Source organism: Homo sapiens, chromosome 22, assembly GCF_000001405.40.
Source record: "Homo sapiens chromosome 22, GRCh38.p14 Primary Assembly".
Classification (NCBI taxonomy): domain Eukaryota; kingdom Metazoa; phylum Chordata; class Mammalia; order Primates; family Hominidae; genus Homo; species Homo sapiens.
The window spans coordinates 44,522,422-44,583,369 of NC_000022.11; the positions used below are offsets into that span (position 1 = coordinate 44,522,422).

The window sequence follows — 60,948 nt, forward strand, 5'->3', positions numbered from 1 at the left end:
CTCAAGCGATCTGCCTGCCTCGGCCTCCCAAAGTGCTGAGATTACAGGTATGAGCCACCATGCCTGGCCTCTTCAGCACTTCTGAGCAGGACCAGCTCTTGCAGAGATGCTGCCAACCAAATGGACGTTGTTGGTCTTTAGCGACAGCATGAGCCTGTACAAGCCACTGGCCTCCCTGTGCCTCTGTTTCCACATCTGCAAAATGGAGACACCACCTTCTGGTGTAGGAGACCGTTTTGGCCCCACGCCACCCCCTCAGCTCACCCTGCCAGGCTCAGCAGAGCACCCCCAATGCCGGGACCCAGGCCACTGCCCATGCCCCGCCCCTAGTGCCCTCCAAATGTCCCCACCTCTGTGCTTTCAGGCTTTTTCTGAAGCCAGGAGCTTACTCAGCCTTCCCCCCATGGGGAGCCTGGACGTGGAGGGGAGTCACCACCCTTCGGGACAAACCTCAACTTGTGGGATTGGGGTCAGTGGAGAACAGCCCTGCGTCTTATTGTCAAGGTGCCTTCTACACAGCCACAGGGCCCTGGAGGGGCTGGGCACCCCCTGCAACAGTAACACTCTCTGGGCAGGCTTCCCTCCTGACCTGCCTTGCCCTGCTTCCTGGGACTGCAACCTGTACCAGCACCTGCTTCCCTGGCGGCCCACACAGAGCCGCCTCCCTGATGGGCTTGCTGTGGGATTCGGTGAGTTACACAGCTCATGGCAGGGCAGGAGCTGTCACTGAGAGGTCTGCAGGGCAAGGGCAAGGGCAAGAGGAGAGAAGGGAGGGCGCCCATTTGTGCTTCGAAGCAGCCGCCCAGGCCATTGAATGGCAGTGGGCCTGGGGGAGCTCAGAGCATGTCCTAGAAGATGCTGTCAGGATGGTCCAGCCTGGAGATGGGGCCTGGGATGAGGGGCTGCGGTGAAGATGGGGGTAGAGAGGCAGACTGGATACTGTGAAGAGGCAAAGTCCTCAAGATTTGGTGATAAATCAGGAAAAGAAGATGAGGGAGAGGGAAATGTTAAGCATGACCTCTAGGCAGAGCGGCTGAGTGGGTGGTGGTGCCAGCCACGGAGATGGGGAGCTCTGGCAAAGAACCAGATGTGGGGACCACTTCCCACCCTGCCCTGAGGCTACCAGCCTGGCTGTGACCTCTCAAAGGGAAGACTCCATGTCGAGAGAAAAGTCAGAAAGGTCCCCCAGCCCAGACAGTTCAGGGAATTGTTTTCCCTAGAGAGTCATCACAATTTTTTTTTTTTTAAGACGTTTTGCTCTTGTTGCCCAGGCTGGAGTGCAATCACACAATCTTGGCTCAATACAACCTCCGCTTCCTGGGTTCAAGCAATTCTCCTGCCTCAGCCTCCCAAGTAGCTGGGACTACAGGCGTGCACCACCACACCCAGCTAATTTTTTTGTATTTTTAGTAGACACGGGGTTTCACCATTTTGGCCAGGCTGGTCTTGAACTCCTGACCTCAGGTGATCCGCCCGCCTTGGCCTCCCAAAGTGCTGGGATTACAGGCATGAGCCACTGCACCCGGCCAATTCATCACAGTTTTTAAAAGCAATTGAAGTGAAGGTGATACTGAAAAACAAGTCATAATAATGACTGTTTCCTATAAGTTTGAGAGATTAAATTTGTATCAAGCTGGCTATGGCCCCAAGGCCAGAGAGATTGAGTTGTGGATTCCTTTTCTTTCCAGCTCCTCATTTCTACTGAATTAGAAAATCCCATCTCACAATTCCCGACCTTTGACAACGGCAGGCAGCACACTATGGCTCCTTCTGGAAAAGACAGGCTGAGATCACACAAGAGGCAGTCACTTTTGACAGATTTCTTGCAGAAAACGGATCCTGCCACTGCCAGACTCAGTCAAATGCTGGAGAGCAGGCTGCAAGGAAGATAACAGGAAATGGGCTCCTCACCCGCTTTTTCACTGTGCTCAGCTCTGGACATAGTTCACATTTGGTGGCAGCTCGTGGATGTGATCCCTTGTGTCTGATCCTCAACTGCTTTTCCCAGCAGTTCTATGATTTGGTCTTTTTGAGGCATCTGTGACTTTCCTGGCCTGAAACAACGGGTCCGGGGCCTTCCTGGTACTAAACAGACACTAAATGGATCCTCCTTGAGCCCCTGGACATCTGGCAGGGATATCCACTCACTTTATCCGTGTCAAGAAGCAGAGGTTTATGTGCTGTTTCGTTTCAAATCTCTTCGTGAGAATGTGGTGCCTCCTGTCAGTGACCTCCCAGGGAGAATTCAGACGCCTCAGCAGCTGTGCTTCGTCCTGCTGTCAGTGATTCACGTTAATTCCTTCGATGTGAGGCAAAGTTAGGGCATGGAATTTTTTTTTTTTTTTTTTTTTTTTTTTTTTGAGACAAGTCTCACTCTGTCATCCGGACTGGAGTGCAGTGGTGTGATCTCGGCTCACTGCAACCTCCACCTCCTGGGTTCAAGCAATCCTCCCGCTTCAGCCTCCCAAGTAGCTGGGATTACAAGCACAAGCATGCACCACCACGCCAGGCTAATTTTTGTATTTTTAGTACAGACGAGATTTCACTATGTTGGCCAACTGGTCTCGAACTCCTGACCTCAAGTGATCCACTCAAAGTGCTGGGATTACAGGCCTGAGCCCCGACGCCCAGCCAGGCACGGATTTGATGGTTGCCCCTACAGGGAATTAGATGGTGACACATTGTAAGAACCAACTCGAACATGCCTTTTCCAGTCCACACCATGGCTACCAGAAAATTATCATCCTCATAACTTAACTCTGTGAAAAACCTCTTTTCCTGAAACATGGGCTTTCAAAAGTCAAGGAAGAAAAAGGGACTTCTCCCTCAGGTTTGACCAGAAGCTGTTTGGCATGGTGGTTAAGCGTGTGTATGGAGATAGTTGGCAGGGCATGCACCTCTCCACTGCTAGCTAGCTGTGTCACCGTGGGCAAGGTAGCCTGCCTCCATGTCCCTTGGCTTGTTAGTTATAAAATCTAAATAATAAAAGTATCCCGTATTAAATAAATACATAAATAAAATAGAAGTAAATGTTACTGAATGCTTGCAAAGTGCTTTTAGCACTTCCTGGCCCAAGCACGTACTCACAAAATGCTAGCTGTGATCACAATCACTTTCCTCAAAACCATCATGCTTCATACCGAACCTGTCAGGACCTGATTCACCCTCTTTGCAGCAGACGTTTTCCTGGGTAAAGAGAAGTGACCGCTGACAGGCACATATCCAGGAATTGCTCTTCCACATTCTACGTCCGTGCTGTCAGACAATATGCCAGAGTGCCACTTGATAGAGGATTCTGCTGGTCCTTTAGTTTTCTCCCCGAGCATCACATTTGGCACTAATTTGGGGGTTGCTTTCACTACCTCCTCAGCAGCCACTTCACCTCCTCTGCTTTCGCTACAGAAAGAGCAACTTTGAATGGTGTTGTTTTTGTCTCATTTCAGCCTTTATTAGTGAAATTACTCAATTTTCATGGGCACGCCTGGTTTTGTGCTTGAAATGCGATTTCCTTGCCAGAGAGATCCCCACACTTTCCTTGAAAAAGAGATGAAGCGTTCCTCCACTTCAGGAGGCTGTTTGACAAAGCTTCACAACAGATAATGAAGTGCAAGGTCTAAGGGGTGAGTTCACTGCTATGATGCAATCCATTTTTCAGAAACATGGATTTGCTATATTTTAACTCATGCTTGTGTGTTTGGGCCACTTGTGGAAAGTCATCTTTCAGGAGGTTCTCCTCTCAGGACCAACACAGACACCTCTCACTTGATTTACGATTGCGAGCTCATTCTGCATTCTCGCCATCATTCCACTGTCTTAATCACACCGTTGTGCGCTAATGGATCAATTCTGAGCTGCTGAAGCGTTTCTGCAAATTAGGAGCACAACACACTGAATTGTAACTATGATAAATGTAAATTAACTCAAGGAAATAATTAGAGGAACATGACGTGAAAGTATAGCACAGAGACAAACCGCCACCTGGTAGCCCCGTGCTCCCTGCGGCACCCTGGGCAGCGGCAGCCCCTGTAGTCTAGGTGTCCTTTGCGTCTTCCATGGATGGACAGGCCCCAGGGTCTCCAATCACACATGCACATAGTTGAATGAACGAAGAAGAATGCCATGCGGCATCTGGCAGTCATAGCCACCTGGCAGTGCTACGTCTGCAAGTGCAGTGTCCAAGTCACATCTTTGGTAGCTGTCATCCCTTCTAAGGACCTTTTGGTTAAATCCCAAGGGTCCAGGGACCTGGCTGATTGAGCAGGTGACCACAGGAAGGCAGGATATGGGGGATCATGGGGCCAGGAGGGCAGCCCAAGGAGCAGAGGCTCTCAGAACCAATGTCTCATCATCACAGACCTCAGACAGCGGCAGGAGCCCCGAGGCTGCCTGTTGGAGAGTGTTTCTAGTGCAAACACCAGTTGCCAGGCACTTCACAGCCTCTCACGTGATGCTCTCAGCAACCCTCCGTAGCTGCTCCCCTAGTTAGCCCGACTTTACCGATGAGGAGATGGAGACACCGAGAGCTGAAGGGACTCACTCAGCGGCATGAGCTCACAAGTGGCAGAGCCGCGACCCGAAGACCAGCCCCCACATCCGAGCTCATCACCAGCTCCCTAATCTCCACCACAGACAGCGATTTAATTTCCAGGGGCAGCAACCTCCTGGCTCTTGTTTCAGAAGAGCTGAACAGAGCCCGCTCTTCTTTACCTCGGGAATTCAGATAGCAGAACCCATGGCCCGGTGGAGCTCTTTCTACATCTTATTGGCGAAACCACGTCGTTTGCACATAAAAGATGCTCCTCTTTGATTCTCAGAGCAGGCAAGCAAGGCAAGGACAAAATGAGGCAGGAAGAAAGAGTGCACCAGGAGCCTGGAATAGAGCAGGGCTTTGGAACATGGGGGACCACTTGTGACAAGAACCCTCATAAAACCCTCATAAAATGTTCATCTCAATTGTTGTTTTAAGCGTCTTTATTCATGGGGTACACACAGCCATGATTTTACAAAAATGTGCAAATGTGATACCATCATTGATTGTAACAGGATATGCAATAGTGCAAAAATGGAAACGACCTAAGTTCCCAAGTAAAAGGCTGTAGCAGGAAAGTGCAGACTATTGAAAATTAGTGGAAAGGCACAGGATGAGGTGACATTCATTCATTCACTCATTCACTTATATATTCAACATATATTCAATATATGTTGGTTCAACAGGAGTATATAAATGAGGCTCGCTCTTTCTTCCTTTCTTTCTCTCCCTTTCTTTCTTTCCTTTCTTTCTTTCTTCTTTCTTTTTTCTTTCTCTTTTTTTTTTCTCAAAGTTTCACTCTTGTTGCCCAGGCTGGAGTGCAGTGGGGCTATCTCTGCTCACCGCAACCTCCACCTCCTGGGTTCAAGCGATTCTCCTGCCTCAGCCTCCCAAGTAGCTTGGTTTACAGGCATGCGCCACCATGCCTGGATACTTTTGTATTTTTAGTAGAGACAGTTTTCTCCATGTTGGTCAGGCTGGTCTCGAACTCCTGACCTCAGGTCATCCGTCCACCTCAGCCTCCCAGAGTGCTGGGATTACAGCCGTCAGCCACTGCACCCGGCTGAGGCTCCTTGTTTCTTGACTTACATTATTTTTTCTTTTTTGAGACAGAGTCTTGCTCTGTCACACAGGCTGGGAGTGTAGTGGTGCAATCTCAGTGCAACTTCTGTCTCCAGGTTCAAGTGATTCTCCTGCCTCAGCCTCCCGAGTAGCTGGGATTACAGGCACCCACCACCACACCTGGCTGATTTTTGTATTTTTAGTAGAGATGGGGTTTCACCATGTTGGCCAGGCTGGTCTTGAACTTCTGACCCCAGGTGATCCGCCTGCCTCAGCCTCCCAAAGTGCTGGGATTACAGGCGTGAGCCACTGCCCCCAGCCTTGACTTACATTCTAATAGGGATAATAAACACATAAGTAAACAAGATAAGTTAATAAAACAAGTGTTCTGAAGACAATAAAAGATGGAATGTACTGGAAAGATGGAACATGCTGAAGGCTGAGATGGAATGGGTTAAGGAAGCCTTCTTGAAGGCGTTGACCTTTGATTTGAGACCTGGACGAGGAGCAGGTACCAGCCACGTAAGTATGTGGGAGTTCAGTTTTCCAGGCAGCAGCAGAAGCAACTGCCAAGGCTGTAAGAACCAGGGTCCAAATCCTAACAGCACTTCAACCTGCCTGTGATGCCCAGTAGCCACCTACTGTCATATAATTGCAGGCAAAGAGCCTCACTCCCCTGAGCTGCAGGTTCCTCCTCCTACAATGGGGAGGGCAATAACGCCATGCAGCTTGCCAGGAGGATGGCAAGAGCAAGTTAGGTAGAGAGCTTAGCTCAGTCCCTGGTGCAGAAACATTGTGCCAAATTGTTACCCACATGGCGGAGGGCAGAGAGCGGTTAGAGGCAAACAGCCAGGGTTGGCTTCTTGGAGTGGTAGACTGGGGTGAAATTGCATTTGTTTTTTTAAGAGTTATTTTAATACAGCTGGCCCATTTCGGGGGCATGAACACAGATCAGGGTGAATTGCTGTTTTCCTTCAACAACTATGACCCCAATGGAATCACTGTTCTCGCCAAACCCCCGCAATCTCTCACACACACACACACACACACACACACACACACACACACACACACACACGTCAGGGGTGGAAGAACACCCTAAATTGGAGTTGTAGCTCTGCCACTGGCAAATTGCACAGATGTGGACTAGTGATCACTCCTTCTGGCCTTTTTACTTATCTGTAAAATGGGAAGCTGGAACTAGATTGCCCTTAAATCAAATTCTGTCTTCCTCAGTGTGGGTAGGCTGCTGGAACAGAATGCATTAGACGGGGCTGAAACAACAGAATTCTCTCTCTCAGTTCTGGAAGTCCAAGAGCCTGGAAGTCCAAGATCAAGGTGTTGGAAGATCCTGTGTCCTCACACAGCAGAGGAGAGAGAGAAAGAGAGAGATGACACACACGCTAACTCCCTGGGTTTCTTTCATAAGGGCACTAATCCCACCATGAATGCCCCACTCTTGTGACCTAATTACCTCCCAAAAGCCCCATCTCCAAATACCATTGCATTAGGGATTTAGGTTTCTACATGTGGATTTGGAGGTGACAACAAACATTCGGTCCACAGCAAATTCCTTAATAATCTGGCCCAACAAGATAATTCCATTTCCGCCAAGCACACTACTCCCCCTGAGGCCTCCATGCCTCTGCCTCTGATCTTTACTGGCTGGAAACCTTTCCTTCCCTTCACCTGGCAAGCTTTTTATGCCCATTTTATTTTATTATTGAGGTATAATTTATATATAGTAAAAGGCCCAGATCTTAAGTACAATTCACTTCCATAAATAAATTCACCTGATTAAGCCAAACCCCCGTTAAGATACAGAATATTTCCGTCACCCCAGAATGTTGCCTCGTGCCCCTGGTCCCAAGGCTGGGGTTGGGGTAAAGCAAACCACCAGAGCACATTTAAAGCTCTCCTTGGCCCAGCATGTTCCATTGGCCTGAACGGATCATACAGCCAAGGCCTGAGTTAAACAGGAAGGCTCATCTGCTTGCAGCACAATATGGAGGGTGAGAGGCTACAGGAAGCTAGGATCACACTTAGCTGAGGTCATTCTGACTTCACATGCCATAAAAATCCAAGCTGATAATACAACGTTATGCTGTCATAACAACCATCATAATACTTGTTTTTACCTTCGACTGAGCAAAGGTGAAAAAAAATGCTTGATCGTATTGGCCAGGTGCTGGAGGTCAGTCTCGCATGCCGCTGGTAGAAAGATAACTTGGTCATCCTTTCTGGAGGACAACTTGGTAACATTTTATGAAGCAATGAGAAAATGCTCAGATCATTCATCAGGCATTACCTTGCCATGAATTTCATCAGATGAGGCCACAAACATCTCCCTCCCTCTGAGGGTGCATCACCAGGGTTGCATGGAGTGGGTGGAAACTCCATTTTCTTTCCACAATCTTCCTTCCCTGCCCTCAGCCCTGCCACAGTCCCTGTGGGTAGTGTCGCTTTCAGAGCTTCCTTGCCTCAAGGCTGGGTCATGAGACCTGCTTGGAACGCTGGGATGTGGGCAGAAGGGACGGCATGGCTCTTTGAGGCATGCCAGGGTTCCACTCCCCCTCTGGCTTTCCTGCCCCCCACCATCAGAAGAGATGTCTGAGCTGACACCACTCCTTCTTCCTGGGTTTTGGGGAGAGGGGGGCAGAAACAGGTGGAACAGGCCTAAACCCAATCACAGCCCAAAATCGAGCACAGTGCTTGTCATTGGAAGCCACTGAGAGACAGGGAATGTTTGTTATGCAGCATTATTACAGCCAAAGCTGACTAATACGATGGGGGACATTTTAAAACAACTGAGCAAAAGTAGAAAAACATTGTTAAATGCTTACTGTGTTCCATGCAGGCACTTAACCAAGAGCTTTACAAATAATAACTCATGGCCGACTGTGGTGGCTCACGCCTATAATCCCAGCACTTTGGGAGGCCAAGGCGGGCAGATCACGAGGTCAGGAGATCAAGACCACCCTGGCTAACATGGTGAAACCCCGTCTCTACTAAAAATACAAAAAAATTAGCCGGGCGTGGTGGCAGGCTCCTGTAGTCCCAGCTACTCGGGAGGCTGAGGCAGGAGAATGGCGTGAACCAAGGAGGCAGAGCTTGCAGTGAGCCGAGATCGCACCATTGCACTCCAGCCTGGGTGACAGAGCGAGACTCCATCTCAACAAAAAAATAAATAAAAATAAATAAATAACTCATTTAATTCTTACAGCAACTGTATGTGGTCAGCGCAGTTTTCAAACTTATTTTACAGATAAGGAAACGGAGGCCCCAAGAAGTAAATAAGTTGCTGGGCACAGTGGCTCATGGCTGTAATCCCAGAACTTTGGGAGGCCGAGGCGGGTGGATCACCTGAGGTCAGGAGTTCGAGACCAGCCTGGCCAACATGGCGAAACCCCGTCTCTACTAAAAATACAAAAATTAGCCAGGTGTGGTGGCATGCACCTGTAATCCCAGCTACACGGGAGGCTGAGACAGGAGACTCGCTCGAACCTGGGAGGTGGAGGTTGCAGTGAGCTGAGATTGCGCTACTGCACTTCAGCCTGGGCAACAAGAACAAGATTCCGTCTCATAAAAAAAAAAAAGAGAGAGAGAGAGATAAATAAGTTGTCTCTGATGAATCACCAGTGCCTGGCAGAGCCCAGATCTGAACCTGTGCAGCTTGGCTCTGGCACCCAGATGTTTATTCACACTGGTGGCAGAGATTTGGCTCCGTAAAGCCGTTAACAACCCAGATAACGGAATGTCTGCAGCCCTTAAAAAGACACAGTCAAGCAGGTTAAATGGTCAGTCCTCAACCTTTCCTTTTGCTGAACAGCCACTGTAGATGGTGTCCCATACCCCTCTCCCCTGAGCACACCCCCTGACCAGTGCAGCACACACCACCTGTCATGTGACCACGGCCACGAGCACCCCCTCATTCCAGCTAAGCAAATGCCTCAGAGCCCCTGTACCTGATGTCGACCTTGAACTCATGATGATTTCTGAAAAAGGTCATGGACTTTCCAAAGCATCAGCATATAAAATGCTTACAAGCCTTCATGCATCCGTGGTGGCCATTATTTTAAAGGGTTTTTTGTTGTTGTTGTTGTTTTATTGAGACAGAGTCTTGCTCTGTCACCAGGCTGGAGTGCAGTGGTGTGATCTTGGCTCCTGGCAACCTCCACCTCCCAGGTTCAAGCAATTGTCCTGCCTCAGCCTCCCGAGTAGCTGGGTCCACAGGTGCACACCACCACGCCCAGCTAATTTTTGTATTTTTAGTAGAGACGGGGTTTCACCATGTTGGCCAGGATGGTCTCGATCTCTTGACCTTGTGATCCCCCTGCCTCGGCCTCCCAAAGTGCTGAGATTACAGGCGTGAGCCACTGCGCCCAGCCTATTATTTCTTGATGTAGAGAAGAAGCTGTGTGTGTGTGTTTACAGAGAGGGATAGGGATCCCAAATTTGGAAGGAAGGAAGAAAAGGAAGGAGGGAGAGAAGAGAGGGAGAAAGAGAAGGGAAGACAAGGAAAGTGAAAAGAAGCAAAATAAATATCCTCCCACACATAGCCCTGTTGGGTTGTTTTGTCTGTTCTGGTTTCACATATAAATGTCATCTTGGAATGGGTCATCTTTTCTGTCTGATGTTTTCCACTCAACACTGAGAGAGTCATCGTCGCTGCTGCCTTTGTCTGTGGCACCTGCGTTCTTGTTATTGTGAAGTATTCCATTGTGTGGCTCTCCCAAGTGCACCTCTCCACCCACTGTGATGGGCGTACGGGTGGACTTCTAGTCTGAAACGGTCAGGAACACCCCAGTGGGTGTCTCTGCACCTGCGGTGAGCAGCTGTGTGCATTTCCGCCCTCTGCAAACATCCTTCGGAGCAGGATGGCCGGGTCACTGCGGGGCTCAGGTTCAGCTTAGTAGATACTGCCAAGTGGTTTTCAAAATGGCTGAGCCGGTTTCCAATCCTGCCAGCATTTATTTCATCTATGGCACAGAGGCTATGATTATTGCAGGGAGGAGCAGAGACTAGAAGGGGCGTGGAGGAGGTTTTTTGTTTGTTTTGGATTGTTCGGTTTTGGTGTTGGTTTTGGTTTCAGAGACAGGGTCTCACTCTGTCACCCAGGCTGGAGTTCAGTGGCGTGATCTTAGCTCACTGCAGCCTCCATCTCCCAGGCTCAAGTGAACTTCCCACCTCAGCCTCCCGAGTAGCTGGGACTACAGGTGTGCGCCACCACCCCTGGCTAGTTTTTTTTGGTATTTTTTTGTAGAGACAAGGGTCTCACTTGGTTGCCCAGGCTGGTCTCGAACTCCTGGGCTCAAGCAATCCCCACTCCTCGACCTCCCAAAGTACTGGGACTACAGGCATGAGCCACCATGCCAGGAGGCAGTTTTTGAGGTGCTGATAACATTGTATCCAGATCTGGGTGCTGGATACATGGGTCTGTAACCATTGACAATTCACCCAGCTACACACTCAGAATTGGTGCACTTTTCTAGATACATATTATACTTCAATATGTTTTAGAAGAAATATGTCCATAAACGCAGATACATATACACAACTCTGCAGCAAGGGGCATGAAAAATTAAAAAATAAATAATAAATATTTTTAAAAGATACATGGCTGCATGTGGTGGCTCACGCCTGTAGTCCCAGTACTTTGGGAGGCTGCGGCTTGAGCCTAGGAGTTCCAGACCAGCCTGGACAACAAAGTGAGACCTTGTGTCTACAAAAAAAGTTTTAAAATTAGCCAGCTGCGGTGGCATGCGGGTATGGTCCCAGCTACACAGGAGGCTGAGGCAGGAGGATCGCCGTAGCCCAGGAGGTTGAGGCTACAGTGAGCTGAGATCGTGCCACTGCCCTCCAGCCTGGGTAACAGAGTGAGATCTTGTCTCAAAAAAAAAAAAAAAAGATAAACGCATGAGTCAAATGTCCCCACGTCCTCTAGTTATTGCCATCTTTCCCCTTAATACGCAAATATGTATGGGTCACCTGCTATGTGCCAGACACTGGGTGTACAGTGGTTCGCCAGACAGTGCTTGCACACACAGGGCATACATGCTAGGGGCAGGAAAAAATCATACACAAGTAGCCAGATAGGCACATCAATGATGGCGGCTGTGACGTGTGCTCTGAAACAAAAGGGGCTGCAGAGAGGAATGAAGGATCCAGCCTTCACTTAGCCAGGTCATCCAGAAAAAGCTGTCCTCGTGGGGCCAGGGGGCCCAGCCAGGAGGAAGTAGCAGGTAACAAGTATCCTGGGTACTGGGAACAAGAGGAGAAGATCTTGGGGCACCCAGGGACCAGCAAAGAAGCTGTAGGCCTGAGGGCCAAAGAGCAAGGCAGGGGAATGGCGCAAGGCAGGGTGAGGAGGCAGCTGGAGGAACAAGGAGCTGGAGTCTCATCCTAAGAGCAGTGGGAGCCACAGAGTGTTCAGGCAGGAGAGTAGCATGATCAAGTTTAGGTGCCAACCTGCACCTCCCCGTGATAACGCCACACAGGCCACCGTCTCTCCTGGAGTTTCCTGGCCTCACCCTCCAAATTCCTGGGCAGTCATACTGGCAGTCACACACCCCTCAAAGGAACACTGGTAGGAGCTGCACGAAAAGGCTGTCATCATTGTCCCTGGGAGGAAGAGTGAGGCAAATGTGCCTCTTAATATGAGGTTTGCACCCAAATTTTCTTCAAGTAATTCTTACATTATGATTACATATTACATACAAATACATGTTTATTATATACAAATGCAAATACATGTTTATTATATATTAACGTATAATTAAGTTTTTTTTAACTTGGGGCAACGAATATTTATGGTTCATTCAAAGGAGGGTTTCTTTTTTTTTTTTTTTCCTTTTGAGATGGAGTCTCGCTCTGTCACCCAGGCTGGAGTGCAGTGGCGTGATCTTGGCTCACTGCAGCCTCCGCCTCCGGGTTCAGACAATTCTCCTGCCTCAGCCTCCAGAGTAGCTGGGATTACAGGCACCCGCCACCACACCCAGCTAATTTTTGTATTTTTAGTAGAGATGGGGTTTCACCATGTTGGCCAGGCTGGTCTCGAACTCCTGACCTCAGGTGATCCACCTGCCTCAGCCTCCAAAAGTGCTGGGATTACAGGCATGAGCCACTGCACCCGACCCAAAGGAGGTTTTTGAAAAGGTGTGCCATGCATCCTGGCTTCAGCTAGTGCAGGAACAGGTCCTAATCCGTTCCACCCTGGCAGTTTTGCTGAGAAGGGACTCTGATCCAGGTACTTCTCTAGGCTCATGGGACACATCAGTGAACAAACAAGTAGGAGTCCCTGTCCCTGGGGAACTTATCTTCCTGCAGGGAGAGAAAGATGGTAAAGCATGAAGGAAGTAGACAGGTTCAGTTCTTACAGTGCTGGAAGGAGGTAAGAACAGACAAGGCAGGTGGGGAGCACCCAGGGTGGAGTGTCCTACCCCACGGTGGTCAGGGAGGCCTGGGGAAGGGAAGGCCTGCGGGCACCTGGAGGGAGAGCTCCTCAGGCAGAGTCAAGGCTCTTGGGGATGTGGGGGCTGTGTGCCTGGCAAGGTCAAGGGCACAAACAAGGAAGCTGGCATCGGGCCTGGAGAGGAGGCGGTGAGCAGCTCACGGAGGGTCACTTATGGCCATTGGCTCTCACTCTGAGTGAGATGCCTCCAGGTATTGTGCAGAGGAGAGAACTGACCAGCCTCATTTTACAGGGACATTTGGGCCGCTGCGCTGCAAGCATCAAGGGCAGCAGCAGGGACGCCCCCGTGGTCCCTCCATCGGCTCCAGGGGAGACGCGGGGACATGCCAGCCATAGCAGTGGGCTGCAGAGAGGCACCGCCGTACCTGCATCAGCTCTGCTGGTGGAAGTTTCGGGGTCCCCCATGGGTCTTGTGTGGGGAAATGAGAGAAAGTGGAGGGCAGTAGCCAGCTTCATCCCACCAGCACCTAACCAGCCCGCACCCTCACTCTATCGCCACCATTGCCTGGGGCGGTGGGTTTGCCATCCCCTACTGTGACCATGGCATGGTGGTGGCCATCTGGCCTTTGGAAACAGCAGCTTTCCTAGCACATCTTAAAGAGTCTACATCCCACCCTCGGCTTTTGGGGAATCTCATGTCCAGACACGGCCATAAGGTGGCCCTGGCCTTTGCCACAGTGACAAGGTTGGGCACTGCATCCAGGTCATTCACCAGGACCCCCGCAGGAAGCTCCACTTGAGGCCACAGTCTTACATCCAGGCTGGGAAAAGCTCTGCCTCTCCTGAGAAGCCCCCACGATCTTTTCTTCTCTCCAGGACCAAGAACCTGCCCCCACGGCCCGTTCTTGGAGCCAGGCTTGACCATCTTCCCAGCAGCTCTGTTCAGCGTGATGTATTCCCTTTGTGTCGGTACCTCTTGATTCCAAGAATCAGACTTACACAAAGTTGAGGGGCTTATTTTCAGGATAATGCAGAAGTTTGGGAAAGCCTAAGAATGGCTCAGAGCAGAGCTGCTGGGCTGGAGGCTTCCTGGGGTTTCCACTCCGTGCCTCTGGCTTCATTCTCTCTACCCCATCCATCCCCGTGCAGGAGAAACAGTTTCTCTCCGGGTGACAGGCTCTGTGACTCAGTCGCCCTGGCACTTGATTTCTGTGTCTCAGCCCAGACCTGAATAGGTCATCTCTGTCCAAGGGCAGGAGGTGGCAGGACCTGGGCAGTACCCAAAGAACATCAGGTGGAAAGGGGCAGGCCTGGGGCAAGGATGCAGCCCCTGCACTGTGCAACAGTAGGCATCCCCTGCCTCTTCTTTCCTGTACTTAACTTTTCTGTTCTTATTCTGTGAACCACTTTATTTTTTATGTATTTATTTGTTTGAGACAGAATCTCACTCTTTCTCCCAGGCTGGAGTGCCGTGGTGCAATCTCGGCTCACTGCAACCTCCACCTCCCAGGTTCAAGTGATTCTCCTGCCCCAGCCTCCCAAGTAGCTGGGATTACAGGCAAGTGCCACCACGCCGGGCTAATTTTTGCATTTTTAGTAGAGATGGGGTTTCACCGTATTGGCCAGGCTGGTCTTGAACTCCTGACCCCAAGCGATCCACCCACCTCAGCCTCCCAAAGTGCTGGATTACAGGCATGAGCCACCACACCCAGCTAGCATTTTAAACAAGCCTATTTTGGAAACATCTATGAAACAGCAATGGTATTTTATCTCATGATCTCATTGTATCTTCAATAGAGTCCAACAATGGAGGCACTGCATGCTCCCATCGTGCAGATGAGGAAACAGGCTCAGAGGGGTGAGGTGACTTGTCCAAGGACACACAGCTACAAAGTGATACAAAGGATTCATACCCAGTCCTTTCTGACTCCAAAAGCTGTGTGGGGGTTTTTTTCCCCATATCAAGACAAACTTGTTCTTAAGGCTGATTCCAACCCTCTCTGAAATGTGGGGAAGAGTACAAATGCATCCGATAAATAAACAAAAGCATTAGGATGTCTGCCCTCATAACGCCCAGCTGTCTGGGGTCGAGCTTAGGAAGAACCGGACGCTTCAGTTCTCCCGCAGGGCATGAGCTCCCGTCTCAGCAAAATGCCTCAAATGTCAAAACCTGACTTTAATTAGCAGAAATCTCTGGGTGTATGTGGTGCCAGGATCCATCTAGGATGCAAAGAGGCAACAGCTGTTTATTAGCTCAACAGCCAGAGGCGGGCGCAGGGAGGGTTCCTCCAATAGCCCTGGAGCCCGCCCACTCCTCCAGGGGATGTGGGGAGGTAGCGAAGCCCCTGGCATTGCCTGCTCCAGGCGATGGAATCCCTGGCAGCAACATCACCTGTTTCTGGGGTGGGACATCCTGGGGCCCAAGATGCTAGAGATTCCTGGGGCTGGCAGGGGAGCCTGTGGCTGAGGAACTACCACCGACACCTGTGCCCACAGTCACTGGACTCAAAGTTGGAGAAGGTTTTATCCATGTCCTTCTTGGAGGCCTTTTTGAAGGACCTAATTATCCCAAACCTGGTCCGGTCGGTACCTTGATTGACCCGCTAAAACCTAAGTCTTGTTAAAAGCATCTGACAGCCGCTTGTCACCCAGAAGCCGCCAGCGTCTGAGCAGGGAGCCGAAAACGCTCTTTTTCAATGCCAATGAGAAGGTCGTCAGCAGCGGGACTGGAAACCTGTTTGCCTGTTAAGAATTTGCATTCATGCTGTTATTTCCTCAAGCTGCTCTCCACTGCAGAGAGCGGGAGATAAAAAAGCCTAAAGAGATGAGAGCACTCTCCGATGAGTCACACGGCGTTAACCTTAACTAACATTTGCACAGTGCTTTCGGCACACGGGCACTGCTTACAACGCTGCACGCGCATTCCTCTTCCAATTCTCTCAACGGCTCTGTGTGGCAAACAGTGTTGCTGTCATCCCCAATTACATATGGGACACTGAGGCATGGAGATAAGTCAGGTGTCCAGGGCTGTACATCTAGCAAGTGGCAGAGCAGGGATTTGAACGCTGGCAGCCAGACCTGGAGCCCAAATGTCAGCCAGGACGTGCCTCAGTCACCTTTGCACCTGCCCTCATTTTCACCACCTGAGTCCCTACCCTCCTGTGCACCAGGCCGACCTTCTCAGCCTCATGACTCAGCTCGACCCTGATATCTTCCCGGAGGCTTCTGGGCACTCCGGGTGATTGGCACTCCCTACATTGCAAATGCAGCAGTGGAGGCTCAGAGAGGCTAAGTCACTTTCTCAGGGTCACACAGCCAGGAAGTGGCAGGGCCGGGATTCAAGTCCCAGGATGCCTGATCTGTGAGCTCAGACACTTAACCAGTGCTCTGAGATGGCTCAGGCAAGTCTGGAGCCCCCCTCATCTGACAGCAATGCCCCTGCTTTCTCCCAAAGTGCTGAGATTACAGTCATGAGCCACTGTGCCTGGCCCATCATTTCTAACCTGAACTGGCCCACACAGAGGGCTTGCGTGAAGGGTCAGCATCGAACCCCAGGCAGATCCTGGCCTTTCCAGGTCCAGCTGTCAGAGCTGCCTCCAACCCTGCAGCCTGACCCCAGGCCAGCCTAGGTTTGGCCCTGCTCACTCCTCCAGCCTCATGGACCCAGCACACCTGGCCCAACTTGACTCAACTCCCTGTACCTCTTGCCCTGGCCTGGCTTCCCTGCCCTGGCTTGGGCTGACCTCTCTCCCCTGCCTAAAGCCCTTTCTCTCACCCCTTGCCTGGAGTCCTCCTTCAGATCTAACTAGATTCATCTCAGATGTCCTCTCCTGAATCTACCATGCCCCTGGGCACTGCCTCTGGGCTCTCAGCCCCTGCCCTTCTTCCCTCCTCCAGCATCAAGGCCAACAAAGGTTGAGGAAAGTCAATACCAAGTCCTAGGGCTTGAGGTCTGCAAGGGGTCAAGGCCAGGGACTAGGTTTAACTTTGCTTAGCATCCTTGGAGTATGGCACAGAGCAGACACAAGTATTTGAGGGACAGGTGGGTAGTTAGGTGGGTGGGTGGACGGGTGGATGGATGGATGGATGGATAGATGGATGGGTAGGTGGATGGTGGATGGATGAATGGGTAGGTGGATGGATGGATAAGTTAATGAATGTATGGGTAGGTGGATGGATGGATGAGTAGGTGGATGGATGGATGGATAGGTGGGTGGATGGGTGGGTGAGTGGATGGATGGATGGATGGATGGATGGATGGATGGATGGATGGGTAGGTGAATGGGTCAGTGGATGGATGGATGGATGATGGATAGGTGAATGGGTCAGTGGATGGATGGATGGGTAGGTGGATGGATCTATGGGTAGGTGGATGGATCTATGGGTAGGTGGATGGGTGGGTGGGTAGATGGATGGCCAGATGGGTGGATGACTGGGTAGATGGATAGGTGAGTGGATGGATGGATGGATGGATAGATGGATGGGTAGGTGGACGGTGGATGGATGAATGGGTAGGTGGATGGATGGATAAGTTAATGAATGGATGGGTAGGTGGACGGATGGACGGGTAGGTGGATGGATGGATAGGTGGGTGGATGGATGGGTGAGTGGATGGGTGGGTGAGTGGGTGGATGGATGGATGGATGGATGAATGGGTCGGTGGATGGACGGATGGGTAGGTGGATGGATCTATGGGTAGGTGGATGGGTGGGTGGGTGGATGGGTGGGTGGGTAGATGGATGGATGGATGGGTGGACGAGTGGGTAGGTAGATAGGTGAGTGAATGGATGGATGGATAGATGGATGAATGGTGGATGGGAGGATTGGTGAGTGAATTGATGGTTGGGCATATGGATGGATGAATGGATAGAAGGAAGGAGTGGAACTGACGTCCTGTGCTTTAATATGATGGATCAGTTTTGTTTCTTCTATAGCAAGAAAACCCCCAAGCCCCACCCTGCCGCACCCTCCCCCAACAATGTTAGGAGCCTTTTCTGGGCTCCCTCTCCCCTTCCTGAACTCCCTTGTGCCACAGCCCTGAGCACATTGTGTGGTCACCCTCTGGGTCTGCATTTATGTCCACCCCCTGACCATGAGAGCCTGAGGGTCAGCTCCGTGTATACAGTGCCCCGCACAGGGCCTGGCATATAGCCCCTTGAGTGGCAGGACTCATACTCAAGTGGCAGGTGCTGGAGAGGCAGATGACTATGACACATTGGCACCTGCACCACTCACTCTGCACAGGGCTCTTCCAGGAAGGCCAGCATGGCCTCCACCAAATACACTGGCATTGGCAAGAGCCTCTCTGGCCTGGGACCACATAGGAGCAGCAACCAGGGACGGCATCCCTCACATTTATGGTGGAGCTGTTTATGTAGAAATAAAGGCAGAAGGCTAGAGCCAAGCCAGCCAAGCCAACTGGGGTCAGGAGGGATCCTCCTAGGAGGGAAGCCTGGCCCACCTGGGCCCCAGGTCTACAGGGTAACCAGCTAGGTGGGAGTGACAGTGGGGACATGGGACTCAGCCTCTTGTTCTGCCCCTTAAGGGATGCTGCAAGGTGATGCCGCAAGACATGAACTCAAGGACTGACAGCCCCAGGTTCAATGCTGACTCTGCCACTGGATGGCTGTGTGCCCTTGAGCCTGTCCCTTGCCTCCGGGGTCTAAGTTCCCACATGGGTGCTGTGAGAATGGGTGGGTTACAGTGGTCATTACTGTGCGGTGTGTTGCAACGAGCCATTCAGTTGCGTCACCTCACTCCTACTCCTTCCTCCCTCCCCAGCTTCTCCCCTACCCTGCTGTCTGCTCCTGGCTTCCCCGCTGTTTCTCAAACTTGCCAAGCAGGCTGCCCACTTAGGGTCTTTGGGTCTTTGCACTAGTACTCCTGTAGATGAGCACTGCCAGCCCTCACTTGCCGGGTCTCTGTTTGATGCCATCCCCATGGAGAGAGCACCCTCATCCCCATGGGAAACTCCCCAGGGCAGCTGGGGTCATGTCTCTCATTCACACGGTGTTTTGGCAGCACCAGGAGTGAGGGAGTATCTGCTTGGAGGAACTGGGAAAGGTTCACAAAGAAGGTGGCATTTCTGGGTTTTGAAGGATGAGTAGGAGTTGGCCTGATCAAGAAGAAAGGCCTCACGATTCCAGCATCAGAACAAGTATTGGTTAATAGAGTGCAGAATGGAAACACTGACTGAGAAGCAGGGAAAGAAGTGATGGTAAAGAAGAGGGGGCGGTGTTGACGCCAGGGTCCCAGGGGAGTTTTTCCAGCATATTTTCAGCTGAGGGCGTAGGGTTTCCTGGGAGCCTTGCAGGCACAGGAGTTATGAGAGCCATAGGGCTGCTTGTGTCCCCACCCAAGATCTGCCCAGGCCTCAGCACACAGTCAGTGCTCACAGACAGTGCACCCGTACCCATGCAGGCTGATGTACCTGGAGGAGCCAAGATTCTGGGTGTCCCGAGCAGTGGCTTCATCAGCCAGAGCTAAGGGGGTCCAGCCCCACCAGGATGGCCTCTTGCAGTCAGTCCAGAAACACCAACCATCAGAGTAGCAGCCTCAGAGGGAAATTTCACAAAACCTATGCCAGATACAAGAGCACTTTGTTAGCCTCAAATCCTTGGTGGTCAAGAACATGTGCAGAGGTTCGAGTGCTTCACTTTGCAGAAAGGACGAACTCCCACCACTGGGGCCCATGAGGGAGATGTGGGGGAGACACCGGCTGGCGCGCTCACGGCAGACCTTAAGAATGGTTGGCGGCCAGGTGCAGTGGCTCACGCCTGTAATCCCAGCACTTTGGGAAGGCGAGGCGGGTGGATCACCTGAGGTCAGGAGTTCAAGACCAGCCTGGCCAACATGATAAAATCCCATCTCTACTAAAAATACAAAAATTAGCTGGGCATGGTGGTGGGCACCTGTAATCCCAGTTACTTGGGAGGCTGAGGCAGGAGAATCACTTGAACTTGGGAGGCAGAGGTTGCGGTGAGCTGAGATCGCGCCATTGCACTCCAGCCTGGGCCACAAGAGCGAAACTCCATCTCAAAAAAAAAAAAAAAAAGAATGATCGGCAAGCAAGGGAGCAGTTGTTCTCAGTGTATGGGGAGATGGAGCCTGGCAGGCTCTGCTCTACCTCTCCTTGTCATGGCTCTCAGGCAGGGGCATCAGTGTCAGCCCCTCACCTCTCTTTGGCATCTGGCCAGGAGGAGCCTCAGCCTCCTGCTCCATGCCAGGCTCCTGTGTCTGTGCCCTGCACCTGTTCATTTCAGCTCTGCCCACAGTGATGTGCCTCCGCTCTGGCTCTGGCTCTGCTCCAGAACCTTCTCAGGCTCAGCCTTAACCCCAGCCAGATGCATCAGAGCCTTTAAGGTTGGCCCCTGCTCTGAGCCTGAACAGACGGGGGCAGAACCCACGTGGGCATGAAGTGGGAGGCTGAGCTCCACCGCTCTGAGCAGCCCCTTCCCCCTTCCCTGTGTGTGACTGCCGGGCTCCTGGGTCCCAGCTCCCTGGCCAGCAGTGCGGGCTGCAGAGGAAGACTGATCTGGGTTCGACTTATCATCCTGTTGCCTCGCAGCCACGTGGCCTTGGGCAAGTCACTTCACCTTTAGGAGCCTCGGTTTACTCATCTGTGAAATGGGCATCACAGAGCCTCCTTCAAGGCATTGCTCTCCAGATTAAAGGGGAAGCTATATAGTCCCTGCACATGAGCATCCCTCGCTTCTGGCTGCCAGTTTCCGCAGCATTCCCTGGCCGGGGAGCAGCCATCCCTGCCCTCTCAGACTCTCCCTCTGCCCACCTGGACCCCACGTGGGCATCCACTCAGCATCTCACATTCCCCACGGCCCAGGAACATCACCAAGTCAGGCGGGGCTGAGAGAATGGCTCATAGCAAAAGCAGAACGTGGAGAAAATCAGATGCTTTTCTTAAGGGGAGCTTTCTAATGAACGTTCTTATTTTACTCTTTAAAGCTTTCAAATAAACAATAAATATAACTCCATTCAAAACACAAATTAACTTCTATGTTATAATATTAGGCAGGCTCCCACACTCTGCCCCTGCCTCTGAAGTTGTCGTTTTCATTCATTTCTCTTTGCATCTTCCGAAAGTGTTTCTTTATGCAAATATAGCAAATCTATGTTCTTACTCAGAGTGTAGCGCTTTGAGTGGCTGTTTTCACTTAGGGGCATAGTCTTATTGACAAATGGCAGTCTTTAAGTTTCTTCTGCTCCACACTTTATCCAGTCAGCCCCCTATTGATCGACTTAGGGGCTATTTCTATTTTTTGCTACTGTAAGTCATGCTTTGTGAATTTCCTCGCCTGGACGCTCTTGTCCGGAGGGGTGCTCGGCGGGGGCGGGCGGGGGGCGGGGCAGGGGTTTCTATAGGACAGATTCCTGCAAGTGGGGCTGGCGGGTCAAAGTGTAGGTGCACCAGGTAGTTGCAGCAGAAATCGCCAGGTTCCCTTCCTGAGAGGATCAGCACGTTCCACTCTGCCGGCTGCTGTGCATGCGGGGGCCTCTTCCCCTGCCTCATCCAGAGGGCGAGGCCACATTTATCTGCAGCACGTTTATACTCAACCATCAGGATTCCAGAGCCGGCCTGGGCTGGGCCAAGCGTGCACCCTGGGGACAGCGTGGCTCTCAATTTCAGAGCAGCTCTGTGGATCCACGGAGCCCAGGCTCCATTTCTGCCTCAGCCTGGCCTGACCCCATAGCCAGCCCCACCCCTGAGGCGGCGCCACACAGAGAAGCTGTCACTACTCATCCCTGCCTCAGTCAGCCTCAGTCCTGCACTGCCTACCCGCCCCCTCCACTGTCCCCACACCCCACCCAGTCCACCTGCCCGAAAGCCTCCTGGCCCTTGACTTCCTGACACCTTCTTAGTTTGCACAGAGAGGTTAAGTAACTTGTCCAGGGCTGCACAGCTGAGAAGCAGAGCCTGGAGGGGACAGTGGCAGCCTGACTCCAGGGTCCCTGCTCTCACTCAGGACACCCTCTTACCTCTGCATCATCAGCATTGCTCAGCATTGTGTCATTTGAGAGGCCTGGGGCCATCTGTTAGGAAGTGGGGGCAGGTGGGGACAGGAAAGGGTTCAGGATCAAGGTAGTGATGAGGGGAGTAAGCCCAGCACACCCAAGGGGCTTAAAGCCACCGGGGTACCTCACAATCCAGGAAGAAGCAGGGAGAACGCTTGAGGCTGGGGCATCGGGGAGGTGAGCCCTGTCCAGCCTGGATGCCCTCCGCTGAGCTCTGCTGACACCACCCCACGCTCAGCATGCACTGGCCTCTCCTCTTTCCCAGGTGAAATTTCACTCATCTTTATAACCCAGCTGAAACATCCCCTCCTCCAGGGGCTCCCCCTAGCCCCATGTCCTGCTGATACCTGAGCACACAGGTTCCAGCTCCTCTACGTGCCCCAGGCTCGTCAAGGGCAGAGCCTGGGCCTGACCTGCCCCTCTGTCCCCAGTGTGTCCAGCCCAGACTAGATCCAAGCAGGTGGCACAGAGGGACACTCACTCAATGGGGCTCCCTCCACATGTGCTAGGGGCTGAAGTGGGCAGAGCAGGGGAGACAGTGAGGACATCGGGGAGGATGTGGGACTTCGGCACAGTGACCCACAAAATGTGGACCACGGCTAGGCAGAGCAGGTGCCTCTGAACCACACAGCCACTCAGACCAGCTCTTCCCAGCTCAAGCCCACCCTGGCTCGACAGGGTGCCATTGCCTCCCACAGCCCAGCATGGGCACCTCAGCCCATCTCCACCCAGCTCACCCGGGCCCAGGTGCCAGCCCTAAGCTCCCTGCCGGGGATCCATAGCAAGAAGGGAGAGCTTCGGGCAGCCTGCAGCAGGGGATGCATGTGGCCTGGAGTGACACTTACCTGAGTTCAGATCCCACCTCCCTCGCTGTGACTGAGCGCAGGCCCCAAGGAAAGGCCAGCAAGAGGCCTAGAAACAGTATATGCAAATCAGCTACACCTGGCCCAGGTATCCCGCACGTGTTGTTTGCTCGTGGTCTCAGGTGCATGGGATCTGCTGCTGCTGGTTGTTGGTGGGGGCCCGGCCCAGCTCTCCACCTTGACCCTGGTCACCCTCAAGCCTGGGCTCAGGACTTCTCCCTGAGCTGTGCTCACTCTGGGTGCAGGGTATTGAGGGAAGAGCATGGGATTTGCCTTCAGGACCTGCAGTTTGGGTTCCAGCTCCCCCTTTAGCAGCCAGGTGACCTTGGGTGGGACTCTGAGTCTCAGTTTCCCCTTACCTGTGAAATGGGACTGATAGGATTTACCTAATCTGAGGTTTGATGTGATAAGTTGAGCACACCCTTGGCTCAGGCTCTGCTGACATTTGCCATTATTATTGGGACTGAACCGGCCTCACCCTTAGCCCAGGTTGGGTTCTCACTGAACCCCCAATCCTGCCCTGATTCTCTGGGGCTAGTAAGGGTGGAACTAGAAGGGGGACTTGGCCTGGGAGACATTCCTGAGAAAATGCCCCCAGGGAGCCTGGGTTTCCTTGGCTGGAGAGGCAGGGGGAGGAGAGGAAAGGGCACGCACTCATGAGCCCCTGATAAAGCATACCCTGTGTCAGGCGCCGGGGAAACAGATCGACCCTCACCTCTCGGCATCCCAGCAAGTCAGTGGGTCTTGTGTCCCCATTTGACGACTGAGAAGACAGAAGCCCAGAGCGGTGATCAGTTGCTAAAGGTCAGCTCCAGGCTGCCTTTCCTCCACACTTTGTGATCTTGGGCAAATTCCCTCACTTCTCTGAGCGTTGAGATCCTCATCTGTAAACAGGGGTGCTACCACCTAATTTCCAGGGTACTCAGGTCACTCAGACCTCGCCCATTAGACACGGAGCTACCCAAGGGCAGGCCATGTCTTTTTCTTTTTCTTTTGTTATTGAGACGGAATCTCAATCTGTCGCCCAGGCTGGAGTGCAGTGGCATGATCTCGGCTCACTGCAACCTCCGCCTCCCAGGTTCAAATGATTCTCCTGCCTCAGCCTACCAAGTAGCTGGGATGACAGGTGCCCACCACCACACCTGGCTAATTTTTGTATTTTTAGTAGAGACAGGGTTTCACCAGATTGGCCAGGCTGGTCTCAAACTCCTGACCTCAGGTGATCTGCCCACCTCAGCCTCCCAAAGTGCTGGGATTACAGGCAGGAGCTGCCGTGCCCAGCTTGTCTTTTTCAACTCTGAAGTCCAGTCCGGGGTCACTCTCAGGCATGTGGATCGCTCTGCATGCCTGGGATCCATTCTGTGAACTACAGATCCATGTCACTCCCTTCTTAATCCCTGTCAACAGCTCCATAGGACTCCAGGGCTGAGTCCAAACTCATAGTCCTGATATTCAAAGCTCTCCAGGACCCAGCCTCTGCTTAGATCTGCAGTCCCATGTCCTGTCCTGCTCACACTCATGCCCTGTGCCCTTGCAACCTTCAAGAGCTTGGCCCCTGCTTGTCCCTGCCAGGGATGTTTTTCAGTCACCTCCTACACCTGGTGAACTCCTACTCAACCTTTAGAACCCAGCTTGGACATACCCTTTCCTGCATGCCCGACCTGGCTGTCCTTCCCAACCTGGACTCCCATGCCCCCTTGTTGCTCTCTGTCCGCCTGTTGCTTTCTAGCTGTCTGGACGTCGGTCCCCACCTCACACTGAGATAGCTCAGGATTGTTCCTGTCTCATGTCTGTGGCCCAGGGCCTGGGCCACCTGCCCTCAGCATTCATTAAGCTCCATAAACATGAAAGAAGTGACCGGGCTCAGGCCCTTGGCTGAGAAGCCGAGAAGACTCAAGGCTGCCTCGATCTCTGCTCCCTGAAAGCGCCGGCCTCCCTGGGCTCCTCTTCGGGCCCTGGCCTAGCAAAGGCAGCTCATGAGGAAACAGCCGGGGGCCCCTCTGCCCTGGCAGCTGTGAGGCTGAATAACGTATCAGCCTTTTCCTGGGCACGTGGGTAAAATATTTCAATGGAGACGAGATTGTTCATCAAAGTTGGCATCACGCAGAGTTTTGCTTTGCTCAGGGCACCAAGAGAGTTGGCCTTTCTTAAAAATAGAGGTATCAGTATCGGCTCTCCATCCAGCCCAAGAGGTTGGTTTCAAATGCAAATCCCATCCTTGTACCTCCCGCAGGCCCCGGAAACCCTTCAGTTCCGTTGTCCAGGTCAGGGGTAAAGCCCAAGCTCCTGCTGCTGCCTGCCATGGGTGGTGGGTAACTGCGCCTGCAGGACCCAGCCCTGCCTGGCTCCCAGGCCCCTGCCCTCCCTGAGGAAGTGACATTTGATCTGAGACAAGCAGAATTTTTTTCCTTTTTTTTTTTGAGATGAAACCTTGCTCTGTCACCCAGGCTGGAGTGCAGTGGGGTGATCTCGGTTCACTGCAACCTCTGCCTCCTGGGTTCAAGTGATTCTCCTGCCTCAGCCTCCCAAGCAGCTGGGATTACAGGCACCACCATGCCTAGCTACGTTTTGTATTTTTAGTAGAGACGGAGTTTCACCATGTTGGCCAGGCTGGTCTCGAACTCCTGACTCATCCACCCGCCTCCACCTCCCAAAGTGCTGGGATTACAGGCGTAAGCCACTGCATCCCACCAGAGATAAGCAGAACTTAATCCCCAGAAAAGGGAAAGGAAGAACATTCCAAGCAGAGGGGAGAGAATGGGCAAGGGCCCTGAGGCGGACAAAACCATTCACTGGAAGCATCGCTCATCTTCCCAGGTCCGAGGAAGACTCTGACCCGCAGCCCCCCTTGCACTAAGGTAGGGCCATGTTCCTGAGCTCTGCCCAATGGGATAGGGTGGTCTGCACAGCCAGGCCATGCCCAGCTCTCTCCTCCTCCTCCTCCTCACTGGAGAACATGAAAGTGGCCTGGCTGGGTCCCTGAGTCACTGTATGGAGGACACCACCCAGGAGAGTTACCGGCTTGTGTTAAACCTTTCGTGAGAAAGCAAGCAACTGTGGCCGGGTGTGGTGGCTCACCCTATAATCCCAGCACTTTGGGAGGCTGAGGCGGGCAGATCACCTGAGGTCGGGAGTTGGAGACCAGCCTGACCAACATGGAGAAACCCCGTGTCTACTAAAAATACAAAATTAGCTGGGCGTGGTGGTGCATGCCTGTAATCTCAGCTATTCGGGAGGCTGAGGCAGGAGAATCGCTTGAACCTGGGAGGCGGAGGTTGCAGTGAGCCGAGATCTCACCATTGCATTCCAGCCTGGGTGACAAGAGCAAAACTCCATGTCAAAAAAATAAAATAAAATAAATTGCAAAATGTCTCTTTAACAACTCATCTAGAGTCCATGTTGTACCAATATTTTGGATATATTGAGTTAAATAAAATGTATTATTAAAATACTTTTACCTATTTCTTTTCTAAACGTGGCTGCTAGAAAACTTTAGCCACAAACTCTGTATGTGGCTCAAATTCCATGTCTATTATAGTGCTGGTCTAATCCACCCACTTTATTTTACAGATGGGAAAAGTAAAACACAGAGAGGTTAATGAACTTGGTCAAGGTCACACAGAGGCGTGAGAGTTTGGAGTTCTCTGTGAAGCTGAGCTGCTTCACAGGTTTACAGAAAAAATCTGAAGTTCCACTCATGGCAAAGAAAACTTCTGAGCGGTAGGCCTCTCTTGCTGGGATTGAAAGCAACTGAGGCTGAGCGATCTGCAGGTGTCTGCCTGAGAACAAGGGTGGCTTCTCCCACCAACGGGCTTCTTAGAGAAAGGAGAAACACAGAGGTGGTCAGCAGTGAGGACCATGGGCCTCAAGGCAGTGAGAGCCCGGCTCGGGCCCCAGGCCGTAACTCATATCTGAGGATCACAGAGACAGGAGGGAGCAGACGTTGACCCTCTCCTTCCCCACCTTCACTCCCCACAGCAGTAAATTAGAGATCAGGTGGCGACTTGCCGAGTTGATGCAAGAATGCAGTGTGATGTCTGTTACCGACCAGGTCAGAACCCAGCTCAAACTGACTTAAGGAAAAAGTGCAACTTACTGGCTCCTAAAATGCAGAGGGCCCTGGATTGACCAGCTTCAGGCATGGCTTGACCCAGATTCTCTTGTGATGCCAACAGGGTCTCCCCTTCCTTCACCCTGACAGGGTCAGGAGAATCGCTTGAACCCAGGAGCAGAGGTTGCCGAGAGCCGAGATAGTACCACTGCACTCCACCCTGGGTGACAGGGTGAAACTCAGGCTGAAAAAGAAAAGAAAAAGAATCAATCATCAGTGTTCACATCGCAATGACTATGAAAATGCTATTCACAGCTGATCGCAGAGTACACTATGCTATGTACACTTCCTTAAACAACATTTTGTCTTTCTGAAGTTAATATTCTTTGCTTTGTTTTGTTCTTAGCTTGTTCCCAAGTTCCTGTTACCAAACTCCCTATCAATTGTCTACCCCTCGAAGCATTCCCTTCTCGAAGCTCTCCCCTGGGGCCCCCAGCAGGCTCAGGCTCTCGCCAGACTGTGGTCCACAGTGCCTCGGTGCAAGCTGGTGCCCCAGATGCTCCTTCTCCTCTTTCCTGAGTGGGAGTGTCTGTGTCCATTGTCCTATATCCATTGTCATACAAGCCCATACAAAGTGTTTGCTATATTGCAAAACTCGAAATATCTTTTTTTTTTTTTTGAGAAGGAGTATCGCTCTGTTGCCAGGCTGGAGTGCAATGGAACAATCTTGGCTCACTGCAGTCTCTGCCTCCCAGGTTCAAGCGATTCTCCTGCCTCAGCCTCCCGAGTAGCTGGGACTACAAGAGCACAACACCACGCCCAGCTAATTTTTTTTTTTTTTTTTTTTTTGAGACAGCGTATCACTCTGTCGCCCAGGCTAGAGTGCAGTGGCGTAATCTTGGCTCACTGCAACCTCTGCCTCCCGGGTTCACGCCATTCTCCTGCCTCAGCCTCCCGAGTAGCTAGGACTACAGGCGCCTGCCACCACACCTGGCTTTTTTTTTTTTTTTTTTTTTTTTTGTATTTTTAGTAGAGACGGGGTTTCACCGTGTTAGCCAGGATGGTCTTGATCTCCTGACCTCGTGATCCACCTGCCTCCCAAAGTGCTGGGATTACAGGCGTGAGCCACCGCGCCTGGCCCACGTCCAGCTAATTTTTGTATTTTTAGTAGAGACGGGGTTTCACCATGTTGGCCAGGATGGTCTTGATCTCTTGACCTCGTGATCTGCCTGCCTTGGCCTCCGAAAGTGCTGGGATTACGGGTGTGCGCCACCGTGCCCAGCCTCGAAATATCTTTATTCTACTCTCCTAGCTGATCAGTGGCTTGAGTGGTTATCCTAGGCCCAGTTCAGTCCAGGAAGAGAAGCCACAATGAGCATTGTGGGAGGAGGGGCCCATCATAGGAATGAGACCTTGCACAATCCTAGGAAGAGCAGGGGAGCGGAGCTGGGGAGGAGGGGAGCGGGAGAGTCAGGAAAGACTCAGCAGCCAGCCCTCCTGAAGCCTGGGGCAGGAGGCCAGCTCGGAGCTTGCAGGAAAGTCATGAGAAAGTCACGCACATCCAGCTGCACGGGTCAGGGCGCCGGGGGAGGTCTGGCCAAGAGGCTGCAGGAGCTGCTGCCTCTGCAGCTGCCACCTCTGTGGGGAAGCCCAGGGCCACTGTCGGGGCAGCAGGGTCAACGGTGGGGAGCATGAGCAGGACCCAGGGTGAGGAAGAGTGCGGACACCCTGGAACTCACGGAGCACCTGTGCAGCGGTCTCTCCCCATCTCCGATCACAAAGTCGCTCAGAGGAGCGCAGCCTGCTTGCTTTTGCCTGCCAACAGCCCGCGAGTTGTCAGCCTGCCATCTAAACAAACCCCTTCTCACTATATTTAACTTCCTAATAAAGACAGCAATGAAATCAGGCTGCTTCCTCACACGATGCAACTGTTCCTTATTAAAATCGAAAGTGCACTAACCTTCTACCCTCCCAGCCTCAAAAAGAGACTTTCTCCATCTGCGAAGGGGGCAATCCCCCTTCTGGCTGAGTCACTCCCTCTTTGACATCCTGTGACTTAAGTATCAAGACGTAAGGCCAGTCACGATGAACACAGCTTATGTGAGATAGCAGGGGAATGGAAGAAGGAAATGATAATTGGTTAATATGGGGGCCGGGCGTGGTGGCTCATGCCTGTAATCCCAGCACTTTGAGAGGCTGAGACAGGTGGATCATCTGAGGTTAGGGGTTCAAGACCAGCCTGGCCAACATGGTGAAACCCCATCTCTACTAAAAATACAAAAATTAGCTGGGCGTGGTGGCAGGTGCCTGTAATCCCAGCTATTCGAGAGGCTGAGGCAGGAGAATCACTTGAACCTGGGAGGCGGAGGTTGCAGTGAGCCGAGATCACACCATTGCACTCCAGCCTGGGCGATAAGAGCAAAATTCCTTCTAAATAATCATAATAATAATTGGTTAATGTGATTGAAAATGTTAGTAACAACAGCATAAAGTGTGAGTACTCCTAACTGACCCCCTTCCCTTCCACCACCGCTCACATGGCTGTGCCTGGTGTGTAGGGCCTCCTCTCCTGTATTCATCCGGTATTTCCTCTGCCCAAAGCAAGCACTGCAGCTGGATTCCTTGTCTAGTGTGGTGACTATGCCTTTGGTGATCCCTGGCATTGCTATTGTCATTGTTTTGGGGCGCCAAAAACCACGGCAAACTTAATGGAGGAATATCGTGTGTTCTCTAAGGGTTCCGCCCACCCATCTTTCCCTTGTCTCTCTTCCTCTCCTCAGGCCTCTTTATTCCCTGGGACACAGTAATATTAAAAATAGGCCAATTATAACCTTACAATGGCCTTTAAGTTTTCAATGAAAGGAGGAGTCCACATCCCTCCCTTTAAATCAAAAGTTAGAAATGGCTAAGCTTGGTGAGGAAGGCATGTGAAAAGCTTGAGACAGGCCAAAAGCTGGGGCTCTTGAGCCAGTTAGCCAGATTGTGAATGCAAAGAAAAAGTCTCACTCTGTTGCCCAGGCTGGAGTGCAGTGGAGCGATCTCAGCTCATTGCAACCTCTACTTCCCAGGTTCAAGCGATTCTCCTGCCTCTGCCTCCCAAGTAGCTGAGATTACAGGCACGTGCCACCACGCCAGGCTAATTTTTGTATTTTTAGTAGAGATGGAGTTTCACCTGTTGGCCAGGCTGGTCTTGAACTACTGACCTCAGGTGATTCGCCTGCCTCAGCCTCCCAAAGTGCTGGGATTACAGGTGTGAGCCACCGTGCCCGGCCAAGAAAAAGTTATTGAAGGAAATTAAAAGTGCTACTCCAAGCCGGGCACAATGGCTCACACCTGTAATCCTAGCACTTTGGAAGGACGAGGTGGGTGGATCACCTGAGGTCAGGAGTTCGAGACCAGCCTGGCCAACACGGTGAAACCCTGTCTCTACTAAAAATACAAAAATTAGCTGGGCCTGGTGGCGCATGCCTGTAATCCCAGCTACTTGGGAGGCAGAGGCGGGAGGATCGCTTGAACTTGGGAAGTGAAGGTTGCAGTGAGCTGAGATTGCACCACTGCACTCAAGCCTGGTTGACACAGTGAGACTCCTCTCCGGAAACAAACAAAAAAAAAAAGTGCTACTCCAGTGAACATAGAATGCTAAGAAATTGAAACAGCCTTCTTGCTGATGTGAAATTTGAGTGACGTGGATTGGCAGATCCCAGCAGCCACAGCATGTTAAGGAAAGAGGCCGTCTCCTTAACGTAAAAGCATAACGTGGAGCAGCAAGTGCTGATGGAGTAGCTGCAGCAAGTTATCCAGAAGATCCAGCTGAGATCATCGATGCAGGTGGCTACACTAAACAACTGATTTCCAATGTAAATAAAATAGCCTTCTATTGGAAGAAAATGTCATCTAGTGTATAGCTAGAGAAGAGAAGTCAATGGTTAGCTTTGAAGCTTCAGAGGACAGATCGACTCTCTTGCGAGGGGCTAGTGAAGCTGGTGACTTTAAGTAGAAGCCAATGTTAATTTGCGATTCTGAAAACCTTGAAAATTCTAGGACCCTTAAGAATGATGCTATACCAGCCGGGTGCGGTGGCTCACAGCTGTAATCCCAGCACTTTGGGAGGCCGAGGTGGGCAGATCACCTGAGGTCAGGAGTTCGGGATGAGCCTGGCCAACATGGTGAAACCCCGTCTCTGCTAAAAATACAAAAATTAGCCAGGCATGGTGGCAGGGACCTGTAGTCCCAGCTACTGGGGAGGCTGAGGCAGGAGAATTGCTTGAACCCGGGAGGCGGGGGTTGCGATGAGCCGAGATCACGCCATTACACTCTAGCCTAGGCAACAGAGAGAGACTCCGTCTCAAAAAAAAAAAAAAAAAGAAGAAGAAGGATGCTATATCTACTTTGCCTGTGTGCTCTATACATGGAACAACAAAGCCTGGTGACAGCACATCTGTTTACAGAATGGCTTGCTACATATTTGAAGCCCACTGTTGAGACCTACTCCTCAGAAAAAGATTCCTTTCAAAATAGTACTGTTCATTGACTCTGCATCTGGTCACCCAAGAGCTCTGATGGAGATGTATAAGAAGAATGTTGTTTTCATGCCTGCTAACACTTCATCCAGCCAGGCACGGTGGCTCACGCCTGTAATCCCAGCACTTTGGGAGGCCGAGACAGGCGGATCATGAGGTCAGGAGATCGAGACCATCCTGGCTAACACAAGGAAACCCCGTCTCTACTAAAAATACAGAAAAAAATAGCCAGGAGTGGTGGCAGGTGCCTGTAGTCCCAGCTACTCGGGAGGCTGAGGCAGGAGAATGGCATGAACCTAGGAGGCAGAGCTTGCAGTGAGCCGAGATTGTGCCACTGCACTCCAGCCTGGGCGACAGAGTGAGACTCCGTCTCAAAAACAAACAAACAAACAAAACACTTCATCCATTCTGCAGCCCATGGATCAAGGAGTCATTTTGACTTTCAAGTCTTATTATTTAAGAAATACGTTTCCTCAGGCTGTAGCTGCCTGATGGATCTGGGCAACGTTTCCCAGTTTATATAATACTGAGAAGCCAATACATTTGTGTGACTTGCTTTATTATGACTCTCTTCATTGTGGTGGTCTGGAACCAAACGTGCAATACACCCAAGGTGAGCCTGGCTGTGGTAGTGTACTTTCCTCCTGGTCATTCTTTGTACCCAGCGCCCTGGTGCCAACTGGACATGAGTCTAGTGACAGGTCTGGAAGAAATGAGAGGTGGTGGGGATCGGCCATCTCAGAAGAGGTCACTACAGGCTCTTAGGCAATGGGAGACTGACCTCCACACACGCAGGAGGAGAGGCTGCCTCTATTGAACTAAGGATGCATAGCAGGATTCAGGGGTCGCTGGTGCTCGGTTTCATCACAATCTGCCCAGGTGTCCGTTCATTCCAATTCTGAGAGTCTTGCTTTTTCCCAATCATTCTAATTTAGATATGAGGTGTTGTGAATTTAATTGCATTCTTAAACTGCATTCACCTGCAAGATTAGACTTTGGGATGGGTTTTCAAAAATCTCTCAATCCTGTGGCTAAAAGAGATGAGGATGTCTTTCCAGGAAGTCAGAGGCACTCTCGTCTTCCCAACCTGGAACTTGTGCTGGGAATTTACAATCCTGAGCTATCATTTCCTTCTCCAAATTCCCCAAAACACTTACATGTCACCAGCCAGACCCACTGTCCGTCTATTCCTCATGGTCACTAAAACATTCTCGGCTGCAGCTTCTCAGTCACTCAAAGCCTTGCCTCTATAGGCACTTGGTCTGGGAGACCCTGAGTGATGATTTAAGTAGTTGCTTTGCCAACGTATGCCATGGATGACAAATCTCCTAATTACCTCTGGCCATGGGGTTGTTAATGCCTTTAAATCTAGTCGAACCAGAAAATCAATTCTAGATTGCTACGCATTTGTTTCTGCTCCCTGGAAACACTTCTAAAAGATGCCAAAAATTCTATCAGACAGTGATTGGTTAGGGAGCAGAGCTAGTATGGATGTTATTGCAGAAATTAGACCTTGTGGCCAGGCATGGTGGCTCATGCCTGTAATCCCGGCACTTTGGGAGGCCGAGGAGGGTGGATCACTTGAGGCCAGGAGTTCGAGACCAGCCTGGCCAAAATGGTGAAACCCCATCTCTACTAAAAATACAAAAAATTAGCCGGGTATGGGGGTACGAGACTGTAGTTGCAGGTACTTGGTAGGCTGAGGCAGGAGAATCGTTTGAACCCTGGAGGCAGAGGTTGCAGTGAGCCAAGATCGTGCCACTGCACTGTAGCCTGGGTGACAGAGCAAGACTCCATTTAAGAAAGAAAAAAGGAAGGAAGGAAGGGGAAAGAGAGAGAAAGGAAGGAGAAAGAGAAAGAAAAAGGAAGGAAGGAAAGAAAGAGAAAGAAAGAAAGAAGAAAAAGAAAGAAAGAGAAAGAAAGAGAGAGAGAGAAAAAGGAAAGAAAGAAAGAGAAAGAAAAAAAGAAAGAAAGAAAAAATTAGACCTTGCACAATAGTGAGAGGGGTTGGAAAAGGGAAGGTACAGATGGGCAGAGGGTCACTAGCCACCTGTTGTCCACACAGGTGGACAAGTCAGGGCTTTCAGGAAAACCCCTGAAGCCAAGCATATCCAGCCATAGATGTGAGAACAAGCCGGAGGGGTTTTTAGGGAGGGTCTGGGAGAAGCCATTGCCTCTGAGATGGGCCTGGGGCCGCAGGTGGTCAGTGGGGCTGGCAGGAAGAAGAGTGTGGGTGAAGAAGAAAGACTCTGAAAATAAACTGGAACCCACTGGGCACGTCTGCAGAACCCTGTCATCAATCAGAGACTTTCAGAAAGTAACGGCTACTACACCCCATCTGCTGCTCAAGTCCTGCAAATTATCTTCTTGGCCAAACTTCATGGATAAAGGAATTTTGTTCACAGCAATCATTTTCAGCACACTGGGTGTAGAATTCTGCAGGAATTGCTCCACGGTTCTCTCACTCCCAAAATTGCTATTGAGAAGTTAAAAGATATTCTTTTCCCCCATCTTTTGTATACAGCTCCTCCTCCCCATCCCCCAGCTTCATTTCTCTGTCCCTAAGCATCATGAAATGTCACGGTCATCTGTTTGGTCTTGGTTTATTTTCATCCGTTTTTCTGGACAATCAGTGGTCCTGCAAGTAGAAAATGTTTTCATCGTTTCCTTGATAAATGCTTCCCTCTGCCTTTCCGTTCTCTCCTTGTGGAACTTCTGGGCTTTCCCCTCATTTTCTTACCTTTTCTCTTCTATTTTCCCTGTGTCTTTTTTTTTTTTTTTTTTTTTTTTTTTAGACAGTGTCTCGCTCTGTCACCAGGCTGGAGTGCAGTGACGCAATCTCGGCTCACTGCAACCTCTGCCTCCCGGGTTCAAGCGATTCTCCTGCCTCAGTCTCCCAAGTAGCTGGAACTACAGGCAGGCACCACCATGCCTAGCTAATTTTTGTATTTTTAGAAGAGATGGGGTTTCACCATGTTGGCCAGGATGGTCTCGATCTCTTGATCTCATGATCGGCCCGCCTCGGCCTCCCAAAGTGCTGGGATTATAGGTCTGAGCCACCGCAGCTGGCCCTCTGTGTCTTTTTTGTTCTGCTTTCTACCATAGTGGATTGCATTTAGTTTCCAGCTTTTCTATTGAGTTTTTCATTTCTGCTGTAATATTTTTATTTTCTAAGCACTCCTGTTCTGTTTTATGGCTGCTTGTTCTGATAGAAGGATGTCTTATTCCTCTGAGGAGATCAGTGATGGTATTTTTAACTTTTTCTTCTCTTTCCATAGTATCATTTCCTCCAAGTTGCTTCTTGCTGATAGTTTATTTTGGTCACACCTTTCATCAGGTGACCCTGGGTTGTTGATCATATTTGACTGTGCAGTTCTAGCAGAGCTGGTTTCGAGTGGCTGCTCTCAGCCACGAAGGTACGGCACTTGCCCTGCTGCCGTTAATAATTATAAAACTGGAGGGGAGGAATAGATGAAATATTGTTTTCAGATCTTCAACATTCAAAACTCAATTACTGTAATTCATTACAAGATGAATCAAGATTCACAAAATAAAGGTGACAACCCATATGACCAGCTCCACAGATGCAGAAAAAGCATTTGATAAAATTCAACGGTCATTTGTCAGAAAAAACTCTTAGCAAACTAGGAATGAAAAGATACTTCCGCAACCTGATGGAAGGTGTGTACAAACAAAGCTCAACAAAATTCTACAGTTCGCATCACACATCACCATGAAGAATAAATGCTTCCTCCCGAAGATTCAAAGCAAGGCAGGGATGTGAGCTTTCTCTTCAACATTAGACTGGAGGGCCTGCCCAGGGAAACTCAGCAGGAAAAAAAATGTTTAAGCTTACAAATGGAAAGAAAGAGATAGACCTGTCTTTATTCACAGATAATATTATATATGTTGGAAATGCTAAGGGATCTTTTAACTGCTTTACTAGAAAGCAAATTTAACAAGGTCACAGGATAAAAAGGCAATAGAGAAAGACACATTTCTATACACTGTAATGACTGATATTAAAAGTGATACCTTTGCAATACCATAAAAAACATCAAATACTTAGGAATACATTTAATAAAATACATGTAAAGCCTCTACACTAAAGGCTATAAAATAATGTGTACAGGCCAGGCACAGTGGCTCATGCCTCTAATACTAATACTTTGGGAGGCGAGGCGGGAGGATCACCTGAGGTCAGGAGTTTGAGACCAGCCTGGCCGACATGATGAAACCCTGTCTCTACTAATAAAAAAATACAAAAATTAGCCAGGTGTGGTGGTGGGTGCCTGTAATCCCAGCTACCCAGGAGGCTGAGGTAGGAGAATAGCTGAAACCCGGGAGGTGGAGGCTGCAGTGAGCAGAGATCATGCCACTGCACTCCAGCCTGGGAGCCAGGCTCCATCTCTAATGATAATAATAATAATAATAGTAATGTGTACTGAGATAAAATAAAGACGAAATAAGCAAACGGGGAGAGATACCATGATCATTGACTGGAAGATTCAATATTTATAAGATAGCAATTTGCCCCAAATTTATCTAATGATTCAATGCAATCCCAATCAAAATCTCGACAAACCAATCTATAGTGGCAAAAAGCAAATCGGTGATTGCCTAGGGGCCAGGGTGGGTTGGGCATTAAGGAAACAGAAGAGTCAGAGGAAAACTCCTGGGGCTGAGGCTCATGTCCATTGTCTTGATTGTGACGATGGCCCACACATGAACACACGCTTCATAACTTACTAAACTGTGTACTTTAAATGTGTGTCATCTATTATATGTCAATTATAGCTCAATGATAATGTTTTTTAAATAATTTAATCTCAGTAGTCATTTTTTTTGTTTTGATTTGTTTTTTTTGTTTTGTTTTGTTTCAGACAGTCTCACTCTGTCACCCAAGCTGGAGGGCAGTGGCACAGTCTCAGCTCACTGCAACCTCTGTCTCCCGGGCTTAAGCAATCCTCCTGCCTCAGCCTTGTGAGTCACTGGGACTACAGGCACGCACCACCACGCCCAGCTAATTTTTTTGTATTTTTGGTAGAGACGGGGTTTCACCATATTGCTCAGGCTGGTCTTGAACTCCTGACCTCAAGTGATCCACCCACCTCGGCCTCCCAAAGTGCTGAGATTACAGGTGTCAGCCACCGCGCCCAGCCCTAGCAGTCATTTTTAAAGTTAAAAGTTGATTCTTTTTTAAAAATAAAGAAAAGAAGTTGAATTGGCTCACAATTCTGCATGGCACCAACATCTGCTTGGCTTCCGTCAAGGACCTCTGGAACTTTGCAGTCATAGCAGAAGGTGAAGGAGAGGCAGGCACCTCACATGGCAAGAGCAGAGCAAAGGAGATGGGGGAGCAGCAACGCACACTTTTCCTTTTTTTTTTTTTTTTTAATTTTTTTTTTTTGGAGATGGAGTCTCACTCTGTTGCCCAGGCTGGAGTGCAGTGGCACGATCTTTGCTCACTGCAACCTCCGCCTCATGGGTCCAAGCGATTCTTCTGCCCCAGCCTCCCGAGTAGCTGGGACTACGGGCACGTGCCACCATGCCCAGCTAATTTTTGTATTTTTTTTTTAGTAGAGACAGGGTTTCACCATATTGGCCAAGCTGATCTCGAACTCTTGACCTCGTGATTCACCCGCCTCGGCCTCCCAAAGTGCTGGGATTACAGGCGTGAGCCACCACGCCAGGCCGCGACACACACTTTTAAACAAGCAGGTCTCATGAGTACGCACTCACTACGCGGAGAACAGCACCAAGCCATAAGGGATCCACCCCCATGATCCAATCACCTCCCATCAGGCCCCACCTGCAACATTGAAGGTAATCAACGTGAGATTTGAGTGGGGACAAATATCCAAACTACATCATTCTGCCCCTGGCGCCCCCAAATCTCATGTCCTTCTCACATTGCAAAATACAATCATACCTTCCCAATAGTCCCCTGAAATCTTAACTTATTCCACCATTAACTCAAAAGCCCCACATCTGGTCTAAAGTCTCACCTGAGACCCACTCCTCAGTACAGTTTCTGTGTTAGACCACTCATGCATTGCTATAAAGAAATACATGAGACTGAATAATTCATAAAGAAAAGATAATTAATTGGCTCATGGTTCTGCAGACTGTACAACCACGGCTTCAACATCTGCTTAGCTTCTGTGAGGGCCTCTGGAATCTTACAAGCATCACAGTTGATTCCAAAACGTATGCAGAAATTGGAAAACATTGAATAGCCAAAAAAAAAAGTTCAAAAAGAAAAATAAGTTTGGAGGACTTTTACGACATAATTTCAAGACTTGCTATAAAGTTATGATAGTGAAGACAGTACAATAATGGCATAAACATAGACAAATAAAAGCACTAGAACAGAATAGAGGCCAGAAGGAAACTCATGTTTATACGGTCAATTGATTTCTTTTTACCTTAGGTGCTAAAGCAAGTTAAGGAAAAGAAAAAACTTTTTAACAAATGGTACCCAAACAACTGACTATACCTACATCTATAACCCTGAGGGGTTACCCTCCATTCTTTAGCTGAGTACTGATCAGCACATGCGTGTGAGGAAGTGACCTCAGATTAGAAAAAGAAACACTGGAACAAAGCTTAAAATCAAGCCTCAGAAGGATCCAACTGTTTCCAAGTAACTGATTTAATGCCCAGAAAATTTTGTAAAAAATATTTAAAGGAATACAGGCAAAATTAATTAATTAAACCACACCCAACAACCAGAGCTCACAATTTCTTGTACCTAATCAAAAATCACCATCTATGCAAAGAGGTAAAAAAGACAGGTCATAATATGGGGAAAAATCAGTCAGTAGAAACAGACCCAGAAATGACATCGATGATAGAATTATTAGACGAAGATACTAAAACAACTCTAAGAAATAGACTCTATTTGTTCAAGAAAATGAGGCAAATGTGCACCTGATAAGAACAGACTGAAAGAGTTTTTTAAAAGACCCAAGTCGGATTTTAAGAGATGAAAAACACACAACAAATTAGACAACACAGAAGAAAAGTTAGGTGAATATGGATACATAAGACTAAGAAGCTATCAAAAAAACGCAGGAAAAAAAGGGAAATATAATGAACAAAGCATCAAATGACCTATATGCATGTCACTGGAATCTCAGAAAAGAAAAGCAATGGGGAAGAGGGATGGACACCCAAAAAAAAGTCTGGAAAAATAGTGGTTATATTTTTTCAAATTTAATGAAAACTATCAATCCATAGGTCCAAACATCTCAATGAACTAAAGCATAAGAAACATGAAGAAAACCACACCAAGGTGCCTCATCATCAAATTTCTGGAAACAGATGTTAAAGGAAAGCATTAAAAGCAGCAAGAGAGCAAAAAAAGACACATCACACACAGAAGAACAAAGACAAAGTTTACAGAAAGCTTTTTAGAAGAAACAATAGAGGTCAGAAGATGGGTGACATCATCACTTTGAAGTACTGACGGAGAATTAACTGTCAAGTTTGAATTCTATATAGAGATAATATATTTTTAATGAAGACAAGGTAAAGATTTAATTTAACGTAAGAAGCAGAGAGATTTGATCCCAAGCAGAGCAGCACTACAAGAAATTCTAAAAGACCTCCTTTGGGCAGAAGGAAAATGATGCACATACTAAGCAGAAACCTGAATAAACATGTAGGAACAAAGAGCATCAAAAATGGTGATCAGGCCGGGCACGGTGGCTCACACCTGTAATCCAGCACTTTGGGAGGCCACGGCGGGAGGATCACTTGAGCCTAGGAGTTTGAGACCAGCCTGGGCAACATAGGAAGACCCTGTCTTTACAAAAAAAACTACACAAATTAACTGGGTGTGGTGGCATGTATCTGTAGTCCCAGCTACTCAGGAGGCTGAGGTAGTAGGATCACTTGAGCCTGGGGAGGTTGAGGTTGCAGTGAGCCAAGGTCACACCATTGCACTCCAGCCTGGGCGACAGTGAGACCCTGTCTCAGAAACAAAACAAAACAAAAATGGTAATCATGTCAGTAAATGTAAAAGACATTTTTAAAATTGTTTATGCCCTTTAAAAGATTATTTCTGTTTCAGGCAAAAATAACAACAATGTATTGTGAGATTTATAATAAATGTAGAAGTAAAATCATGGCGGTACTAGTGGAAAAGCAGAGAGATGTAAAGGGAAGGGCACTGTCGTGGGAGCTTCACACTCCAAGTGAAGGGGCGCAAGAGTCCTCGAATGTTAACTGTGACGAGTTAAAGATGTCTACAATAAATACTAGAGCAACTACTTTTAAAACACAGGATGGGGGGTAGCTAATACGCCCATGGAGGAAATAAAGTAGAATTATAAAAATATCCAATTAAGGCAAAAGAAGGAAAGAGAAGCAAAGAATAGATGAGACAAATAGAGGGGGAGAAAGCAAAGTAAAAGATTTAAATTCAGTTGTAACTATATCACCTTTAAGGTAAGCAGTCCAGACACTCTAATTTAAAGGTAAAGATTGTGAGACTGATGTCAGGTTCCTTTTTTTTTTTTTTTTTTTTTTTTTTGAGACGGAGTCTCGCTCTGTTGCCAGGCTGGAGTGCAGTGGTGCAATCTTGGCTCACTGCAACCTCCGCCTCCCAGGTTCAAGCAATTCTCCTGCCTCAGCCGCCTGAGTAGCTAGGGTTACAGAAGTCCATCACCAAGCTCAGCTAATTTTTTGTATTTTAATAGAGACGGGGTTTCACCATGTCGCCCAGGCTGGTCTCAAACTCCTGATCTCAGGTGATCTGCCCGCCTTGGCCTCCCAAAGTGCTAGGATTACAGACATGAGCCACCATGCCCGGCTAAGATTTTTTTTTTTTTTTTAAGCTAAGACTCTTATACACTGATTACAGAAAGTCAACATTAAACATAAAGATACATATAGGTTAAAAGTAAAAAGGTGGAAAAAGGCTGGGCGTGCTGGCTCATGCCTGTAATCCCAGCGCTTTGGGGGGCCGAGGTGGGCAAATCACCTGAGGTCGGGAATTTAAGACCAGCCTGGCCAACATGGTGAAACCCTGTCTCTACTAAAACTACAAAAAATTAGCCATGGTGGTGCATGCCTGTAATCCCAGCTACTCAGGAGGCTGAGACAGGAGAATTGCTTGAACCCAGGAGGCAGAGGTTGCAGTGAGTTGACATCGCACCAATGCACTCCAGCCTGGGTGACAAGAGTGAAACTCCATCTCAAAAAATAAAAAATAAATAAATAAAGATGGAAAAAGATATGCCATCTTAAGATTAACCTCAAAAAAAGTCAAAGTGTGGATATTAATATTGGAAAGGTAGAGTTTAGAGAAAATAATATTACCAATAATACAGAAGGTCATTGAATGATGAAAGGGTCCCTGCATCAAGAGACGAATAATGCTAAAAGTTTATGCACTTGTTAACAGAAATTCAAAATGCATACAGCAAAACTGACAGAACAGAACTGAAAGAAGAAATAGACATATCTACAGTTATAACTGGAGATTTCAATACCCCTGTTTAATAATATAATGATGAGATAGAAAATCAGTAGTATATAAAAGATTTGTACATTATCAACCACATAACCTAATCAACATATAAAGCACTCCACCCCACAATAGCAGAAAGCACACTATTTTCAAGTGCACAAAACGTTTACCAAGATAGACGATTTCCTGGGCCCTAAAACCAGTCTCAAAAAGTTGGAATGGGTTTAAATCATACAAAGTATGTTCTCTGACCACAATTGGGCTAAGTTAGAAATCAATAATGGAGAGATGCCTGAAAAATGCCTAAATATTTTGAAACTAAAAAATACATTTCTAAATAATTCACTGTTTAAAGAATAAATCACAAGTGAAATGATCATTTTTAACTAAATGAAAATGAAAACTTCACATACCAAAATATGTGGGATACAGCCAATGCAGTGCATAGAGGGAAATTTTTTTATTAATAAATGCTTCTATTAAAAAAGAATAAAGTTTTCAGATTGACTTAAACTTGCACCTTAAGAAATCCGACAAAGGAGAGCTAAGTAGTCAGAAAAAGGGGAATGATGAAAAGCAGAAATTAATGAAATGGAAAACAGGAGAACAACAAAGAAAATAAATAGAAACAAATGTTTGTTCTTTTAAGTAAGTTGTTAAAATTAATACACCTGTAGCCAGACTAATCATGACCAAAAGAGAGCAGACACAAGTTTTCAGCATCATGAATGAAAGAGGAGATACCACTACAGACCCTATAGACATTAAAAGGCTAATATGAACAATGTGATGCCAATATGTCACACAACTTACATGAACTTGACAAATTCCTTGAAAATGTTTGCACTACCGAATCTCACTCAAGAAGAAATAGACAACCTAAATAACTTTACACCTAGTAAAGAAATTTAATCTGTAATTAAAAAAAAAAAAAAAAAAACTTCCAACAAAGAAAACTCCAGGTCCAAATGGCTTTGCTTGTGAATTCTACCAAACATATAAAGAAGAAATAATGCCAGTCCTATACAAACTCTTTCATAAAACTGAAAATGCTGGAACACACCTCAATTCATTCTGTAAGGCCAGCAATATCCTGATATTAAAACTAGTCAAAAATATTACAAGAAAAAAAAAACTACAGGCCAACATCTCTCACAAAAGTTCTTAAACAAATTTTAGCATATCAAATTTAAATTCACACACACACACACATACACAGAGACAGACAGATAGATAGAAATAATAATGTACCTTGTTAGCATGGGGCTTACCCAAGGAGGGCAAGCTTGGTTTAACATCTGAAAATCAGTCAATGTAATTCACCATCTTAAAAGACTAAATAAGGAAAACATTAGATAGAAGAAATAAGACGTGGTGTCCAACAGATGAGTAGGATGATTATAGTTAATATTAATTGATTATACGTTTCAAAATAGCTAGAAGGGAGTAATGTGAATGTTCCTAGTGTAAAGATAAATATCCATCCATTGCAATTGCAATTACCCTGATTTGATTATGTAAATATATCAAATTATCACGTGTACCTTGAAAATATGCACAGCTATTATTTATCAATTAATTAATTAGTTAAAAATATTTTCAAAGAACAATAAAATCCTCTCAATAGATACAGAAAAGACATTTGACCAAATCCAACATCCATTCCTGATTCTGCTTTTTTAAACTCAGCAAACTAGAAATAGAAGATTACTTTCTCAACCTGAAAAGCGGCATCTAAGGAAAACCCACGGTTAATATCATAGTCAATGATGAAAAGCTAAATGCTTCCTCCTTCCTCCCCAAATCAAAAATGAGGCAAGTATGCCTATTCTTACCACTTGTACTTAACATTGTATTGGAGGTGCTTACCAGTGTGTTGGGGCACAAAAAATGAAATAAAGGCATCCAGGTCGGAAAGGATGTACTAAAACTCTCTTTATTCATAGGCAACATGACTGTTTCTATAGAAAATCTAAACAAATCTACAAAAACCCACAAGAACTAATAAGTGAGTTTGGCAAGGTTTCAGGATACAAAATCTATATATAAAAATTAATTGATTTCTATATACCAGCAATGAACCATCAGAAATTGCAATTTTAGAAAATAACCATTTAACATAGCATAACATGAACTATTTGGATATAAACAAGAACTGTTCACTGGAAACTATGGAACATTGGCAAGAGAAATTAAAGACCTAAATAAATAGGGTGATACAATGTGTTCACGGAGTGAGAGACTCGGCATTGTTGTGATGGTTACTATTACATGTCAACTTGACTGGGCCAAGGGATGCCCAGGTAGCTGGTAAAACATGATTTCTGGGTGTATCTGGGAGGGTGTTTCTGAAAGATATTAGAATTTAAATCAGTAGACAGAGTAAAGACATCCACCCTTATAAATGTGGGTGGGCAAAAATGCAGAGGAAGGATGAATTCTCTTATCTCTCTCTTTCTCTTTATTTCTCTCTCTCTCTCTCTCTCTCTCTCTCTCTCTGTCTCTCTCTCTCTCTCTCTCCTTGAGTTGGAACATCCATCTTCTTCTACCCCTGGACACTAGAGCTCCTAGTTCTTGGGCCATCAGACACTGGAACAGACACCAGCATTCTTTTGCCCCTACCCAGTACTCAGGCCTTCAGACTAAATGACAGCACCTGCACTCTTGCATCTCCAAGTTGCAGGCTGCACATCATGGGACTTCTTGGCCTTCATGATTACGTGAGCCAATCCCTACAATAAATCCTCTCTCATATCCATCTAACTAGATATATACAGATAGAGAGATATACTATCGGTTCTGTTTCTCTGGAAACAGAAGAATCCTGAGAAAACCCAAACTAATGTAATTGCTAGGATGTCAATTCTCCCCAAATTCATCTATAGATGTAACACAATCCCAATTAAAATCCCAGCAGGCTTTTCTGGTAGAATTTGACAAGCCGATTCTAAAATTTGAAAATGCAAACAACTCAGAATAACCAGAGCCGTTTTGAAAAAGAAGAACAAAGTTGGAGGATTTACACACTTGGTTTCAAGACTTCTTATAAAGCTACAGTAATCAAGACTGTGGAATTTGCATAAAGATGGACATAGAGATCAATAGAAGAGAAAACAGACTGTAGAAATAGACCTACACATATATAGTCAATTGATTTTCAACAAATGTTTAAATAAACTTTTTTCAACAAAAAGTGCTGAAATGATTTCACAGCCGTATGTTTTTTAAAAATGAACCTTGAAACTTCACATTATATACAAAAAGTCACTTGAAATGCATCCTAGACCTAAGTGTAAAAGCTAAAGACATAAAACTTTTTCAAGAAGATATAGAAGAAAATCTTTGTGACTTCAAGTTTGGCAAAATATCTTACAAAAACCACTAATTATTAAAAGAAAAATTGGATATATTGAACTGCATCAAACTTATAAGTGTTTGTCCTTTAAAACACACTGTTCCAAAAATGAAAAGGAAAGTCACACACTAGAAGGAAATATATACAAAATATGCATCCGACAAAGGGCTTGTATCTAGAATTATGTAAAGAACTCTTGGTGGGCAAAACCCAAGCCCTGTCCTCTCTCCCTCCTCCCCGGACAGCTTGAGCTTCACCACTTGCTCCACATTCTCCACCAACTACCGATCCCTGGGCCCTGCCCAGGCGCCCAGCTACGGCACCGGCCGGTCAGCAGTGTGGCCAGCGTCTATGCAGGCACTGGGAACTCTGGTTCCAGGATCTCCGTGTCCTGCTCCACGAGCTTCCGGGGCAGCATGGAGTCCGGAGGCCTGGCCGCGGGGATGACTGGGGTCTGGCAGGAATGGGAGGCATCCAGAACGAGGAGACCATGCAAAGCCTGAACGACTGCTGGCCTCCTACCCGGACAGAGTGAGGCACCTGGAGACCAAGAACCGGAAGCTGGAGAGCAAAATCTGGGAGCACCTGGAGAAGAAGGGACCCCAGGTCAGAGACTGGAGCCATTACTTCAAGACCATCAGGAACCAGAGGGCTCAGAGCTTGGCAATTACTGTAGACAATGCCTGCATTGTTCTGCAGATCAACAACACCCATCTTGCTGCTGATGACTTTAGAGTCAAGTATGAGACAGAGCTGGCCATGTGCCAGTCTGTGGAGAGCAACATCCATGGACTCTGTAAGGTCAATGATGACACCAACGTCACTCGGCTGCAGCTGGAGACAGAGATCAAGGCTCTCAAGGAGGAGCTGCTCTTCATGAAGAAGAACCACGAAGAGGAAGTAAAAGGCCTACAAGCCCAGATTGCTAGCTCTGGGTTGACCATGGAGGTAGATCCCCAAATCTCAGCACCTCGCCAAGATCATGGCAGCCATCCGGGCCCAATATGACGAGCTGGCTTGGAAGAACGGAGAGGAGCTGGACAAGTACTTGTCTCAGCAGATTGAGGAGAGCACCACAGTGGTCACCACGCAGTCTGCCAAGGCTGGAGCTGCTGAGATGACGCTCACAGAGCTGAGATGTACAGTCCAGTCCTTGGAGATCAACCTGAACTCCATGAGAAATCTGAAAGCCAGTTTGGAGAACAGCGTGAGGGAGGTGAAGGCCTGCTACACCTTGCAGATGGAGCAGCTCAACGGGATCCTGCTGCACCTGGGGTCAGAGCTGGCACAGACCCAGGCAAAGGGACAGTGCCAGGCCCAGGAGTATGAGGCCCTGCTGAACATCAAGGTCAAGCTGGAGGCTGAGATCGCCACCTACTGCCACCTGCTGGAAGATGGCAAGGACTTCAATCTTGGAGATGCCCTGGACAGCAGCAACTCCATGCAAACCATTCCAAAGACCACCACCCACCAGAGAGTGGATGGCAAAGTGGTGTCTGAGACCAACGACACCAAAGTTCTGAGACATTAAGGCAGCAGAAGCAGGGTACCCTTTAGAGAGCAGGAGGCCAATAAAAAGTTCAGAGGTTAAAAAAAATAAAAGAACTCTTACAACTCAATAATTTTAAAAATCCGGCTGGGCGGGGTGGCTCACGCCTGTAATCCCAGCACTTTGGGAGCCTGAGGAGGGCGGATCACCTGAGGTCAGGAGTTCTAGACCAGCCTGGCCAACATAGTGAAATCCCCTCTGTACTAAAAATACAAAAATCTAGCTGGGCGTGGTGGTGCATGCTTGTAATCCCAGCTATTCAGGAGGCTGAGGCAGAAGAATCACTTGAACCTGGGAGGTGGGGGTTGCAGTGAGCAAAGATCACGCCATTGCACTCCAGCCTGGGTGACAAGAGCAAAACTCTGTCTGGAAAAAAAAAAAAAAATTAAAAGTTCCCAAAAATGGGACAAAGATTTAAACAAACACTTCACCAAAAAAGATACATAAATGGCAAATAAGTACATAAAAATCATCTTCAACACCATTAGTCATTGGGGGAGGGGAGTACACATTTTAGTCACAGCAAGATACCACTACATATCCACCAGAATGGCTAAAATTTAAAGACCCTAACAAGTGTTGACAAAGATACGGAGCAACTAGAATGCATACATTGTTGGTAAGAATGTGAAATGGTACAATTGCTTTAAAAATCAATATGGCAATTTCCCGTAAAGTTAAACAAAATTGCTGTGACCAAACAATTCTATGTCTAGTTATTTATTCAATTAAAAAAAAAAGCAAGCACATGTCCACATAAAAACTTGTACAAGAATGTTCATAGCACTTTTATTTGTGATAGCCAAGAACTATTAAGAACTCAAATGTCCGTCAAGAGGAGAGTGGATAAATATTCCATTCTAAACCATGGAAGATCATTTAACCACAGAAAGGAGCAAACCCCTGAGGCCTGCAATACATGGATGACTCTCAAAAACATTCTACTAGGTGACAAAGCCTGATATAGAAGAGTATGTGCTGTGTGATGTCATCTATATGAACTTCTAGAACAGACAGGGCTCCTCTATGCTGATAGAAATCGGAACAGCACGGCCTGCAGGGGATGGGGAGGACAGGCGATGGAGACGGGGATCAGATGGGAGGGTGACCTGGTGAGAGATTTTCCAGCTGGCAGAAATGTCCTCTACCTTGAGGGAGGCGTGTGACATGGGAGTAAGTTTGCCAAAATTCATCAAACTGTGCTAAGATCTGTGCACTTCACTGAATATAAACGTCATTTAAATGTCTACTTCATTTAAAAAACAAAGAAGCTGATTGGAAGTGCTGAGCCCTTGGGTAGCGTTTTCTGACTGCGGTCTCCACTGCAGGTGATCTGGCGGATTGCTTCCCCGGGGGGTCACTGGGGGTCAGAGTGTGAGGATTTCCACTAGGAAGGTCAGTGGAACTGACCCCAACCAAAATGATCCCCCAGCTCCCCCCTGCTGCACGTGAGGCCTGGCTGCCGGTTTTCCGGGGGCTGCAAGGAGAAAGAGGCGGGGGTCTCCAATACTCAGTACATGCCCTGCTTTTGGAGTGGCATCCCCCAGTCCAGAGGCCTCTGCCAGACCCTTTCTTGATAATAAATCTTGGGGTTTCTGCCAGGCTCAGGGAGGGGCAATCTCCCAGTTGTGTAAGCAGTGGGAGTGGATAGCTGTCTCTGTCTCTGTCCCTCCCGTGAGAGGAAGACTAACTGCTGTTGTTTGAAACAATCCTCCTTCACTCCCCTCCAGAAATATCTGGCATCTCCATCCTCCCAGCCCATTGTTGCTTCTCATCTTTGCATGCTGCTGGCCGGCCATGTTTCAGCTTCTCAAGCTCACCTAGTGGGTTACGGCTCATCCACCAGGTTTCCAGTCTCCAAAATGTTGGTGCTTGGGCCTCCTCCCCTTTTCTCTTTCTGCTTGAGGGTAATGTCCGTAAAGTGATCTTTACCATCATTTTAGTGAGGGTTCAAGAAGAGGCAAATGTACATGTGTGCATCTGTGCCACCATCTTTGTCAGAAAGTCCAGTCTTTGCACCTTTTATCCTCATGGTTGCAATGTGGCTGCTCCTGCTCTGGGCATCAGATCCACATTCCAGGCAGGAAGAAGGGTGTGTGCCCCTGAGACCATCCCCTTTTATGGGAAATTAAACTGGCAGACTTCCTCTTATGTCCATGGCCACTCCTAGCTGCAAGGGAACCTGGTAACACCTATTTTTAAGGGGGCAAACTTTCACTCCAACAAAACAGGTTCTGTTTAAAGAGGAGAATGGATGGTTACACATCCTGCTTGGGATCCAATCACTGAACCAGAGGGGAACACCGTGCATGATGGGCTGGTAAGGCGTGGGGGTCAGTACAGCATGACACAGAAGGTGAGCTGGCTCCTTGAGGGAAAAACAAAGTGCTGGCCCCAGAGGCAAGGAAGGGTTGCTGGCGGGCAGAGAGGACGCTGTCCGGAGCCCACAGTAGATTCTCCTTGATCATTCACTCCCAGTTCCCTTCCTGCTCCTAGTTCAGTCCCTGACTCCTCTTCTCAGTGCTGTCACTGTCCCTGTCCTGGGACCAGGGTAGGGGATGGGAGGAGAGGTCTGCACGTTGCTGAGCCTTGTGGAAAGGTGACCGTGGACCTCTGGGAGGATGATCTCATCACTTTCTGAAGGAGGCGTCGAGCTGAGATGCTAACAATAGCCAAGCACGATGCCGGCCTGATTGGAGAGGCTAAAAAAAGCAGCTCATTCCAAAGCCTCATCAGGGAAGAAAAGGGCCACGAAGGCAGGTTTGCAGGGCTTTAGGGAGGAGGGGGAGAGGGATGCAGAGGGATGAACTGAGTGGCCTGAGTCTCAGCACAGCTGTGGCCATGGGCTGCCTCCATGTCCAGGAACACCAGGTCTGCCATGCACCACCCACCTGCCCCCATGTTTGCACAGGGCACCGGGGAAGACCTTCAGCCCTACTGGGCTACCCCTTGAGTACCCTCTCCTCCCACATTGGAAGGTCTTCTGCTTCCTGGAGCTTGGCCTGCCTCGGGAGGAGGAGAAAATGGTCCATGTCCCCAGAGAGCCCATGATGTGCCGGCCTAGGTGAGCACTCTTCGCACCTCATGCCATGGAACTTTTGCCACAGCCCTACCCACTTTACGGATGAGGAAATGGAGGCTCGGGAGATGAAGCTGGCAGACTTCCTCTGGAACTTCCTCTGGACATCTGGAGGGACGTCCTGTCAGCAGAGCAGGCTGGACTGGTGAGTTTCCTGCTGCTGGGAGTCCTGGCTAATGTGTTCAGCCCCCACTGACCTCTCTGTGCCCTTGATGTTTTTGAGCCTCATGGTCTGCCTCCCACCAACATCTTCTGTCTCCTCCCCCATGCCCCAGTGGCAGCTGGTGTAGAGGGTGGCAAATGACAACCTCAAGGCCAGAGAGGACCATAACATGCCCACAGCCACACAGCCAGTAACAGGCAGAACTAGGGCTGGAACCCACATCGCCTGCCTTCTGGCTTCTTCCTTACACCATAGCACAGCAGAGACAGCATCAGAGGCGAGGCTGGACAGGCCAGCTAAAGGAGGGTGCTCGGACCCTGCCCCATGGCCAGCAGCACCATGCCTAGCTTTCCGCCATAAGCCTAGAGAGAAATAACGAGGCCCGAACTTATCTGCACTGAAAAGGCAAAGTTACAAATAAAGAACGGCTTCAAGCCCGATGATTGGAAACTTAGCTGCGTTGCCATCTGTCGCAAATGCCACCGCGTTCTTCGTAACCCCCGATGACAATTTCCTCTTCATTTTCAGCTTCACAAAGAGGATGCAGCCCCACCTCCCAGCGGGAGTCAGTTCTGCTCTGAGACGTGAGGCTCAGAATCAGATGAAGACTCCTGCTGCTGCATCTTGAAGATAATGATGCTGTTGCTCCCGGCTGGAACCACAGCAGTGGCGATGAGTGAACAGCCAGCAGAGTGGAGCGGCCACACTGATACAGGTGAGGCTCCAGCACTGCCGCAGCCCAGGGCCAGGCAAAACCGCCTTCCTATCCCCCGGGAGCCGAGGCCTCCGAGATCGGCGCTGGGAGGTCGCACAGTGCAGGCAAATCACACGGACCTCAGAGCAGGGTCCCTGGCCGTGAAAACTCAAAAGACACAGTCTTTAAAATAAGGACAGAAAACTGTATTTAGTGCCACAATAAAGCTGTGTCACAAACTACCCAAAACTTGGAAGCTTCAAATAAGTGTTTATTTGACTCACAGTTCAGCAGTTTCAGCTGGGCTCTGTGGCGCGATTCTTCTGGTCTTGGCGGGGCTCACCCACGTGTCTGGTGGGCGGCTAGCTGCTGGCAATGAGCCTGAGTGCTCCTCACCCTCCCAGGCTGAGCTGGGTGTGTCCTCGTGGCAATGGCAGAGGTGCAGGAGAGCAAGCAGAGGGTACACAGCCCCCCGAGACTCAGCTCAAGGTGGGCCACAGCCACTTCCGCTTTGTCCTGTTGACCAACATGGATCACAGGGCCAAGCCCAGAGTGAGAGGTGGGCAGGCCAACCCAGCCCCGGTGAAACGGGCAGCTCCAAAGAAGGTGGGAGAGTGGGGCCATCAGTGTGACCTAGCGCCAATGCCTGTCCCCAGGGCTATAATCTGGAGGATTAAGTGAATGAAGGGTCATGAAAACACCTTATGAACAAGTGCAGAGGTCTCCCACATCCAGTCACCAGTGGAGGCTGCCTTGGTGAGTCCAGGTGCCATCTCTGCACCGCGTCCCAGCCTTCAGCCTCTGGCCCTCTGGGCCGGCCTTCTCAGAAGAGTCAGCTTGCTCATGCTGAAGCACAATTCTGATCATGCCACTTCCCTGCTTTAAGCTCACCCACAGCTCCCCACTGCCCTCTGGGCCTCTCTGATTCATCCTGGGCTTGCCTCTTGGGCCTCAATGTCCCCTTTTATCCCCTGCCTCAGGGCAACACCAACAGAATGGGACCTATGCTCTCTCCTGACCATGGACCTTTGCACAGGCAGCTCCCTTGGCCTGGAATTTTTGCCTCTTATTATTTCTTTCTCTTTTTTTTTTTTTTTTTTTTTTTTGAGGTGGAGTCTTGCTCTGTCACCAAGGCTGGAGTGCAGTGGTGCCATCTCAGCTCACTGCAACCTCCGCCTCCTGGGTTCAAGTGAGTCTCCTGCCTCAGCCTCCTGAGTAGCTGGGATTACAGGCGCCCGCCACCACACCTGGCTAGTTTTTGTATTTTTAGTAGACACGGGGTTTCACCATGTTGGCCAGGCTGGTCTTGAACTCCTGACCTCAGGTGATCTACTCACCTCAGTCTCCCAAAGTGCTGGGATGATAGGCGTGAGCCACCAGGCCCGGCCTGCCTCCTATTATTTCTGCACCCATCACTCAGGCCCCTGCAGCCTTCCTTGACCCTCCATCCAGGGTCAGGTGCCTCCTCTTGGCTTCCACCACCCAGGGGCTTCTCCGTGTCCACCACAGGCCACACTGTGGAACTGCTTACCCTGTCTCTGGAATGCCAGAACATTGTCAGATCCATCTTCAAGCTCCCATTGCCCTGCACAGGGCCTGGCACACAGTTGGTGCCTAATAAATGTTCCCTCCACCTTACCCTATCTGATCTTTGGAGCGCTGGGTGAGGGCAGCATCATGAGGTTGAGAAGCAGGAGAAGGCTTAAAGATGGGCTGATTTATAGATGGGGAAACTGAGGCCCAGAGAAGGAGAGGAGCTTACCTAGGGATACAGAGAAAAGTTATTCATTCATTCATTCACTCAACAAATTTTTATTACACACCTACTGTTTGCTGGGGAACATAGAAAATACAGAAACCCCTGCCCTTGTGAAGCCCACAGTCATCAAATAAGTCAAGAAAAAAGCAAATATAAAATTGCAATTGAGACGTGCTACAAAGAGAATTACTCAGAGCTGGGAAAGCCTTCCTGGCAGAGATTGCCAAGAGCCTGCCCAGTGCCCCTCCTTCCCTCTCCTTAGAAACTGACTCTGCCAACCGGGTGAGGTGACTCATGCCCGTAATCCCAGCACTTTGGGAGGCCAAAGCGGGTGGATCACCCAAGGTCAGGAGTTCAAGGCCACCCTGGCCAACATGGCAAAATCCCGCCTCTACTAAAAATACAAAAAAATTAGCCATGCATGCTGGTACAAGCCTGTAACCCCAGCTACTTGAGAAGCTAAGGCAGGAGAATCCCTTGAACCTGGGAGGCAGAGGTTGCAGTGAGCCGAGATCACTGGGGGTGGGGAGGAAGAAGAGGAGGAGGATGAAGGAGGAGAAAGAGAAGGAGGGAGAGGAGGACCGGTAGCTGAATGGCATGAAGATGACACCACTGCAGGATGGGCCCCAAGGACCACGCCACAGCGGGGGCAGCCGTCATATTGGTGGGCTTCCTGATGGATGGTTCATGTGGGATGGGATTGTTATGGTGATAGGGCAGGCTGCTGAGCCGGAAGGGGCTTGTGAAGGGAACTGCAAATCGGAAGAGGACGGAGCCCACGGTGGGAGCTGGGTTGAGACACCCATCCTGCCCTCCAGGTCCACAGTGCCCTCCCCAGCCCCTGGGACGTGTAGGGTGCCCCCGCCATAGCGCGACTGCCCATCCCCAGAACTGGGAGAGCCGAGAAGCCCTCTCCCCAAGACAGAGCCCTGCGGTCCCCAGCCACAGGCCCTAGGGAGTTCCAAAAGCCTCCCAGGCAATTTACCAGAGCATGTAGCCAGCTAATAAGGTGACTGGATCCTTTGTTCAAAAGTTATCTTTAGACAAGAGCATTTATCAAGTTTAATTAACGTGTCACGGGCTGCAGTGTGAGCGATGGCTCTGAAAGCAGCCCTGATAATACTAATTTTTCTACATTAATGCCAACTCGGCACTGAGTCCCAAGCAGGAAATAGACCGTCAATGCTAACACCACCGAAAAAATAGAGATTTCCCTCCCTAAATCAAATTAAATGTGTTGTGGATGCCTGAGTGGTGTGTGGGAGGCTAAGGTGGGGAGCCTGGGAGGCTCTGGCTGAGAAGCCAGGGTGCGTTGTAAGCTGCCCTGCATCCTGTGGGCTGGGCACCTCCCACCTAGGTCCCACCTGGAGTGGAATCTTTGAGGCAGGTTGGTGTCCTTTCCCCAATTTTACAGAAATAGATGCTGGGGTTCAGGGAGGCCCTGTGAGTCATCCAGGCCACACGGTTTTATAGAGTCTGGCACCAAGATCTGTTCTTCCTCCATCTCACGAGACCCCCAGGCACATGTAACTGCTCAGTCAGTAAACGCTCGCCCAGCACTTACTGTGAGCAGGCACGATTCTAGGTGCCCAGCACCCAGCAGCAGGCAGAGCAGACAAGAGCAACTTCTCCTGGAGCCAATGTGCTGCTGGGACACAGAGGAGGAGGAGGATGACAAGGAGAAGGGGGATGGGAGAAGGAAGAGGAGGAGGAGAAGAAGAAAGAAGGGAGGAGGAGGAAGAAGAGAGAAGCAGAGGAGGGAAAGGAGGAAGAGGAAGAGGGAAAGGAGGAAGAGGAAGAAGGGAAGGAGGAAGGGGAAAGAAGAGGAGGAGGGGGAGGAGAAAGAGGAGAAAGAAGGAGAGGAAGAGAGGGAGGAGAAAGGGAGAAAGAGGAGGAGGAGGGAGGAAGAGGAACAAGAAGGGAGGAGGAGAAAGAGGAAGAAGAGGAAGAAAAGAGGGAGGAGAGGGAAGAAGAGGAGGAGGAGAAAGAAGGGGAGGAAGAGAAGGAGGAGAAGGGGAGAAAGAGGAGGAGGAGGGAGGAAGAAGGAAGGAGGAAGAGGAGGAGGGGGAAAAAGAGGAGGAGGGAGGAGGAAGAGGAGGAAAGGGAGGAAGAGGAGGAGGAGGAAGAGGAGGAGGGAGGAGGTAGAGGAGGAGGGAGGAGGAAGAGGAAGGAGGAGGAGTAAGAGAAAGAAGGAGGAGAAAGAGAAGGAGGCGGAAGGAAGAGGAAGGAGGAGGAAGAGGAGGAGGCAGAGAAGAAAATTAAGTACTGCACCTGCACGTGTTGCCATGTGCTAAGAAGAGATTAGAACAGGATAACGGTCAGGAGAGATGTGAAGTGCTGAGAGGCCACGGGAGATGGGGTGGCCAGGGAAAGCCCTACAAGGAAGTGGCATTTGGGAAGATGCCCAAATTAGAAGGAGTGGGCACAAGAGTAACTGGATCAATGGCATCACAGGCAGAGGGGACAGCAGGTGCCAAGGCCCTGAGGCAGAAGTGAGCTTGGTGCACTGGATGGACGCCAGGAAGCCACCGTGGCTGGAGCAGAGAGGAGAGAGTCGGTCCCCAGCCCTGGGAAAGGGGAGGCTGTGATGGCACTGGCCTGTGCAGTCAGGGTCCTGTGTGGCCAGGTGTGTGGGAGGAACAGCTCCTCACTGGCCTTGCAGGCATCTGAGGCTCAGCAGGATGCCTGCTTTGGATGAGCAGGGCCATTTTGCCAAGCCCTGAGCAGAAGCGTGTGGGCAGCCAGCTGGGATGGAGACTGAGGGAGCTGTGGGGCAGCCAGGTGCCCGTGTGGCCCAGCTGTGGTCTGCTAGAAAGGAGTGCAAAGCTGGGGGGATCCTCTCTCACTGGGGGTGCAGTCTAGGCCCTAGAAACCCTGAGGCACCAGCCTGAAGACAGAAAATGGGCCAGAACCACTCAGTGAGGTTGTCCAGAACTGAGACCACTTTCCCTGCAGAGCATGTGGGGACCGAACAGGCGATCTCAGAGGGAGCCTGGTCCTCATAGAGGTGGGGAAAATGGGCACCGGATCACACCACGGCACAGAGGGTGGAGCAGCCCAACCTAGCCTGGGATCCTGCTTCCATGGACCAGCCGTGTGACCCTGAGCAAGTCCCTTCCCACCTCTGTGCTTCCACGATCTCATCTACGGAAGGGCGAGGAAATCTCGGACTCTTGGATTTGTTGTAAGGAATTGACAACCTCAGACAGGGGAGGTGCCCAGCCCTGCACTTGTCCCAGAGCCCTTGGAAAGTGGAGGCCATTGTCATTAGCACACAGAACCCTTGGGGAGACCAGCAAATAACTAAACAGTAGCAGGCGCGTCCATTTCCTCTGCTGGGTCCTGGGAATAACTCCAGGCCGGTTGAAGGTAAGATCCCAGAGGCATGCTACACAGGGGCAGACTTCAGCTCAGTAGGGACTGAGGGACCCCATGAGGGGCTTACTGCCTGTGTGGAGGTGAGCTCCCCGTCACAGGAGGATGCCAGCAGGGCAGGAGTGGGCTGCCTGCATTAGCTGAGTTCACGCAGAATGGCCTCTGCACTCCCTGACTCAGGTCCCAGGACTGGAACGCCCTCTAGTCCTCCAGCCCCTGCCCATTAGCGTTAACTGTGGTCAGGGCCACCTCACCCCAAGGTCGCGGCACATTCAAACCCGGCCCTTCTGTCTGCCTCCCTGGTATGGCGTGGAGCTCCGGCCCCCACTCTCCCTGCACCTCCGTCGCTACCCATGTGTCTCATGTCCTGAGATGCTCTCCTTGTTCTGAAGAAGCCTTTCTCTCATGCTGGCCCCTGTCCCCATCCCTTCAAACCCTCAAAATCCCCAGTCGGGGCTACTATGCCATAGACCAAGGCTGAGCTTGGCAGAGGGAACTAGTGGCTGGCACGGCCTAGACCAGAAGGAGCTGGAACCGCAAGCCACGGCGCCCACCAGCCAGCATGCACCATTCCCCGTGGGGACTTTACAGCTGGGCTCCCCCCATTCCTGGCTCTTCTCCCCGCCCACTGCTGATGCGCAGTGCTCGGAGCATGAACTTGATTGGGGCCTGAAGTGCAAGTCTGAAGCTCCGCAGAAACCGCTGCGCCTGGCTCCCCACTCTCGCTGGCATCTACGCCTTCCCTTCCCAGCTTTGGGTAGTGACGCTGGGGCTCCACAGGAGTTACAAAATCTTCAGAGTCCCTGTGTATGGTGGGTTCGGGCACATGCCCCTCCCCCCCACTCAGTGCCCCTCCCTCCTGGGTCCCGGCTCCCAGCAGAGACCCCTCTGTAGGTCTCAGGTGTCACCTGCCCCTGCATGTACAGACAGGCTCCAGGAAGGCCAGGTCACAGCCTGCGGCACACCAGGAGCATTGAACAGGGAGCTGGGAGCAGGTGCTGTCCTAGCACCTCTACAGCTTTGCAGGCACTTTGGGCAAGTTGCTGTCCCCCTCTAGTCCTCAGTTTCTTCATCTGTAGAATGAGGAGTGAGAGGAAACACCCTGGGCCCTGGATTCTCCAGGTCTCAGCATTTCTAAGTAATTGTCCTGGGCCAGCTCTTCCTAAGCCCTGGGTCAAACCTTAGGGAGCAGAGGAGACATGAGCTGATGTTTTCATCCAGCCACCTGCTTGCAAGGGGCAGCAGAGAAGGCTTTGTTCTTCAGGTGTGGGGCCCGAATCAAGGAAGAAATGAAGAAGCGAATCCTTCCTCGAGGGCATAACTCCCCGCCCTGAAGCCTGGAGTCATCCCTAACACTCCCTGGGGCATCCAGCCTGGGGATTCCTGGGAGGTTTCCTGTGGCCTCCTGGGCTCTCTCTGTCCCTTCCTCATCTCCCTGATACTCAGCTGGTCTCCGTCCCTCTGGGAAATTGATAACAAGAGCGCCTCCCCTTTCCTTTACCTGAAGGTACCGCCTAACGGCTTATGATGTCAACAGGGCTGTGCGATCCCCTGACAAATCCCTGCCCAATCTCATTTGTAGTCTTCACCACAGTGCATGCTGGACAATTTTGGCTCGGAGGCAGGAGAAGATGCTCACACAATCATGTCCAGCTAAGACCCCATGACCTTGGGCCTGGGCACTGCAGAGCCCCTCATTGGACTCTAGTTGCTCCCTCCAATCTCTCCTCTGAACTACAGCCCCCAGCCACCTGGCATCCTCCAAGGGCACCTCACTGCCCATGGGAAGCTCTCTCTCCCTACTTCACCAGTCAGAATTGGTCTAGCTACATAACACAAAAACCTGAAATAAGAGAAGCTTAAATGAAATAGAAGCTCATTCCCCATCCTTAAAAACTCAGAGGTGGGCCTTTCAGAAGTGGAGTGATGGCTGGTCCTTTATCCAGAATGCTGGCATTGCTATGTCTGCATCACCATTCTCAACACAAGGCTTCCGTCCTCAAAGTCGTCTCATGATCCAGGACGGCTGCTGGAGCTCCAGCCATCACATTCTCCTTGCAGATTGGAAGGAAGAGGAAAAGCAGACAGTTAACAAGGGCCACTCCCCAAGGGGAGCCAGTTCCCCTTAAGCATCAAGTCTGCTTATCTTCTTAGCCAAAACTTCATTCTGAGGCCACATCTGTCTGTAAGGAGGGCTGGCAAAGGCAATGCTTTGTTCCCAAAGCCGTGTGCCTATCAAAAGCTCCAGGCCTGTTTGACCCCTGAAGAATGGGAGAGTGGGTCCTGGAGGGACATCTGGCAACCTCAGCCACATCACCCTGCAGAACAAGGTTCCTGTCCCACCTCCTCCAGGAAGCCCTGGAGGCTCAGAAGAGGGTTAAGGTGAGAAGTCAAATGTGTTTGGGGGTCTCTGAACTGGAAAAGGGGGACCCACATGATAAAAGTGGGTCCCAAACTTTGGCACACATCAGAATCCCCTAGAGGACTTGCCAAGACACAGATTGCCCACCCCACCCTGAATTCATCGGGTCTGTGGTGAGGCCCTAAAATGTGCATTTCTAGCAAATTTCCAGCTGATGCAGGCTAGCTCAGGAATCCCACTTTGAGAACCACCAGGGTAACAAGAAAGGGCAGCCTAGCAGGAAGGATGTGGACACTGGGATTTTCCTATTGTTATTTGTAAAACACAGACAGACCGCACTTCACAGTTTGTGAGATAATTTTACGTCTCGTCTCACCTCTCCGCCACCCTGTTCGTATTATTTTTCATTTTATATTTGCCCAAGAATATCACATGGCTTGCCCCAGGTCTTGTGGCTTGCTCAGCAAGTAGTTGGAATCGAATCGAATCCAGACCTTGTACCTTTTCCCATTCGTCTTAACTCCTCTCTTTATTCAGCCCACACTTCTGCCACTTTTCCTAAGTACCTACTCTGTGCTGGGCCCTGGCTCACACATCACATACATTGTTCCATGTGACCCCCGTACCCAACCGCCCCAGTGGCCTGTCCCATTATCTTTTTTTACAGGAGAGGAAGCTGAGGCTGGGGCCAGGCATGCCGGAGTCAGGATTTGAACCCACATCATTCAGTCCCGATCCCCAGGTCACCCTGAGCACCTCTCTTCCTCCCGAAGGCACTGGAGAGCAGAAGCCCTTGGAAGCCATCAGAGTCCATGGAGCTATGGGGCAGGTGGTAGAGGGAAGAGACCCCGGGGGGTAATTGGGTCCCTTGAGCCTCTGCATGGCCCAGCCGTGCCTTCCCAGTGCAGAAGGCTTTGTTCAAGGTCCTCTTCAAACAGTCTTTTCAACCACCCACTTCCCCCGTTTTTAGCTTGCTTCACCCAGGTCTTTGAGTTAATTATTCCCAGACAGAAAATTACTTCTAACGCTCAGAACAAGTAATTTCGGATGGCAGAACTCATTATCAGCATTGTCCACATTTCTCCGGGAGAGCAGGGGAGATTTTCTCCAGCCTGGGAGCTTAATTATGGGAAACAGTGGAACAGAGCTGCAGTCGGCACAGACGTCAGTGCGTGGTGGCTCCTGGCAGGGGCTGAACCCAGAAAGCCAGTGGCCAGGGTGAGGAGGTTCGGAGCCCAGCTGCCATTACCTTCCACTGGCAGGATTGGGGGCGGCAACCCTTGGGGCCCACGCCTGACACAGAGTCCCTGTGTGGGTTGAACGGCCTACCCCAAAGGTTCGTGTCCACCCAGAAGCTCAGAGTGTGACCCTATTTGGAAATAAGGTCTTTGCAGATGGGATTCGAGATCTCTAGAGCATTCTGCATTTAGGATGGGCTCTAAGTCCAATGACTGGTGTCCTTATAAGAAGAGGAAAAAAGACGCAGACACACGAAAAAGGCGGCCGTGTGAATAGAGGAGAGATGGGAGTGATGTGTCCCAGCCGAGGACCGCCTGGAGTCAGCAGAGGCGGAAGAGGCAGAGAGGCTCCTCCCCTCTAGCCTTTGGAGTGAGCGCTGCGCTCCCAACACCTTGGCTTTGGATGTCTGGCCTCCAGCAGAGCGAGAGAATAAACACTCATTTTGTTTTTTGTTTTTTGTGTTTTTTTTACTTTAAGTTCTGGGATACACGTGCTGAACGTGCAGGTTTGTTACATGGGTATACACGTGCCATGGTGGTTTGATGCGACTATCAACCTGTCATTTAGGTTTTAAGCCCCGCATGCATTAGATATTTGTCTTAATGCTCTCCTTCTTTCCCTACACAAATCAATAAACATGATATATCACATAAACAGAAGCAATGACAAAAACCACATGATTATCTCAATAGATGCAGAAGAGGCCTTCGATAAAGTTCAATACCTCTTCATGCTAAAAACTCTCAATAATCTAGGTATTGATGGAACATATCTCCAAATAATAAGAGCTATTTATGACAAAACCATAGCCAATATTATACTGAATGGGCAAAACCTGGAAGCATTCCCTTTGAAAACTGGCACAAGACAAGGATGCCCTCTCTCACCACTCCTATTCAACATAGTACTGGAAGTTCTAAACATTCATTGTTTTAAGGCCTACGTGTGTCCTCCTTTGTGACTACAGCCCCAGGATATTTCCAGAGTCTCGCCCAGCAAAGGCCCTCCTGGGGGGACAGCGCTCAGTCCCCTCCTGCTGCCAGCAGCATCTCTGCCGTCTCTCCAGCCTCCTCCTGAGACTCCATGTGGGCATCCCGCAGCAACCTTTCCTTTTCTCACCGTTTCTCCTGCCCACTCTCTGCTCACAAATCCCAATGTCCCTCTCCAGCCCAGACCCCAACGCCCCACCCGTTGATCCAGCAGACCTACGGTGTTCCTCCTGAAACCCAGCCTTCCCCACCACCTCCTCCCCTTCCCGCTCTAGCTCCCAAGCTCCTCATCCCGCTGGTGCCACTGCCATCCTTCCCTCTTGCAGCGAAAAGGTATTTGGCACCTTCCCCAGGCCAGGCCCTGAGGATACCCCAGTTAGCAAACCCAGGTCCTAGGAGAAAGTGGCGACCGACATTAGCTGGAGGCTTGGAGTCTGGATGAACCCTAAATAGACTTCAGGCACAGGCTGCTCCCAAAAGCCTTCCTGCTCCCAGAGTGGGGCAGGGACTTCTCTGACCTCCACCAGCCCCTGTATGCTCAGTCATACCATGTGGCTGCTCAGGAGTAGACAGCCCAGGGCTGGTGAGGTGCTCGGGAAACTCATGTAGACCCGATTTCTTCTAGCTTCCTGCTCCACCACCCTCAAGAGCATCTCTGTCTTCATGGTCAGAAGATAGCTGCTGGGCATCCAAGCATCACACCCACATTCCAGGCAGAAAGAAGAGAAAAGCTAAAGGCTGAAAGTTACAAACCATCTCCTTGGAAGGCTTTGTCATTTTATTAGAAGACAGAAGCTCTCTCCAAGGAGTTCCACCCACCTTTCACTGGCCAGAGCTCAGTCACACGGTTGCACGTGTCTGGCTGTAAGGGAACCTGGGAATTTGAAAGTTTTGTTTTCCAGTCTGTACATTACCGGGAGGTAAGGAAGGGGATTGGACTAGGTCATTCAAAGCCACCATCTCTGGTTCAAGCCTCCCATCGCAGCTCTCGGGAGGCTGGTGTGGACACCTTCCTGTTCCTATGCACCCTCCGCCCCTCTCAAATCCAACTCCTTTCCACCTCCTGCTCTTTGATGCCTCTCCTCCTGCTTCCTGACTGGACTTCCCTTCCGCTGCTACCCGCTCACTGTCCAAACCTAAAGCATCACTTAAGACTCAGCTAAAAAGCCACATTCCCACCCCAAGGTGGACCCCCACTGCTGGCCACCTGCACACCTCTTACCCACCCACTGTGGTATCGTGTCCACTGCTTGCTTTTCCCACTGGATGAGCCCCTTGTCAAGTACAGGGACCATGTCTGGCTTGGCTGTGTCTGCAGCACCCAGCCAAGTGGCCTCGGTGAGCACTTGCTGAGCTGAGCCACTGATCGGGGCTGAGTCAGAGCCAGAAGAGATGGCGCCATTTCCTCCTCCGCCCTGATGCTCAAGGAAGCAGGGAGGGA

At 49.7% G+C, this 60,948-nt stretch overlaps 2 long non-coding RNA genes and 1 pseudogene across 4 annotated transcripts, besides 6 other annotated features; 2 read left to right on the forward strand and 1 right to left on the reverse strand.

Annotated features, from left to right (window-relative positions):
• Positions 5,642 to 5,801: a silencer, noted in NCBI's record as "fragment chr22:44923943-44924102 (GRCh37/hg19 assembly coordinates)". NCBI's record gives its function as "represses an EF-1alpha promoter that drives an FKBP-Casp9 reporter gene in an ReSE screen in K562 erythroleukemia cells {active_cell/tissue: K562}" and the evidence as "EXISTENCE:reporter gene assay evidence [ECO:0000049][PMID:32094911]".
• On the reverse strand, positions 12,300 to 27,189 carry LOC105373059 (uncharacterized). The gene is made up of 3 exons (XR_938300.2): positions 26,991 to 27,189; positions 19,432 to 19,578; positions 12,300 to 15,743 (listed from the first exon to the last, which is right to left on the reverse strand). It is a non-coding gene; the product is annotated as an uncharacterized LOC105373059 (long non-coding RNA).
• Positions 21,107 to 21,661: an enhancer, noted in NCBI's record as "H3K4me1 hESC enhancer chr22:44939408-44939962 (GRCh37/hg19 assembly coordinates)". NCBI's record gives its function as "activates a minimal SCP1, AML or CMV promoter by ChIP-STARR-seq in naive H9 embryonic stem cells {active_cell/tissue: H9 hESC(naive)}" and the evidence as "EXISTENCE:reporter gene assay evidence [ECO:0000049][PMID:30033119]".
• Positions 21,662 to 22,216: an enhancer, noted in NCBI's record as "H3K4me1 hESC enhancer chr22:44939963-44940517 (GRCh37/hg19 assembly coordinates)". NCBI's record gives its function as "activates a minimal SCP1, AML or CMV promoter by ChIP-STARR-seq in naive H9 embryonic stem cells {active_cell/tissue: H9 hESC(naive)}" and the evidence as "EXISTENCE:reporter gene assay evidence [ECO:0000049][PMID:30033119]".
• Positions 22,772 to 23,325: an enhancer, noted in NCBI's record as "H3K4me1 hESC enhancer chr22:44941073-44941626 (GRCh37/hg19 assembly coordinates)". NCBI's record gives its function as "activates a minimal SCP1, AML or CMV promoter by ChIP-STARR-seq in primed H9 embryonic stem cells {active_cell/tissue: H9 hESC(primed)}" and the evidence as "EXISTENCE:reporter gene assay evidence [ECO:0000049][PMID:30033119]".
• Positions 28,030 to 28,557: an enhancer, noted in NCBI's record as "H3K4me1 hESC enhancer chr22:44946331-44946858 (GRCh37/hg19 assembly coordinates)". NCBI's record gives its function as "activates a minimal SCP1, AML or CMV promoter by ChIP-STARR-seq in naive H9 embryonic stem cells {active_cell/tissue: H9 hESC(naive)}" and the evidence as "EXISTENCE:reporter gene assay evidence [ECO:0000049][PMID:30033119]".
• KRT18P23 (keratin 18 pseudogene 23) lies at positions 44,502 to 45,884 on the forward strand (annotated as a pseudogene).
• Positions 46,919 to 50,028, forward strand: LINC00207 (long intergenic non-protein coding RNA 207). Of its 3 annotated transcripts, NR_028409.1 has the most exons (5): positions 46,919 to 47,020; positions 47,176 to 47,242; positions 48,079 to 48,167; positions 48,955 to 49,071; positions 49,618 to 50,028. It is a non-coding gene; the product is annotated as a long intergenic non-protein coding RNA 207 (long non-coding RNA). The 3 variants fall into 3 exon arrangements; NR_028410.1 differs by lacking the exon at positions 47,176 to 47,242 and having other exon boundaries at positions 48,079 to 48,203; NR_028411.1 differs by lacking the exon at positions 47,176 to 47,242.
• Positions 51,792 to 52,331: an enhancer, noted in NCBI's record as "H3K4me1 hESC enhancer chr22:44970093-44970632 (GRCh37/hg19 assembly coordinates)". NCBI's record gives its function as "activates a minimal SCP1, AML or CMV promoter by ChIP-STARR-seq in primed H9 embryonic stem cells {active_cell/tissue: H9 hESC(primed)}" and the evidence as "EXISTENCE:reporter gene assay evidence [ECO:0000049][PMID:30033119]".